The following is a 72,089-nucleotide window of genomic DNA, read 5'->3' on the forward strand; positions in this document are numbered from 1 at the left end:
TACATGGGAGAACTGTATAAAAAAAAATCTTAATGAACTGGATTACGACGATGTTTAGTCACCCAGGGCCCCAGACATTCTGCAGTGCGAAGTCAAGTGGGCCTTAAGAAGCATAGTTGTTAATAAAGTTAGTGGATACTGTGAAACTCCAGCAGAACTGTTCAAATTTCTAAAGGAGGATGCCATCAAGGTTTTGCTTTCAGTATGCCAGCAAATCTGGAAGATCCAGCAGTGGCACAGGACTGGAAAAGGTCAATCCTCATCCCAAGTCCCAAGAAGGGTAGTACCAAGGAATGTGCTAACCACTGGACAATTGCACTCATCCCCCATGCTAGTAAGGTCATGCTTAAAATCTTACATGCTAGGCTTCAGCATTATGTGAACCAAGAACTTCCAGATGTCCAAGCTGGGTTTAGAAAAGAAAGACAAGCTAGAGATCAAATTGCCAACATTCAGTGGATAACAGAGAAAGCAAGGGAATTTCAGAATTTCTATCTCTGTTTCATTGACTATGCTAAAGCTTCTGACTGTGTGGATCATGAAAAACTGTGGAAAGCTCTTAGAGAGATGGGAATACCAGGCCATCTTACCTGTCTCCTGAGAAACCCGTATGCCAGTCAAGAAACAACAGTTAGAACCCTGTGTGGAACAACTGATTGGCTCAAGATCAAGAAAGGAGTAGGACAGGGCTGTCTGCTCTCATCCTGTTTGTTTAACCTATATGCTGAGCACATCATGAGAAATGCCGGGCTGGATGAGTTATAAGCCCAAATCAAGATAGGCAGGAGAAACATCAACAGCCTCAGATATGCAGATGATACCACTGTAATGGCAGAAAGTGAAGAGGAACTGAAGAGCCTCTTGATAAGGGTGAAGGAGGAGAATGAAAGAGTCACCTTAAGGCTAAATATTGAAAAAACCAAGATCACGGCATTCGGCCCTATTATTGCATCACAAATGGAAGGGGAAAAGATGGAAGTAGTGACAGACTTACTTACTCTTCTCGGGCTCCAAAATCACTGAGAACGGTGACTGCAGCCTTGAAATCAGAAGACGATTGCTTCTTGGCAGGATAAGCGATGACAAATGCAGACAGTGTGCTGAAAAGCAGAGACATTACTCTGCCGACAAAAGTCTGTTTAGTCAAGGCTATGGTCTTCCCACTGGTCATGTATGGTTGTGAGAGCTGGACCGTAAAGATGGCAGAATGCCAAAGAATTGATGCCTTTGAACTGTGGTGCTGGAGAAGACTCCTGAAAGTCCCTTGGACAGCAAGGAGATCAAACCTGTCAATCCTAAGGGAGAACAACCCTGAATATTCACTGAAAGGACTCATGCTGAAGCTGAAGTTTCAGTATTTTGGTCATCTGATGTGCACAGATGACTCATTGGAAAAATTTCTGATGCTGATAAAGATCGGGGGCAGAAGGAGAAGAGGGCAACAGAGGATGAGATGGCTGCACAGCATCACCGATGCAATGAACATGAACTTTGGCAAACTCCAGAAGATGGTGAGGGACAGGGAGGCCTGGCGTGCTGTAGTCCCAGGGGTTGCAAAGAGTCAGACACGACTGGGTGACTGAACAACAGCAACTCTTTTTGTTTTTTTTTTAAGTTGTTAGAGCTGAGATTTATTTTTTAAATATGCATATACACACAACATATGATAAATATACATATGATTGCCATAAGCTTTAAGTTTTTATTACATTTTGTGATATGGTCAATGGGAGTTTACAAAAAAGAAAAAATATGGAATGCTTCACGAATTTGCCTGTCATCCTTGCGCTGGGGCCATGCTAATCTCTGTATCGTTCCAATTTTAGTATGCTGCGGAAGCGAGCACAACAGCAACTCTTAATAAAGCACTAAAAAGAAACAAGAAACTAAGTGACTCTGTGTTTGATATTTTTGAACATGTTTTGAAAACTAAGGGGTATAATGATTTTGGGTGGTTGTTCCTAAAGTCACTAATAAAAGTAGTGAGGGAAAGGATGAGTTAGGGGATTCAAACTCCCAGCTCAGGTACTGCATGTATGACCTAAAATGTTTCATTTTTCTCTGAAGGAGATCCTCATCTCCTATAGATTAAAGGCTGAAATTGCTGAAGGTTAACTGCAGAATCTGATCCAGCAAAAGTTGTCTCTCTACCCTCAGCGGGAGTGGCATCTCCAGCCCCAGAGGCAGTGGCCTCTCTACTCACTTTCATCTGAGGTCATAAAAGAAGTCTCAACAAATTTGATAAATTGACATCACATAAAGTATCTTCTCTGACTACAGTGAGATAAAGCTAGATATCAATAACAAAAGGAAAATGAAAAATTTACAAATATGTGAATATTTTAAACAACACAAAATAGGCAACCAATAAGCCACAGAAGAAATCACAAAGGAAATTAGAAAATACTGAGAGATGAGTGTAAACCAAAACATAACTTCCAAAACTGGCCCAAGAGGCAAGAAAGGCAGTGCTTAAAGGAAATTTAGGTATGTAAATACCCATCAATAAAGAAGAAAGATCTGATCAGGAGCCTAACCTTAACAAATTGAGGAACTAGACAAAGGAAAAACTAAACCTAAAGCATGGAGAAGTAAGGTAATATAGAAGTATAAGAAAATAATAAAGATTATAACAGAGAGAAATGAAATAGAGAATGAAGTGTAGAGAAATGAATTTATTCAACCTGTGCTTGGGTCCAAGTGGAGTGGAAAATGAAATAAACAAGCAATTACAAAAACTTAAGAACCAGTTAAAAGACTGTGTGGCAAGTTAGCACAAGGAGATACCACAAAGTTCTGCAATCATTGGAATCAGTCACCCACCATTGATTTTTTAACCTTCTCCCTTTCTAAGTCTTGAATTAGAATTATAGGTTGTGCTTGGGGAAAATATAACCTTGAAATGAATGTATATATTTCTTCAATCAATTTTTAGTTCATTCCAATTTGACATAAAACTTAAGAGTGTCACTTAAGTTATGAGACCTTCCTAGAAAAACCCCACCCATGTGCTCTGTCTACATTTTGTCTGTAGAAAAAAATTAGTCAAAGAACAAATTGAATCAGAGCAGTGAATAAATGCAGAATGAAACAAAAACAGTCAGCAAGATGAAATAATGATACTTTACCCATTAAACAAAGTCAAAGACCTTTAGTTCTTCCTGAAGGACTATAGATAATAGTCTTGAACCACGTCCTTTGACCTGTTGTTCAGATACTGAAACCCCCACTATGTGGAATTTAACTGTGTGCTGCTCACAAGCACATTGACCTCACACGACTCCTTAGAACCAGAAGGTTGACAATGCTAACTCCCCATTACCTCACCGCCATCCAATCAAAAGAAAGTCCTCAAGCTGATCATTCCTTGCTCTTTGAACCTTTACTGTAAAACTCCTTACTACCCTCTTCAGGTGGGGACACACACTTTTTTTTTTTTTGATTTGTCTAGAGTTTTATTTTATTTTATTTTATATATATATATATATATATTTTTTCTTATCAGCCATAGATTTACACGTATTCCCCAGCCTGATCCCCCCTCCCACCTCCCTCTCCACCCGATTCCTCTGGGTCTTCCCAGTGCACCAGGCCCGAGCACTTGTCTCATGCATCCCACCTGGGCTGGTGATCTGTTTCACCATAGATAGTATACATGCTGTTCTTTTGAAATATCCCACCCTCACATTCTCCCACAGAGTTCAAAAGTCTGTTCTGTATTTCTGTGTCTCTTTTTTGTTTTGCATATAGGGTTATCGTTACCATCTATCTAAATTCCATATATATGTGTTAGTATGCTGTAATGTTCTTTATCTTTCTGGCTTACTTCACTCTGTATAATGGGCTCCAGTTTCATCCATCTCATTAGGACTGATTCAAATGAATTCTTTTTAACGGCTGAGTAATATTCCATGGTGTATATGTACCACAGCTTCCTTATCCATTCCTCTGCTGATGGGCATCTAGGTTGCTTCCATGTCCTGGTTATTATAAACAGTGCTGCGATCAACATTGGGGTGCATGTGTCTCTTTCAGATCTGGTTTCCTCGGTGTGTATGCCCAGAAGTGGGATTGCTGGGTCATATGGCAGTTCTATTTCCAGTTTTTCAAGAAATCTCCACACTGTTCTCCATAGCAGCTGTACTAGTTTGCATTCCCACCAACAGTGTAAGAGAGTTCCCTTTTCTCCACACCCTCTCCAGCATTTATTGCTTGTAGACTTTTGGATAGCAGCCATCCTGACTGGCGTGTAATGGTACCTCATAGTGGTTTTGATTTGCATTTCTCTGATAATGAGTGATGTTGAGCATCTTTTCATGTGTTTGTTAGCCATCTGTATGTCTTCTTTGGAGAAATGTCTGTTTAGTTCTTTGGCCCATTTTTTGATTGGGTCATTTATTTTTCTGGAATTGAGCTTCAGGAGTTGCTTGTATATTTTTGAGATTAATCCTTTGTCTGTTTCTTCATTTGCTATTATTTTCTCCCAATCTGAGGGCTGTCTTTTCACCTTACTTATAGTTTCCTTTGTAGTGCAAAAGCTTTTAAGTTTCATTAGGTCCCATTTGTTTAGTTTTGCTTTTATTTCCAATATTCTGGGAGGTGGGTCATAGAGGATCCTGCTGTGATTTATGTCGGAGAGTGTTTTGCCTATGTTCTCCTCTAGGAGTTTTATAGTTTCTGGCCTTACATTTAGATCTTTAATCCATTTTGACTTTATTTTTGTGTATGGTGTTAGAAAGTGTTCTAGTTTCATTCTTTTACAAGTGGTTGACCAGTTTTCCCAGCACCACTTGTTAAAGAGGTTGTCTTTTTTCCATTGTATATCCTTGCCTCCTTTGTCAAAGATAAGGAGTCCATAGGTCCGTGGATTTATCTCTGGGCTTTCTATTCTGTTCCATTGATCTATATTTCTGTCTTTGTGCCAGTACCATACTGTCTTGATGACTGTGGCTTTGTAGTAGAGTCTGAAGTCAGGCAGGTTGATTCCTCCAGTTCCATTCTTCTTTCTCAAGATTACTTTGGCTATTCGAGGTTTTTTGTATTTCCATACAAATTGTGAAATTATTTGTTCTAGTTCTGTGAAGAATACCGTTGGTAGCTTGATAGGGATTGCATTGAATCTATAGATTGCTTTGGGTAGAATAGCCATTTTGACAATATTGATTCTTCCAATCCATGAACACGGTATGTTTCTCCATCTATTTGTGTCCTCTTTGATTTCTTTCATCAGTGTTTTATAGTTTTCTATGTATAGGTCTTTTGTTTCTTTAGGTAGATATACTCCTAAGTATTTTATTCTTTTTGTTGCAATGGTGAATGGTATTGTTTCTTTAATTTCTCTTTCTGTTTTTTCATTGTTAGTATAAAGGAATGCAAGGGATTTCTGTGTGTTAATTTCATATCCTGCAACTTTACTATATTCATTGATTAGCTCTAGTAATTTTCTGGTAGAGTCTTTAGGGTTTTCTATGTAGAGGATCATGTCATCTGCAAACAGTGAGAGTTTCACTTCTTCTTTTCCTATCTGGATTCCTTTTACTTCTTTTTCTGCTCTGATTGCTGTGGACAAAACTTCCAACACTATGTTGAATAGTAGTGGTGAGAGTGGGCACCCTTGTCTTGTTCCTGATTTCAGGGGAAACGCTTTCAATTGTTCACCATTGAGGGTAATGCTTGCTGTGGGTTTGTCATATATAGCTTTTATTATGTTGAGGTATGTTCCTTCTATTCCTGCTTTCTGGAGAGTTTTAATCATAAATGAGTGTTGAATTTTGTCAAAGGCTTTCTCTGAATCTATTGACATAATCATATGGTTTTTATCTTTCAATTTGTTAATGTGGTGTATTACATTGATTGATTTGCGGATATTAAAGAATCCTTGCATTCCTGGGATAAAGCCCACTTGGTCATGGTGTATGATTTTTTTAATATGTTGTTGGATTCTGTTTGCTAGAATTTTGTTAAGGATTTTTGCATCTATGTTCATCAGTGAGATTGGCCTGTAGTTTTCTTTTTTTGTGGCATCTTTGTCTGGTTTCGGAATTAGGGTGATGGTGGCCTCATAGAATGAGTTTGGAAGTTTACCTTCTTCTGCAATTTTCTGGAAGAGTTTGAGTAAGATAGGTGTTAGCTCTTCTCTAAATTTTTGGTAGAATTCAGCTGTGAAGCCATCTGGTCCTGGGCTTTTGTTTGCTGGAAGATTTCTGATGACAGTTTCGATTTCCTTGCTTGTGATGGGTCTGTTAAGATCTTCTATTTCTTCCTGGTTCAGTTTTGGAAAGTTATACTTTTCTAAGAATTTGTCCATTTCATCCAAGTTGTCCATTTTATTGGCATAGAGCTGCTGGTAGTAGTCTCTTATGATCCTTTGTATTTCGGTGTTGTCTGTTGTGATCTCTCCATTTTCATTTCTAATTTTGTTAATTTGGTTCTTCTCTCTTTGTTTCTTAATGAGTCTTGCTAATGGCTTGTCAATTTTGTTTATTTTTTCAAAAAACCAGCTTTTAGCTTTGTTGATTTTTGCTATGGTCTCTTTAGTTTCTTTTGCATTTATTTCTGCCCTGATTTTTAACATTTCTTTCCTTCTGCTAACCCTGGGGTTCTTCATTTCTTCCTTCTCTAGTTGCTTTAGGTGTAGAGTTAGGTTATTTATTTGGTTTTTTTCTTGTTTCTTGATGTAAGCCTGTAATGCTATGAACCTTCCCCTTAGCACTGCTTTTACAGTGTCACATAGGTTTTGGGTTGTTGTGTTTTCATTTTCATTTGTTTCTATACATATTTTGATTTCTTTTTTTATTTCTTCTATGATTTGTTGGTTATTCAGAAGCGTGTTATTTAGCCTCCATATGTTTGAATTTTTAACAATTTTTTTCCTGTAATTGAGATCTAATCTTACTGCACTGTGGTCAGAAAAGATGACTGGAATGATTTCAATTTTTTTGAATTTTCCAAGACCAGATTTATGGCCCAGGATGTGATCTATTCTGGAGAAGGTTCCGTGTGCACTTGAGAAAAAGGTGAAGTTGATTGTTTTGGGGTGAAATGTCCTATAGATATCAATTAGGTCTAGCTGGTCCATTGTGTCATTTAAGGTTTGTGTTTCCTTGTTAATTTTCTGTTTAGTTGATCTATCCATAGTTGTGAGTGGGGTATTAAAGTCTCCCACTATTATTGTGTTACTATCAATTTCCTCTTTCATACTCGTTAGTGTTTGCCGTACATATTGCGGTGCTCCTATGTTGGGTGCATATATATTTATAATTGTGATATCTTCTTCTTGGATTGATCCTTTGATCATTTTGTAGTATCCTTCTTTGTCTCTTTTCACATCCTTTATTTGAAAGTCTATTTTATCTGATATGAGTATTGCAACTCCTGCTTTCTTTTGGTCTCCGTTTGCATGGAATATTTTTTTCCAGCCCTTCACTTTTAGTCTGTATGTGTCTCTTTGCTTTGAGGTGGGTCTCTTGTAGACAGCATATATAGGGGTCTCGTTTTTGTATCCATTCAGCCAATCTTTGTCTTTTGGTTAGGGCATTCAACCCATTTACATTTAGGGTAATTATTGATAGGTGTGGTCCCGTTGCCATTTACTTTGTTGTTTTGGGTTCACGTTTATACAACCTTTCTGCATTTCCTGTCTAGAGAAGATCCTTTAGCATTTGTTGAAGAGCTGGTTTGGTGGTGCTGAATTCTCTCAGCTTTTGCTTATCTGTAAAGCTTTTGAATTCTCCTTCATATCTGAATGAGATCCTTGCTGGATACAGTAATCTAGGTTGTAGGTTATTCTCTTTCATTACTTTAAGTATGTCCTGCCATTCCCTTCTGGCCTGGAGGGTTTCTATTGATAGATCAGCTGTTATCCTTATGGGAATCCCTTTGTGTGTTATTTGTTGTTTCTCCCTTGCTGCTTTTAATATTTGTTCTTTGTGTTTGATCTTTGTTACTTTGATTAATATGTGTCTTGGGGTGTTTCGCCTTGGGTTTATCCTGTTTGGGACTCTCTGGGCTTCTTGGACTTGGGTGGCTATTTCCTTCTCCATTTTAGGGAAGCTTTCAGCTATTATCTCCTCGAGTATTTTCTCATGGCCTTTCTTTTTGTCTTCTTCTTCTGGAATTCCTATGATTCGAATGTTGGGGCGTTTCACATTGTCCCAGAGGTCCCTGAGGTTGTCCTCATTTCTTTCGATCCTTTTTTCTTTTTTCCTCTCTGCTTCATTTATTTCCACCATTTTATCTTCTATCTCACTTATCCTATCTTCTGCTTCCGTTAGTCTACTCTTGGTTCCCTCCAGAGTGTTTTTGATCTCATTCATTGCATTATTCATTTTTAATTGACTCTTTTTTATTTCTTCTAGGTCTTTATTAAACATTTCTTGTATCTTTTCAATCTTTGTCTCCAGGCTATTTATCTGTAACTCCATTTTGTTTTCAAGATTTTGGATCATTTTTATTATCATTATTCTAAATTCTTTTTCAGGTAGATTCCCTATCTCCTCCTCTTTTGTTTGACTTGGTGGGCATTTTTCATGTTCCTTTACCTGTTGGGTATTTCTTTGCCTCTTCATCTTGTTTAGATTGCTGTGTCTGGAGTGGGCTTTCTGTATTCTGGAGGTCTGTGGTTCCTTTTTATTGTGGAGGATTTACCCCTTGGGTGGGGTTAGACGATTGGCTTGTCAAGGTTTCCTAGTTAGGGAAGCTTGCGTCAGTGTTCTGGTGCGTGGAACTTGATTTCTTCTCTTTGGAGAGCAATGGAGTGCCCAGTAATGAGTTTTGAGATGGGTCTATGTGTTAGGTGTGTCCTTGGGCAGCCTGTATGTTGACGTTCACAGCTATGTTCCTGTGTTGCTGGAGAATTTGCATGGTATGTCTTGCTCTAAAACTTATTGGCTCTTGGGTGGTGGTTAGTTTCAGTGTAGGTATGGAGGCTTTTGGACGGTCACTTATTACTTAAAGTTTCATGTAGTCAGGAATTTTCTGGTGTTCTCAGGTTTTGGGCTGAAGTCTCCTGCCTCTGGATTTTAGTTTTATTCTTCCTGTAGTCTCAGGACTTCTCCAACTATACAGCACTGATAAGAAAACTTCTAGGTTAATGGCAAAAAGATTCTCCCCCGTTAGGGACACCCAGAGAGGTTCACAGAGTTACATGAAGAAGAGGAGAGGGAGGAGGGAGATAGAGATGAGCAGGAGGAGAAAAAGGGGGACTCAAGAGGAGAGAGACAGATCTACGCAGCTGTCTCTTCCCAGAGTGTTCTCCGTAGCCCAGTCACCTACAAAGATTCACAGAATTGGATTGGGAAGAGAGGGGAAAGGAGGACATAGAGGTGTTCTGAGGTAGAAAACAGAGAGTCAAGATTGGGAGAGAATAATCTTCGGTTTAAAAATAGGGCTTCTCTTCTTTTTTTTTTTGTAAGGTTATAGTGTATTGAAAATGAAAATTAAGGAGTAGTAGAGGAGTACCAGAGGACTTTAAAAGAAATAAGAGAAAAAGAAAAATAAAAAATAGAAGAGAAAAAGGAAAGAAAAAAAAGAAGAGAAAAAAAAAGAAAAAAAAAATTTTTTTTTTCCCCCTAACTAAAAAAATCGTAAAAATCTATGGAAATGAAAGTTAAGGAGTAATGGGGGAGTAATAGGGGATTTTAAAGGAAAATAAAAGAGAAAAAATAAAAAAGAAAAAATAAAAAAAGGAAAAATAATAAAAAAGAAAAAATAAAAAAAGGAAAAATAATAAAAAAGAAAAAATAAAAAAAGAGAAAAAAGTAAAATTATATCTAGGAGTTTCTCTGGAGCTGTTGCAGTCAGTGTGGGTTCGGCTCAGTTTCAGATAGCTCCTCGTTCCAGCTTACACGTCTCGATATCTACAGGCCCCTTCCGGTATAGTCGGTGTTTTCTAGAGGGATTTTAATCTGTTGCACCAGTCCCTTCTGAGGCGGTTCCCTTTGTTTATTTGGCTTCTGTTTGCCGGTCTCTTCAGAGCCTCATTTCCGCCCTGACACAGGCGGGCGGAGGTGGACTCTTATTCAGGTAGCTAGTTCCGTTGCGCTGCTGGGAGGGGCTGGCGTTGCGGGGAGGGGCTGGCGCTGCAGGGAGGGGCTTGCGCTGCAGGGACAGGCTGGCGCTGCCGGGAGGGGCTGACGCTGCTTTCTCCGTCTGCGCTGCTCAGGCTCCCGGCTGCTCTATATGAAGCGCGCCCCGCGCTGCGCGAGGTTCCAGCCCTCGGGTGTTCCACAAAAGCGCGGAACGAAAAGCTGCGCCTGCTCTCTGTGCCTTCCCCGTCAGAGCAGTCCAGGCAGCCAGGGGCTTGGTGGGCGCACTCTCCCCAGGTGTGGCACGCCCACTCCCTTCCGCGGGCCCAGTTTCAGTTTCCGCTGGCGCCAGTCGGGTGCCTGCGCCTTCTGCCCTCCGCGTCCCCAGCCCCAGTCCCCGCCCGCGCCGGTCGGGTACCTGCGCCCTGTGTCTCGCCGCGACCTTCCCCTCCCCCCTGCCTCCTGCCTCTGGCGGGGCTGGGCGGTCCGTAGCCTGCGAGCTCTTCTCTGGATTTTCTTGGTCTCTTTGTTCTGCGAACGGCCGGCAGTGTGTTCGGGCCGGTTAATTTACTCTCTCTCCTTTGGTCTCCCACAGTTCAAGTTGGCAACTCACAGAAGCTCCCTCCGATTGTCCTCAGGGCACTCAGGCCCGGACCCTACCCCAAGCAATGCCGCCTAAGACTCCCTTCCCAGGACGGATCTCCGTCCTTAGCTCTTTTGTCTCACTTTTAATCTTTTATATTTTGTCCTACCTCCTTTCGAAGACAATGGGCTGCTTTTCTGGGCGCCTGATGACCTGAGCTAGCGATCAGAAGTTGTTTTGCGAAGTTTGCTCTGCGTTCAGTTATTCTTTTGATGAATTTGTAGGAGAGAAAGTGGTCTGCCCGTCCTACTCCTCCGCCATCTTGGCTCCTCCTCGGGACACACACATTTGAGGACAGTAATCCCCTTTACCTGAAAAAGCAATGAGCTATTTCTTTCTGCTTCATCCAAACTCTGTCTCTAAATTTTTTTTTAAAGTCATCTTAGCACTAATGTTTTTTTTTTAATTTATTTTTTTATTGAAGGATAATTGCTTTATAGAATTTTGTTGTTTCTGTCAAACCTCAATGTCAGTCAGCTGTAGGTATACATATATCCCCTCACTCCAGTGTACAGAGGATAAGTTTTGGTGTTAAGAAAGTGGTGATATACGACTGTCTTCACTCTTTCCTCTCTCAATTTGTATTGCTTTATTTCTATTATGAAGCATTCTTTTGTGTTTTAAAATTTCATAGCTTCAAAAGTGTGAAGGGTATATGTTCACACTGTAGTCACATTGCTAAATAATACATTTGTGTGTGAGTCTGTGCATGGGTGTGTTTGTGTGTGTATGCACTCAGTCATGTCTAGTTCTTTGTGACCCCAAGGACTGTAGCCTGCCAGGCTCCTCTGTCCACGGAATTTTTCAGGCAAGAATATTGGAGCAGGCTGCCATTTTCTATTCCAGGGGATCTACCCAATCCAGGGATTGAACATGCGTTTCTTGTGTCTCCTGCATTGGCAGGCAGATTCTTTACCATTGTGCTACCTGGGAAGCCCAAATAACACATTTTATATTTTTCAATTAAAACACCCTACTATATTTTTATAGTTATGTTGTCATTGTTAGAAAATGATTTATCACTATTGCTGAAGACCATTTCATGCATTAGTGTTTTAACTGATGTTTTTTAAAAAATTTATACATGTATACTTTTAAAGAGTTTCCTTGAAGTTACACTTCTATTATACTGGAGAGGTTGTGCCATATAGTGGAATAGACATATACATTGGAGGTGAATGCTACTGGGTACAAATAATATTCTCCAGCAATTACTAGCAATACATAGCTTTGCTAGATCTATTCAAACATATTTTGTAGAAAAACACATGTAAATAAAAATTAAACTTTAAAAATAATAAAGATGGTTGCCAGTGGAGGAATGGGAATGAGAAATGGGCATACAAGAGAAAAATTAAAAAAAAAATAAGGGAATGGGAATATCTAAAGATGATTATTATACAGCAAGAACCAAGAGAAATGACTTTCAACTGTCTACACAGAAGAAAGAAATGGGACTCATTAAACTTCAATTTTGCCATTCCTGAAAAATTTACCTAGGAGACATGGTTTGAGAATTAGCAAACATATCTTATGTGAAAAAGTTTATTACTCTTATTGTATGATTAGCATTGCTTTCAGTGAAAAATGTGAAAAGATTTTAAAATTAAAAGATGTGTGGGACACTGTGTTATGAATAAATTGTTTTTTGATTTCACAAAATTACACTCATCTCATTCTCTCCATATGATTCTTATTCAAAGTTAGAATTTTTATATATATTCTCTTTCTGAAAGTTTGGTCCTTCATGTTTTACATAGGATTTATTCAACTAATATTTCTTTAAAAAACAATACTGATCATATTTGTCTTCACAGGGATTCGTATGCACACTGAACAGATAACAGTAATACTTGAGACAGAATAGATGGGAAATTCATGAATTTAGGGGAAGCATAGTGTCTGTGGAAATTAGATAGCAAAGATGGCTTGCTCTCTCTGTATCTGCACCTCTGCAATGTGTGTCCCGGCTGCTTCCACGCACAAGTGATTCTGCCTTTCTCCCTTGAATGCTGGTTGGTCCTGTGACTTGCTTGACTAATAGAATGTGTGATGTAGAAGGGATATGTGTCTGGGACTCCAGAGGCCTTGCCTGCTTCTGCTCTCTCCCTCAAGATCTTACCATGTGAACAATTGTCAGCTGGAAGATAAAACATCATCTGGAAGAGGGTTCATTTATCTTAGTAAGGAGTCATTCAGCTTCTAAAGTTGTGAGTGAGGCCCTATCTGACAACAAGACCTAGTCATCTTTAGTGACATTCGTATAAAGAAACCCAGCCAAGATAAGCTAACATCTGCTCAAACAGACAGAAACATCCCACTGACTCAGAAGCTCAGGCTTTAAACCACTGATTTGGGGATGATTTGTCATTGCATAATAACTAACTGCAGCACGTGACAGGTGTCCTATGAGGGGCTCCACACAGAAAACTAAGGAGGGACACAAGAAAGGAAATCTTTGTAAGAGGTGATGCCTTGAGCATAGGTCTAAAAATGAAAGTCACAAACATTCCAGTCTGGACCATTGAAGTTTCTGGTGAGAAATGCAAAAGATGGTAAAGTATAAAATAAACAATTGTAGAACATCTTTCTTTGAGAAATATTAGTGAAGGCTACACCTTATGTTTTTTCAATGTTAAAGATAATCTTTGCCTTTATATTGAATTCCTTGTCTGTAATACAAAGTTTCCTTGTACTTACAGATTTAATTTTCTTAATGTCTAAAGACTTTAATTTGCTGAGATTGGCTGGCTCCTATTGGCTTAATTATCTATATTTAGGACTTGTATTGTATTATGTGTTTCAGCACTAGTCTTGCTTTATTATCAAATGGATGGTTTTATGAGTTTAATTTCTCAGTAGATTTTAATAAAATCACTGACACCCCACTAATGAATTAAAGAAGAAGCTTCTTCACTTGAGAGAGAATCCAGTGAATCTAAACTCTAAATCTTTGGACTTTAAACTTTCTTTTATAAGGTAGATGTGGATCTCATATTTTCCTCTCTGGCAATAAAACCCTTTCCTTTTTGCTCAAACTAATCTGTCTTCAGCAGTTAATTCCTGCTTGAGAAGAGCAAATGTAATCATTTATATATATACATACATACATACATACATACATATATATATATATATATATATATATATATATATATATATATATGCTTTTTGTCTGTTTACCTTTAAAGCAAGACAATGGATACTATGACTCTATTAATATTCCCATCAGTTCAAGATTTCAATTTTTTTTACACACACAATTTAATAGTTATTTTATTGATCTTAGCCAGACTAGAGTTTAGGTAAGTCCCTTCTCCTAGAAGTATAATTTCATATTCTTTTGATATGAGATGTCATCCTACAGAAAGTTTATTTTCAATAGAAGTTGAAATGGTGCAACTTGTTTATTGCAACTGGCATTGAAAAGATGGTCTTGGATCTGAGATTAAATAATAACAGTGGTATAAGAAAGTTAATATAAACAGACAATAGACCAGGGTACATTAATTAAGGTATGAAGATTATGACATTAAGGACAAATGCTCTTTTTAAATTCATATTTTATGCTTAGTTTCAACCTTCTTTTACTTCCTTGAAATCAATGAAATTCTTTTGATTAAGTCGGTTAAAGCTTCTTTCACTTGCTTGTTCCTCAGGCTATATATAACCGGGTTTAACATGGGGGCAACTGAAGTAGCGAGCACTAACACACCCTTATTAATTGTCACTTCATCTTTTGCTGAAGGTTTGACATAGATAAAGATACAACTGCCATAGGTGATAGAAACCACAATCATATGAGAAGAACAGGTAGAAAAGGCCTTCATCTTTTGCTGGGCAGAAGGGAACTTTATAATGGTCTTGATGATGTATGTGTATGACAGAACTACACACAGAAATGTTCCAATATCAGTCAGCACAGCAAGGGCAACAACCATCTGTTCTATGAACCATGTGTCTGAACAAGAGATCTTTAGCATAGGAGAAGCATCACAGAGAAAATGGTCAATGACATTATAGTCACAGAATTCCAGATTTAAGCCCAGGCAAAGTGGTGGAAATATGACCAGCCAACCTGCTATCCGACAGCAAATAACAAGTCTTCCACAGATTCTACTGTTCATGATGGTTGCATAATGTAAAGGTTTGCAGATGGCCACATAGCGATCATAGGACATGATGGCCAGGAGAAAAAATTCTGTTACTGCAAAAAGGAAGATAAAAAATAGTTGACTGACACAGGCATTATAGGAAATAGTTTTGTCCCCAGTTGATAAGCTGTATAAGAATCTGGGAATGCAGACTGTTGTGAATAAGGTTTCTAAAAAGGAGAAGTGTTTGAGGAAAAAGTACATGGCAGTTTTAAGGCGAGAGTCTACTAAAGTGAGTATAATGATGGTCAGATTCCCAGTTACACTCAATAAGTAGGAGACAAGCAGAAATATAAAAATCAGAACCTGCATTGGAGGGTCATCTGTCAGTCCCAGGAGTATGAATGTAGGTAATGATGTATTGTTTCTCATTGCTGACTTCTAGTTCTTCTCAAGCTCCTCAGAAAGTCAAGTGACATTGGACGGAGAAAACGTGTATGAAATTAAGAGGCCATGAACATTGGGTAAAAAATAAAATCCAACCAATGCAACAAATATTCATTTTATTCTTTGACTTGACAATGACTGATCATAACTCTGGGATTCTCAGGTCTTTTAATGTGCATTATGTTTATAAGTATCTTCAATATCATGGTTTTCTGAAATAAGTTTGTTCTACTGTTCATATTTTTAGATCTCCTTGCATGCTCTTGAATCTCTATTTTTCAATTCACCGTCTTTGACTGTCTGAAATGCATTTAGCTAATAGAAATAGAAAGGATCATCTATGTGACATGATTTTTTGTTTATTATAATATTATTTTTCTCCTATTAATTCTTTACTACTCCCAAGTTTGAATGAACTCACAAGCTGCTTAAAATTTTGGTTCCTGTTAAATGCAAATAAATGGCTGAGCTTGACGTTTTATACAGAGTCTATATGCCATATGTGCAGTATGAATGTTTGTTGTTACTGCAATGACCAAAGAAGTTATTTCATTTTATACATTTTACTTTTGGTGTCAGAATTGTCATCCAAATAACACTGATACTTTCCCATTTTGCTATTTATCTTAAGTTTCTGTATCAATACACAATTTTCCCTCCATTTTAACTCTGATAGAAACAGTGTTTAAAATTCTGTTCATGTTCCCATAGATTATAAACTAGGAGACACTGGAACATATCCAGGGACATAAAACAAGAATGAGCACTGTCATCTTATTGGTAGTCTCACTGTTGCTAGTGATGAATAGTTAAGTATTGATTTTGTGCTGAAGGCTACTGTTTTGATTAATTTTTACTGTAAGATATTTAAATCCTAAAAAAAAAAAGAAGCAGTGTTTAATGAATACTACATAAACAAGTAGTCATATACATATACAGGCAATAAAAACAAGACTGGGAGCTGACTGTGGCTCAGATCATGAACTCCTTATTGCCAAATTCAGACTTAAATTGAAGAAAGTGGAGAAAACCACTAGACCATTCAGGTATGACCTAAATCAAATCCCTTATGACTACAGTGGAAGTGAGAAGTAGATGCAAGGGACTAGATCTGATAGACAGAGTGTCTGATGAACTATGGATGGAGGTTCATGGTATTGTACAGGAGACAGAAATCAAGACCACCCCCAAGAAAGAAATGCAAAAAAGCAAAATGGCTTTCTGAGGAGGCCTTACAAATAGCTGTGATAAGAAGAGAAGCAAAAGGCATAGGAGAAAAGGAAAGATATAGCCATTTGAATGCAGAGTTCCAAAGAATAGCAAGGAGAGATAAGAAAGGCTTCCTCAGTGATCAGTGTAAAGAAATAGAGGAAAACAGTAGAATGGGAAAGACTAGAGATCTCTTCAAGAAAATTAGAGATACCAAGGGGACATTTCATGCAAAGATAGGCTTAATAAAGGACAGAAATGGTATGGACCTAACAGAAGCAGAAGATATTAAGAAGAGGTGGCAAGAATACACAGAAAAACTGTACAAAAAAGACCTTCACGACCCAGATAATCACGATGGTGTGATCACTCACCTAGAGCAAGACATCCGGGAATGAGTAGTCAAGTGGGCCTTAGGAAGCATCACTATAAACAAAGTTAGTGGAGGTGATGGAATTCCAGTAAAGCTATTTCAGTCCTAAAAGATGATGCTGTGAAAGTGCTGCACTCAATATGCCAGCAAATTTGGAAAACTCAGCAGTGGCCAAAGAAATGGAAAAGGTCCGTTTTCATTCCAATCCCAAAGAAAGGCAATGCCAAAGAATATTCAAACTACTGAACAATTTCACTCACCTCACACCCTAGTAAAGTAATGCTCAAAATTCTCCAAGCCAGGCTTCAGCAATATGTGAACTGTGAACTTCCAGATGTTCAAGCTGGATTTAGAAAAGACAGAGGAACCAGAGATCATATTGCCAACATCTGGATTGTTGAAAAGGCAAGAGAGTTCCAGAAAAACATCTATTTCTGCTTTATTGACTATGCCAAAGCCTTTGACTGTGTGGATCACAATAAACTGGAAAATTCTGAAAGAGATGGGAATACCAGACCACCTGACCTGCCTCTTGAGAAACCTACATGCAGGTCAGGAAGCAACAGTTATAACTGGACATGGAACAACAGACTGCTTCCAAATAGGAAAAGGAGTACATCAAGGCTGTATATTGTCACCCTGCTTATTTAACTTATATTCAGAGTACATCATGAGAAACGCTGGGCTGGAAGAAGCACAAGCTGGAGTCAAGACTGCTGGGAGAAATATCAATAACCTCAGATATGCAGATGACACCACCCTTATGGCAGAAAGTGAAGAAGAACTAAAAAGTCTCTTGATGAAAGTGAAAGTGGAAGATGGCGGAGGAATAGGACGGGGAGACCACTTTCTCCCCTACAAATTCATCAAAAGAACATTTGAACGCTGAGCAAACTTCACAAAACAAATTCTGATTGCTAGCAGAGGACATCAGGTGCCCAGAAAAGCAGCCCAATCTTCAAAAGGAGAGAGAAGAAATCCAGTTCCACGCACCAGAACACTGACGCAAGCTTCCCTAACCAGGAAAACTTGACAAGCCAATTGTCCAACCCCACCCACTGGGAGAAACCTCCACAATAAAAAGGAACCACAGACCACCAGAATACGGAAAGGTAACTCCAGACACAGCAATCTAAACAAGATGAAAAGGCAGAGAAATACCCAGCAGGTAAAGGAACATGAAAAATGCACACCAAGTCAGACAAAAGAGGAGGAGATAGGGAATCTACCTGAAAAGGAATTTAGAATAATGATAATAAAAATGATCCAAAATCTTGAAAACAAAATGGAGTTACAGATAAGTAGCCTGGAGACAAAGATTGAGAAGATGCAAGAAACGTTTAATAAGGACCTAGAAGAAATAAAAAAGAGTCAATTAAAAATGAATAATGCAATAAATGAGATAAAAAACACTCTGGAGGGAACCAAGAGTAGACTAACGGAGGCAGAAGATAGGATAAGTGAGGTAGAAGATAAAATGGTGGAAATAAATGAAGCAGAGAGGAAAAAAGAAAAAAGAATCAAAAGAAATGAGGACAACCTCAAGGACCTCTGGGACAATGTGAAACACCCCAACATTCGAATCATAGGAGTCCCAGAGGAAGAAGACAAAAAGAAAGGCCATGAGAAAATACTCGAGGAGATAATAGCTGAAAACTTCCCTAATTGGGGAAAGAAATAGTCACACAGGTCCACGAAACCCAGAGAGTCCCAAAAAGGATAAACCCAAGGCTAAACACCCCAAGACACATATTAATCAAATTAACAAAGATCAAACACAAAGAACAAATATTAAAAGCAGCAAGGGAAAAACAACAAATAACACACAAAGGGATTCCCATGAGGATAACAGCTGATCTATCAATAGAAACCCTTCAGACCAGAAGGGAATGGCAGGACATACTTAAAGTAATGAAAGAGAATAACCTACAACCTAGATTACTGTACCCAGCAAGGATCTCATTCAGATATGAAGGAGAATTCAAAAGCTTTACAGACAAGCAAAAGCTGAGAGAATTCAGCACCATCAAACCAGCTTTCCAACAAATGCTAAAGGATCTTCTCTAGACAGGAAACATAGAAAGGCTGTATAAACATAAACCCAAAACAACAAAGTAAATGGCAATGGGACCATACCTATCAATAATTACCTTAAATGTAAATGGGTTGAATGCCCCAACCAAAAGACAAAGACTGGCTGAGTGGATACAAAAGCAAGACCCCTATATATGCTGTCTACAAGAGACCCACCTCAAAACAAGGCACACATACAGACTAAAAGTGAAGGGCTGGAAAAAAATATTTCATGCAAATGGAGACCAAAAGAAAGCAGGAGTCGCAATACTCATATCAGATAAAATAGACTTTCAAATAAAGGCTGTGAAAAGAGACAAAGAAGGACACTACATAATGATCAAAGGATCAATCCAAGAAGAAGATATAACAATTATAAATATATATGCACCCAACATAGGAGCACCACAATATGTAAAGCAAATGCTAACAATATGAAAGGGGAAATTAATAGCAACACAATAATAGTGGGAGAGTTTAATACCCCACGGAGAACTATGGATAGATCAACTAAACAGAAAATTAACAAGAAACACAAACTTAAAATGACACAATGGACCAGCTAGACCTAATTGATATCTATAGGACATTTCACCCCAAAACAATCAACTTCACCTTTTTCTCAAGCACACACGGAACCGTCTCCAGAATAGATCACATCCTGGGCCATAAATCTAGCCTTGGTAAATTCAAAAAAATTGAAATCATTCCAGTCATCTTTTCTGACCACAGTGCAGTAAGATTAGATCTCAATTACAGGAAAAAAAATTATTAAAAATTCAAACATGTGGTGGCTAAATAACACACTTCTGAATAACCAACAAATCATAGAAGAAATTAAAAAAGAAATCAAAATATGCATAGAAACAAATGAAAATGAAAACACAACAACCCAAAACCTATGTGACACTGTAAAAGCAGTGCTAAGGGGAAGGTTCATAGCATTACAGACTTACCACAAGAAACAAGAAAAAAGTCAAATAAATAACCTAACTCTACACCTAAAGCAACTAGAGAAGGAAGAAATGAAGAAGCCCAGGGTTAGTAGAAAGAAAGAAATCTTAAAAATTAAGGCAGAAATAAATGCAAAAGAAACTAAAGAGACCATAGCAAAAATCAACAAAGCTAAAAGCTGGTTTTTTGAAAAAATAAACAAAATTGACAAGCCATTAGCAAGACTCATTAAGAAACAAAGGGAGAAGAACCAAATTAACAAAATTAGAAATGAAAATGGAGAGATCACAACAGACAACACTGAAATAGAAAGGATCATAAGAGACTACTACCAGCAGCTCTATGCCAATAAAATGGACAACTTGGATGAAATGGACAAATTCTTAGAAAAGTATAACTTTCCAAAACTGAACCAGGAAGAAATAGAAGATCTTAACAGACCCATCACAAGCAAGGAAATCGAAACTGTAATCAGAAATCTTCCAGCAAACAAAAGCCCAGGACCAGATGGCTTCACAGCTGAATTCTACCAAAAATTTAGAGAAGAGCTAACACCTATCTTACTCAAACTCTTCCAGAAAATTGCAGAAGAAGGTAAACTTCCAAACTCATTCTATGAGGCCACCATCACCCTAATTCCGAAACCAGACAAAGATGCCACAAAAAAAGAAAACTACAGGCCAATCTCACTGATGAACATAGATGCAAAAATCCTTAACAAAATTCTAGCAAACAGAATCCAACAACATATTAAAAAAATCATACACCATGACCAAGTGGGCTTTATCCCAGGAATGCAAGGATTCTTTAATATCCGCAAATCAATCAATGTAATACACCACATTAACAAATTGAAAGATAAAAACCATATGATTATGTCAATAGATTCAGAGAAAGCCTTTGACAAATTTCCACCCCCATTTATGATTAAAACTCTCCAGAAAGCAGGAATAGAAGGAACATACCTCAACATAATAAAAGCTATATATGACAAACCCACAGCAAGCATTACCCTCAATGGTGAACAATTGAAAGCATTTCCCCTGAAATCAGGAACAAGACAAGGGTGCCCACTCTCACCACTACTATTCAACATAGTGTTGGAAGTTTTGTCCACAGCAATCAGAGCAGAAAAAGAAGTAAAAGGAATCCAGATAGGAAAAGAAGAAGTGAAACTCTCACTGTTCGCAGATGACATGATCCTCTACATAGAAAACCCTAAAGACTCTACCAGAAAATTACTAGAGCTAATCAACGGATATAGTAAAGTTGTAGGATATAAAATTAACACACAGAAATCCCTTGCATTCCTATACACTAACAACGAGAAAACAGAAAGAGAAATTAAGGAAACAATACCATTCACCTTTGCAACAAAAAGAATAAAATACTTAGGAGTATATCTACCTAAAGAAACAAAAGACCTATACATAGAAAACTATAAAACACTGATGAAAGAAATCAAGGAGGACACAAGCAGATGGAGAAATATACCGTGTTCATGGATTGGAAGAATCAATATTGTCAAAATGGCTCTACTACCCAAAGCAACCTATAGATTCAATGCAATCCCTATCAAGCTACCAACGGTATTCTTCACAGAACTAGAACAAATAATTTCACAATTTGTATGGAAATACAAAAAACCTCAAATACCAAAGTAATCTTGAGAAAGAAGAATGGAACTGGAGGAATCAATCTGCCTGACTTCAGGCTCTACTACAAAGCCACAGTCATCAAGACAGTATGGTATTGGCACAAAGACAGAAATATAGATCAGTGGAACAAAATAGAAAGCCCAGAGATAAATCCACGTACCTATGGACACCTTATCTTCAACAAAGGAGGCAAGGATATACAATGGAAAAAAGACAATCTCTTTACAAGTGGTGCTGGGAAAACTGGTCAACTACCTGTAAAAGAATGAAACTAGAACACTTTCTAACACCATACACAAAAATAAAGTCAAAATGGATTAAAGATCTAAATGTAAGACCAGAAACTATAAAACTCCTAGAGGAGAACATAGGCAAAACACTCTCCGACATAAATCACAGCAGGATCCTCTATGACCCACCTCCCAGAATATTGGCAATAAAAGCAAAAATACACAAATGGGACCTAATTAAACTTAATAGCTTTTGCACAACAAAGGAAACTGCAAGGTGAAAAGACAGCCCTCAGATTGGGAGAAAATAATAGCAAATGAAGCTACAGACAAAGGATTAATCTCAAAAATATACAAGCAACTCCTGAAGCTCAATTCCAGAAAAATAAATGACCCAATCAAAAAATGGGCCAAAGAACTAAACAGACATTTCTCCAAAGAAGACATACAGATGGCTAACAAACACATGAAAAGATGCTAAACACCACTCATTATCAGAGAAATGCAAATCAAATCCTCAATGAGATACCATTACACACCAGTCAGGATGGCTGCTATCCAAAAGTCTACAAGCAATAAATGCTGGAGAGGGTGTGGAGAAAAGGGAACCCTCTTACACTGTTGGTGGGAATGCAAACTAGTACAGCTGCTATGGAGAACAGTGTGGAGATTTCTTAAAAAACTGGAAATAGAACTGCCATATGACCCAGCAATCTCACTTCTGGGCATACACACCGAGGAAACCAGATTTGAAAGAGACATGTGCACCCCAATGTTCATCACAGCACTGTTTATAATAGCCAGGACATGGAAGCCACCTAGATGCCCAACAGCAGACGAATGGATAAGGAAGCTGTGGTATATATACACCATGGAATATTACTCAGCCGTTAAAAAGAATTCATTTGAATCAGTTCTAATGAGATGGATGAAACTGGAGCCCATTATACAGAGTGAAGTAAGCCAGAAAGATAAAGATCATTAGAGCATACTAATACATATATATATGGAATTTAGAAAGACGGTAACAATAACCCTATATGCAGTACAGAAGAAGAGACACAGATGTACAGAACAGACTTTTGGACTCTGTGGGAGAAGACGAGGGTGGGATGTTTTGAGAGAACAGCATCGAAACATGCATATTATCAAGGGTGAAACAAATCACCAGCCCAGGTTGGATGCATGAGACAAGTGCTAGGGGCTGTTGCATTGGGAACACCCAGAGGGATGGATGGGGAGGGAGGTGGGAGGGGGGATCGGGATGGGGAATACATGTAAATCCATGGCTGATTCATGTCAATGTACGGCAAAAACCACTACAATATTGTAAAGTAATTAGCCTCCAACTAATAAAAAAATATATTAAAGAAAAAAAAAAGATAGTTAAAGAGGATAGTGAAAAAGTTGGCTTAAAGCTCAACATTCAGAAAACTAAGATCATGGCATCCAGTCCCATCACTTCATGGCAAATAGATGGGGAAACAGTGGAAACAGTGGCTCACTTTATTTTTGGGGGCTCCAAAATCACTGTGGATGGTGATTGCAGCCATGAAATTAAAAGACGTTTGCTCCTTGGAAGGAAAGTTATGACCAACCTAGAGAGCATATTAAAAAGCAGAGACATTACTTTGCCAACAAGGGTTCATCTAGTCAAGGCTATGGTTTTTCCAGTAGTCATGTGTGGATGTGAGAGTTGGAGTATAAAGAAAGCTGAGTGTCGAAGAATTGATGCTTTTGAACTGTGGTGTTGGAGAAGACTCTTGAGAGTCCCTTGGACTGCAAAGGGATCCAACCAGTCCATCCTAAAGGAGATCAGTCCTGGGTGTTCATTGGAAGGACTGATGTTGAAGCTGAAATTCCAATACTTGGCAACCTGATGCAAAGAGCTGACTCATTTGAAAGGACCCTGATGCTGCGAAAGATTGAGGGCAAGAGGAGAAGGGGATGACAGAAGATGAGATGGTTAGATGGCATCACCAACTCAATGGACATGGGTTTGGGTAGACTCCAGGAGTTGGTGATGGACAGGGAGACCTGGTGTGGTGCGGTTCATGGGTTCACAAAGAGTCAGACACGACTGAGCAACTGAACTGAACTGAACTGAACATAAACAAGTTACCTGCTTATGTATGGGGTAAAGAAATTATTACAAGCAACCGAACAAACCAATCCTGAGGAATTTAACCTCAATTGTTTGTACTTCCATGGTCACGAAGGACAAGGGGAGACAGGACAAGACACGAGTTGGAGACCAAAGACACGTGACTATTGCTTTTCAATTATTTAACTTGAATTGGATCCTGCAACAGAGAAATGACATTAGAGGAAAAGCTGGGAAAATCCGAATAAAATCTGTATTTAATTTAGTCAATTTATTTTAATTTTACTAATTATCTTTTCCAGTGAATCTTTACCTTCTGAGACCCTCTCCTCTGTGTGCCTCTGTGGACTCACCTACCACAGCGGGGTCACCTGGTTCTCCATGCAGGCTGAGTCCATGGGCGCTGGGAACTCTTGGCGGGAGGCAGTGTGCTGCTCTGCCGCTGACTCGCAGACAGGGGACGCAGAGAGTGCAGGGGGACTCAAGACAGCGATGGAGGAGGCACCCTCGCTTCCTGCCTGGCCTGGTCATGACTGAGACCCATCCTTAAATCTGCATTTTAGTTATTAGTCTTTGCATACAGTATAAATTTTTTAGTGGTAATAATTAGACTGTGATTATGCAGGATGCTTCCAATAGGGAGAGCTGGGTGAAGGATATCTGGGAACTGGCTCCACTGTTTTGTCAACACTTCTGTAAGTACAAAAGTTTTTCATAATTAAAAAATTTACTGAATAGAAATAAAAAATAAAGAAAACTGAAAAAGCGAACAGCAGTTACAGAACACTTTTTATCTTTCTGGCAGTATGTTGGGGGCAGTTCTTCACATGCATCATTTATCTGGAACAATATCTACCAATCCTTTGTGCTTCTTCAGCAATAATTTTGTGGTGATGTTCATTTCATGCCATCTATGAATATATAAGATGGCCATTGAAATTAATGTTGACAGTTAAATTATGGCTTAATGTTAATCAGAAATGTGTGGATTGCATGGATTTTGTCTATACCTTATAAGGCAAAATTATAATATCAACTAATAGGACCTGAAGTGCTTGCAGTTTTTGACCCACTGATAACACACTCCTGTGATGAGGACGTTCGTGTTTAGAAAGGAATGTTACCTATGAAGCAACTCTTTAGAGTGCTTCCACCAAAGGAGGACATTCACTTTCCACAAAACAAAATGACATCTCTCTACAAGTTTAAGTGAAGTCTGTTTCCTGATACAGCTCTGTTCATTACCAGCTTCCCACCCCAGCTTTTCCCTTCATTAAACTGATACTGATACATGCAAGTTTAACATGTTTTGGCTTAGTGTACTTCCCACAAAAACATTTCTTGAAACTTCATTGTGTAAGTTCTCAGCTTCTCTTTCTCCCCTCTAGCCCAGTATTCTTCTCTGTTGCAACTAAATATGTGAATGTAATTTTATTGAGACTGGGTTATGTCTTGTTCATCAAGATTTCACAGCAGTTAGCCCCATTCAACATTTATCAAGAGCTCAATACATACGTTATTGTAAAATTCATAAATTTTTATGTACTCTTCTAACTCAGACCAAGGAGTCTGTTTTTTCATATAGTGAAATTTCCATTCTCTTTTATGATACATTCTCTAATTATGTAATTCCACGTGAGGTTCCCCAATTTTTTTCTAACAAAGGGTCAATTAGATTCTTTTCTATTTTCGCTTGAGTTGTGAATGACCTAAAAATGCACATACTTAATACATAACATATATAATCTCAGTTGTCCATTCTCTTTCATTTTAAAAACAAGGTTGTTAAAATATAAAAATCATTCTTTGCTACTTGTCAGCATAATAAAACACTTTCTGTCATATTTAGTACTGGACTAAAAGAAAAGTTATTGAGAAATTTTTGCTTTGACCAGCAAGTACTATATATTTGGCTTTCTCTCTGATAACTTACATAGCAGCTAAGTCAAATATTTCCTATCCTTCAGTCATTGTCAGGATACTTTGTCACCTTGCTATGTTGCAGAATCAAAAGACATTTGCCTTAGAAGCTTCAGTTAAATGGTTACTTGGAGTTTCACCTGGTTGTTTTAGAAAGTTCTTTTCTAATCACTAAGAAAGTTGGATATCAGCTCCCACTTGGTGCCTAGTCCCACAGTTAAGCCTAAACTAGGTTTCCATTACAGGACGTACTGGGCATGTTTTGCCTAAAAGTTAACCTCCTCGCCTCAACACCAGGTTAAGGGTCATAAAGGGGCCACCAGAGCTTTTCTGGTGGTGGGACAGGAATGAACTGTCTCTGCAGCCCAGGTAACCCCCTCAGTCCTGTCAGCACAACTCCAGGTTATCTGACTCCCTACCAACTACCACAGTCAGCCTGTGTGTACTGAGGACAGAGACTAATCTTTTCTTCCAAAAATGCCACTATTTTCTTCTGCTACTCATAGTCAGCCTTTTAAACAACACTCTCATGAAATTAATTGATGCTAATATTGGTACAGATATTAAAAAACTGGGTTTCCATTAATATGTCTAAGACTATTAGAGAATTTGGTCAGCAACTGATGAAACATAAGCAAATAAATCACTCAGTGGGAATACAATTCACATAATTTATATACAGTTTTTGTTTAAAGTGAGAGTGAGTGTCCTTCTAAAATTCCCCTGCCTTTAGATGAAATTCATCATATTGATACATGAAAACAGCTAATCAATGACTCTCCTATAATTACTACTCATATTGAGAAGCCACATTTCATAAGGGGTGGTTGAAACCGTTCATAAAATATTAAAATGACAAATCATATCAGTTATTTTTGTAGAAATACTTTCCTCAGAGGAAACTATTGTTCTAGTGTTCAGAAAAGGGAAAGAAAATGATTAAAAAAATACTTCTCTGATAGTCGTAACCTCAGATGTTCATTGAATCCGAAAGTTGCAAAGGGTGAAAAAAGTCATCCAGGAAGATCTTATGGTGGTGAGGGAGATGGGAAGAGATGTGGGTGGTCTCTGATCATTCTTAGGAGCACAGACTCCTATTCACAGAGGGCTCTGAAGTTGGAGAGTTTTCACTAAGTCATCCTCCATCCACACAAGATGATTTTCTCAACAGAAAACCTACCTCCCAATGAGCCCTGGAAATCTACTCTGGAACTGCAAAGCTAACAGTAGTTTAAATGGCTAGGTAGGGATCTCCCTCTGTTGTTGGGAAAGTTGATATTCGTTATTTCTGGCAGAGGACATGTTTCTAAACTGACAGAATTTACCTTAAAAATAATTGACCTAATTTTAATTAAGTGAAACAAAGAAACATATCCTCGTGGTCCTGGTCCTATCTTAAACATTACTAATGAATCTCTTGTGTAATAGGTTTTGGGGACTGAGTGGGGAGCACAGACCTGGGGAAAATGTCCTCAGAGAGGTACCTGTAAATAACATTGCATTGGAGGAGTCCAGGTATGCAATGGTTAGTATCAGATTACAAGACAAAAGGCAGCCTTCTGTTATTTTATTTCAATATTATGCTAGGAATTTATAAGATGATAAAGACAATTTTTTCAATTTGTTAATCCTGTAAAAATGTGATTGATGGTTAGCGTCAGTATAATTAGAGAACAGCAACCTGCTCCACTTTCTTACCTGGAAAATTCTGTGGACAGAGGAGCCTGGCGGGCTACAGTCCCTGGGGTCACTAAGAGTCAGACATGACTGAGTGACTAACACTTTCACTTTCAAGTATTCAGGTAATAATTGAGAAAAAAATCTTTTATCAAAAGAAAAGGAAATGTGATAACTTATTGTTGATAGTTTTAAAATTACTTCCCAGATCTTTATAATTCTTTTGTTTTTACATTTCATGGGATTGTATGCGAGACAGCAAAAGAGACACAGATGTATAGAACAGTCTTTTGGACTCTGTGGGAGAGGGCGAGGGTGGGATGATTTGGGAGAATGGCATTGAAACACGTATATTATCATATGTGAAACGAATCACCAGTCCAGGTTCGATGCATGATACACGGTGCTCGGGGGTGGTGTGCTGAGATGACCCTGAGGGATGGGGTGGGGAGGGAGGTGGGAGGGGGTTTCAGGGTGGGGAACAACTGTACACCTGTGGTGGATACATGTCAATGTATGGCAAAACCAATACAATATTGTAAAGTAAAAAAAAAAAAAAAAAGAAGATAACAGATTGGAAAAAAAATAAATTGAAGTAGAGTTGATTTACAATATTGTGTTAATTTCTGCCCTACAGCAATTCAGTTTTACATACACATACATTCTTTTTATATTTTCTATTACAGTTTATCACAGGAGATTGAATATATTTCCTGCACTATACTGTAGGGCCTTGTTGTTTATCCATTGTACATATACTAGTTTCCATCTGCAAACCTCACATTCCCACTCCATCTGTCCTCCACTATACCATCTTTTGGCAGCCCTAGTCTGTTCTCCATCCCTGTGAGCCTGTTTCTGGTTTTGTAGATAAGTTCATTTGTGACATAGTTTAGGTTTCACATATAAGTAGCATCAAATGGTATTTGTCTTTTTCTGAGTTACTTCACTTAGTATATTAATTTCTAGTTGTATCCATGTTGCTGAAAATGGCATTATGTCATTCTTTTTATGACTGAGTAATATTTCATTGTATATATGTACCACATCTTCTTTATCCATTCATTTTTGATGGACATTTATGTTGCTTATCGTGGTCCATTGTATTTCTTTACTTATTTATGGCATTGTTCTAGCTCATTAAAATTTTCAATACATATTTTTGCATATGTTTACATATATTTTATATTTATTCATGTTCATATATCTTATATTTAGTTTGCTTTATAAGCACATTTAATAATGCTTTCTCTATGATTTGATTCTAATATATCTATGTGTTATTTTCTTCAAATATCACTTTTATGGGTTTATTGAACTTCTTAATATATAAATTTACTTTGTCCCCAATATTTGGAACTACTCACTCCAGTATTCTGGCCTAGATAATTCCATGGGTCCATCTTAATTATCAACATACAGAGATTTCTAATATATTTAATGACTAAATTTATATAATTTTAATCTCTCTTTAATAATTAGTACCACTTAATAATTAGTAAGTTTAGAAACATTTCTATTCCTTCTATTTATGATAAAAATTATTGCTTTAAAGTTTCTATATAAATATTTTTGCACATATAACTGCTTATATACATGAAATTCTTAGTTTTAGGTAGAAACATTTTTACAATTTATGGCTTTTTTTTTTTGTTCTTTTTTTAAAAAATTTTTATTTATTTATTTATTTATTTTTGGTCATACATTGATATGAATCAGCCATAGATTTACACGTATTCCCCAGCCTGATCCCCCCTCCCACCTCCCTCTCCACCCGATTCCTCTGGGTCTTCCCAGTGCACCAGGCCCGAGCACTTGTCTCATGCATCCCACCTGGGCTGGTGATCTGTTTCACCATAAATAGTATACATGCTGTTCTTTTGAAATATCCCACCCTCACCTTCTCCCACAGAGTTCAAAAGTCTGTTCTATATTTCTGTGTCTCTTTTTCCATTTTGCATATAGGGTTATCGTTACCATCTTTCTAAATTCCATATATATGTGTTAGTATGCTGTAATGTTCTTTATCTTTCTGGCTTACTTCACTCTGTATAATGGGCTCCAGTTTCATCCATCTCATTAGGACTGATTCAAATGAATTCTTCAATTTATGGCTTTGATATATATTTTTTACCAGATGTATTAAAAATATTTGTAGTCTCAATGTGGGAAAATAAATCATTAGAATGAATGTGATTTGGTGGATAACCTTCATAGATTATTTTAGAAAAAAACTCAGCAGTTTTCTTTGTACCAGAAAGAATTTTTTCAACTACAGAAAAATAGATGATCAGTAGACAGTTCAGTTCACAATTTTGTTTTCCTTAGTCTAAGGGTACATCTGTAGAGGGCCCTGGGAAGAATTTCCTCCAAACACAATTATAGGAATCAGAAAATGAGAAATGAAAAACCAACTCCACTGCAGCAGCGACAACCCTCTCCGCTACTGAGAGGGTGAGAGAGACTTTAAGAAAAAGTCTAAGGGTGTGCACTTAGACACAATTCCAAATAAACTGGTCCAAACCTCATTGAATTCTCTTTCCTCTTTGTACACTATAACGCTATCACTTTTTTTTTTTTTTTTTTTACAATTTCTAAAACACACTTGTTAATTTATTCTGTCAAAACTTATTGAGAACTTATTCTATATTCTGTACCCTATGCCTCTTCAGGTAATGGTGACTTTGTCCAAAAATGAAAGGCAACTTTTATGTGAATGCAGGGCAGACCACAACTTGTGATAACTCAGCCAAATAGCACTTGAGAGACACTGTCCAACTTCAGGGACCATGTCTTATATTTATGGCACATGAAAGAATTTAGCCAAATGACGGGCATTTCATACAGGTGGCCTTACCTAGAATTCAGTAGCCATAGGGTGAACACTCCTGTGGCTTGAGTATGAATTACACATAGAGACATTTGGGAGCTGCAAATAAGTCTTATTATTTTTTTTTCCAGGGAAGATTGGGATGAGATTCAAGATTTATGGAATTTTTGTGCTGGCAAAATTTTCTATTAAATGGCAAAACAATTGAGTTTCCCATTTGTTATAAAACACTGAAGTGGTTCTAACTTTAGTTGTTAGTGTGAACTCTGGGCTTCCCTGGTAGCTAAGACAGTAAAGAATCCACTTGCAATGCAGGAGATCTGAGTTCAGTCTCAAGATCCTGTGGAGAAGGGAATGGCTGCCCATTCCAGTACTCTTGCGTGGAGAATCCCAGGACAGAGGAGCCTGGCAGGGTCACATGAAAGGCAGACGTGACTGAGCAACTAAGCATGCATACTTAGGAGCTCCAGGTAGACAAAATAGACAGGCTTTCCCAAAATCTCGTCTTTTCAAAGTCTATTTTGAAGTGAATTCACTGGCAAAAGGGAAGATATAGGGGGATGGACTAATTGGATTCTTTTAGCTGGTCAAGTTTAAGAGTTACTCCTGGAAGACATCTGGGAAGATGAAGAAAATAACAGCTGCTGGGAAAACTGCCTCTCATTATTTCTTCCCAAATAATACAAAACGGCAAAGTGAATTCTACACAAACATTTTCTGCAAAAGGTCAGATGGTAAAAGTTTTCACCTTTTTGGGCCCTGAAGGTGTCTGTTAAATACTCAGCCCTGCTATTAAAAGGAGCCATAGGTATTATGCAAATAGTGAGAACACACAATCTTTTTTTAATAAGAACCAGTGTGGATAGATTCTACTCTCAGGACTTAAGTTTCTGTCTCTTCCTCCAGAATGTGGGCCTTACTCCTAAGTAGCTTTCCCAGTGTTCAGCTAGAATCCTGTCATTGAGGAGACATTTATTCACAAGGGCTGTTTACTTTGGCTGGGCCAAAACTCCAAGCCCAATGACTGCTTGGCCTCTACTATCTCTGTTGAATGCTCAGCATCATCACTGGTGAACATGGACTACACTTTCCCTACATGTATTTAGTCAGTCGCTCGGCCAAGGACTCAAGGGGAACTCTTGTCCAGATTCCAGTTCAAAGCAGCCCTGACTGGAGGCTACTAACCACTTCAACTGACTGATCTTTGCCAACTAAACTCAGAGAGACAGTCATGTTGAGCTTAGTCTCTATCTCATAGTGTGGACTGAACTAGTGCTAACTGTGGATTCCATTTACATAATTTCCTTTTTCTAGAGGGAAATTCGAGCTGCTTGTCAAAAATTTTCTCATATACTTGATTCAGTTTCATGATTATTTAAGAAAGAAAATATGGTTTCAAACTCCTTTTCTGACAGAGATGGAAGCAAAAGTACTAATTTTTGTTTTATTATTTTTGTTTTTATGTGTGCATGTGTGTCTGAGTACTAGTGAGAGGGTAACAGGCGGGAAGGCCAGGGTCTCCAAACGGAGGAAATAGGCTGCAAGTGCCAGACGTTTTTATCTCTCTTAAGTGGCAGGAGGAAACAAACTAGAGATATATTTTTTTCCTTCTCTATACAAATTTAAAAGGAGGTTTCTCTTAAAATGTTCTGTTGCCATGACACCTGGTTTCACCTGAAGCTAACTGTTCTCAAACCTTGAGTTAACCAATACATTTTTCTTATGGAAATGTTTGTCTTAAGCTATGTTAATGTGCTATGCATTTACCCCAGACTCTGTAAGTTCCCCCAAATGGCTCAGAAACTACTTGACAGACCAGTATGTTATACTCAGATATTGTTCCCCTAATCTATGTAAACGAAACTATTTGTTTGGTAATCCGCCCTTCTGCGAGATTCAAGTCAATCATTTTATGGCCTGGGATGAATTATCTGGTGCCAAGATTACCACAAAATGCAATTTATGGATGAGGGGCCTGGTGCCATTCTGAGTTTTAAGACATTCCTTTCTTTTCATTAACAGACTGCCTGTGACTATGTAACACCCAGCTGAAAACTAGCAGGGGGGTACTCTTTTGCCCCCTTCTGATGCCTATGTCAGAAGCTTTCTCTATCTCCTTTATACTTTAATAAAACTTTATTACACTAAATCTCTGAGCGATCCAGCCTCGTCTCTGGCCCCGGATTGAATCCGTCTCCTCCGAAGGCCAAGAATCCCGGCGTCTTATCATTCAGCAACAACCTTTCACTAACATGCTGTTGTTATACAGGTGTGGTCTAAAATTTTCATCTGTTTCTTGAAGTAAACTCTCTTGTATCTTTTGTGGATCATTTTTGTTTTCAGATGCTAGATATTTATTTTCATGTTTGGCTTACAATATGATTCAGTTGACAAGCCTATTCTGAGTTCTTTTATTTTAATGTTTTTCTTGTTAATACTTTAAACGAAGATGAACTATTTATTCCTATATGTCACATGTTTCTTTCAGTATATTTATTGAGTGTGAGTGTGAAAATTGCTCAGTTGTGTCTGACTCTTGTGATTCTATGGACGGTAGCCCAACAGGTTCCTCTGTTCATGGAATGTTACAGGCAAGAATACTGGAGTGGGTTGCCATTTCCTTCTTCAGAGTATATTTATGATACATATGCAAATTAAAGGAGTCCAGCAAAACTATTGTTCTGAAATTTTCCCAAGAATCATAGATACTATATTTAACATGGTATATAATTCTTTTTTGAATAATATTAGAAAAACTTAGTGAGAGATGAAGTTTATTGTTTCTGAGAAAGAAATTCTTCATGTTCTTTTAATGACTTAAATCATTTTGGTTGAGATTAAAGAGAGAGATAAATGATTTGTTCTAAGTAGCTTCACAATTAGGATTTCCAGAGAAAAATGTTTAAGCAAGCAATACATTATTTTTATCCAATGGTTTAAATCCAGTATTCTCTTAATTGTGTAAGAAAAATGCAGTTTTTTTGATTATGTCACTGACAGCTTGTTTCACCTGCTTGTTCCTCAAAGTATAAATAAAAGGGTTCAACAGTGGGGCAACAGATGTAGTGAGCACAGACACCCCTTTGTTAATGTCCACTTCTTCTTTGGCTGAAGACTTGATGTAGATAAAAATACAGCTGCCATAGGTCATCGAAACAACAATCATGTGAGAAGAACAAGTGGAAAAGGCTTTTCTTCTCTGTGATGCAGAGGGAAATCTTAGAATTGTCCTGATGATATACACGTAAGAAAGAACAACCCCTACCAATGTAAAGATGACTGTCACCACTGCACAGATTATAACCACCTGTTCAATGAACCATGTATCTGAGCATGAGATCTTCAAAACAGGAGCTGCATCACAGCTAAAATGATCAATGGCATTGGAGTCACAGAATTCTAGCTGGAGGCCCATACTGACTGGTGTGATGACGATCATTAACCCAGAGATCCAGCAGCAGAGCACAAGGATGGTGCAGACTCTACCATTCATGATGGTCATGTAATGAAGGGGTTTAGAGATGGCCACGTACCGGTCATAGGACATGGCTCCCAGGAGAAAAAACTCTGTGGCTCCAAAAAGTCCAGTGAAAAATATTTGACCAGCACAGGCGTTATAAGTAATGGTATTGTCCCCACTTGATATGCTATACAGGAATCTGGGAATACAGACCGTTGTGAATGAGATTTCTAAGAAGGAGAAGTTTCTAAGAAAAAAATACATGGGTGTTTTAAGATGAGAATCCAGGAGTGTTAGAATGATAATAGTCAGATTTCCAGTAATGCTCAGCACATAACTAAGAAACAAGAAGACAAAAATCAGAACTTGCAGCTGTGGGTCCTCTGTAAGTCCCAACAAGATGAATGTTGTTATGACTGTGTGATTTCTCATTACCACCTTTGATGTTTTAGGTAATCTACATGTAAAAAGTCAAACAGAGGGTATCCAAATAGATAAAAGAAAATAATTTAAAAAATCAATGGAATGGAAAACAGAAACAAGAGACAAGATGAATATAATGAAAAGCTGATTCTTGGAGAGGATTAATAATATTGATAAAACTGTCACTGAGACTGATCTTGAAAGAAAAAAAAGATGGAATTTATCAGAAATGTGAGGCATGGCATCATTATAAATTATACAGCTATTGAAAAGATTAAAATGTCATGTTTTGAAAAAATCTGCTAAATGGATTCAGCACCTTGAGTGAATGAGTGAATTATATGAAAAAATACAATCTACTAAAGTTAGTGCAAGATTAAATACCTAACCTATATAGTTCTATTTTTAACATTAAAGTAAACAAGTGAAAAGTGAAAGTGTTAGTCACTCAATTGTGTCAACTCTTTGCAATCCCATGGACTGTAGCCCACCAGCCTTCTCTGTTCATGAAAGTCTCCAGGTAAGAATACTGGAGTGAGAAGCCATTTCCTTCTCCAGGGGATATTCCCAACCCAGGGATCGATCCCAGATCTATTGCTTTGCAGGCAGATTCTTTAACATCTGAGGCACCAGGGAAGCCCAAAGTAACCAAACACATATTTAAATTATTTTACAAAGAGAACTGCAGCCTCAAATGGTTTAATTGTAGATTCCTACCAAACATTTAAAAACAAACAGGAAAATACCATACTATAAAAATCCTTTGAAACATTTGTTGAAAGCAGAATTCATAACATAATCTGATGGATGGAATTGACACTGTATATAGACAGGATATGATAACCATAATGAAAATGAGAAGAGTAAAGGGTAGCAATTTTTTCTGTTACATTCTACCTCCAGTGGTAAAATATTATATCAAAGTGGTTTGTGAAATGTTCAATGTGTAGATTATAATTTACAGACCACACACAAGCTTTTAAGAAATGATATGGTAAAAAACATTCTATATATTAAAATGGAACACTAAAACTATTCAACTGAAGGCAGGAAAGTAGAAACAAAAAAATGAACAGCAATGGAAACAAAGAACAATCAACTAACAAAATGATAGAAGTCCAAACATAAATGATGATACACTGCCTATAAGTGATCAAAACATATCATGGTAATCAAAAGAGATTATAAGAACAATTAAAAAAATTACCTTTCTGGATGCTATATACAAGCACTCCACTTCAAATATAATAAAATAGATGCATTAAAAATAAAAGAATAGAAAAATTATATCATATAAAGCACAATCAAAAGAATGCTGGAGTGCATATTGCCACCAAAGAAAATTAATGAGCATACAAAAGAAAATTACATACTGATAATTGAGTCAAATAACCAAGAACACAGATTCTAATTATTTATGTATCTAATAATGCATCAAAATATATGAAGGATAAACTGGCATAAGGGCTTCCAAAGTGGCACCAGAGGTAAAGATACTGCCTGACAATGCAGGAGACTTTAGAGATGCAGGTTTGATCCCTGGGTTGGGAGGATCCCCTGGAGGAGCGCACAGCAACCCACTCCTGTATTCTTGCCTGGAGAATCCCCATGGACAGAGGAGCCTGGTGGTCTATAGTTCATAGGGTCACAAAGAGTCAGACACTACTGAAGCGACAGCGCAGCACAAACTGCCATAAATGAAAGATGAAATAGATAAATTAGCAATTATAGTTGGAGATTCTCTTACTAATTAATTGATAGAATTGACTGAAAATCCACAGACATATACAAGAAGTAAACAGCATTGTCAGTCAATTCCGTATAACGGACATAAAAATGAACACAACAAAAAATGAACTTGAAATAGATCATAGACCTAACAAAAAATTCTCTTCATTTAGAAAGACATTTTTTAAAAAGTGAAAATGAAAGCCAGGTAGACTTGTCCAAGGAAAAGTCTAATTTCAAACCCTCTAAGTCTGATCTAGATGTCCAAAAAAATCAAATATTGAAGTCAGAGTACCATAGGGTGCACTCTTCGAGCAGATATAAATTTGGGGATTATCAAGCCTAAGTGAAGTCACATTATTTATGAGAACCTCCTAGAGAGAGGGTGAAATGAAAGAAAGGATTGCCTAGAGAAGACACTGTTCAGTCACTATGTCATGTCTGACTCTCTGTGACCCCATGGACTATAGCACGCCAGGTTCCTTTGTCCTCCATCATCTGCTGGAGTTTGCTTAAATTAACGTCCACTGAGATGGTGATGCTATTTAACCATCTCATCATCTGCCACCCTCTTCTCCTTTTGCCTTCAATCTTTCTCATCATCAGGGTCTTTTCCAATGAGCCATCTCTTTGCACAAGAAGGCCAAAGTACTGGAGCTTCAACTTCAGCATCAGTCCTTTCAATGAATATTCAGGGTTTATTTCCTTTAGGATTGACTGGTTTGATCTCCTTGCAGGCCAAGGGATTCTGAAGAGTGTTCTCCAGCACCACAATTCAAATATGACATACCAACTCTGTCCCTAAGAATTTACTATGAGGAGAAAAATATATATATTTCACAGAAAAACTTGACAATTGGATATATATAAACATGGAATGCTACATAGCATTATATATCTTGATTTTGGTAGTGGTTATGAGTATATATATATATATATATATATATATTTTTTTTTTTTCATAACCCACTAGAATGTTACATATGTAGGTTTTATATACAATGCATATAATGTATGCAAAAATTCTCAAAGACAGAACCCAGCATTTATAAAACTCTACTACAAATCAATAAGACAAAACCAAGCCTAATAAAAATTAGACAAGTTTCTTCACAAAGGAGGACATCTAAATACCAGTGAACATATGAAATGTAATCTGTTTAGGGTTTAGGGAAAAGGAAATTAAATTCACAACTAGTGTACAACCATGAAGATAACCAACATTAAATGGATGGACCATACCAAGTATCTTTAAGAATGTATTGTAAATAGAACATTACTATCTTGGTGTGTACATTTTTAAAGACACTATTAAAACTTTTTGAATATGTTTATTAAGTTGAATGTCCAGATATCTATGAAACAGGATATTATTATTATAGGTATTTGCCCAATAGAAATGCGTACATATGTATTCCAAATAAATGAATGTTTAAGAAAATTCAAAGTGGCATTATTTTCAATAATCCAAAAACTCAAAACACCAAAATGACCTCCAATAATAAAATAAAATTTTAAATTGTAATTATATTCATAAAATGGAAGAGTAAAACAATGACGGTGATAATATTACTGCTACATGCAATAGCATAGAGAGCTCTAGCAAAGTTCTGAGCAAAGAGGCAAGACAGAAAAATTCCATTCACAGAGATTTCAAAGGTAAGCGCAGCAAATCTATGGAGCTAGAAACCAGAACATTATGGGGAAGGAAGTGGCAACCCACTCCAGTATTCTTGCCTGGGAAATTCCATGGACAGGGGACCCTGGCAGGCTATGGTGCTGCAAAGAGCAGGACACAACTGAGGGCCTGAGCACACATTGTTAGAAGCAGGTATGAGAACTCACTGTCCTGTGTTAAGGCAAACACTGAGATTTGCAAACGTGGAAAACAATGCCAATCCTCACCTTTTTCATTTTGGAAAATATAAAGAATTTACATTAAAAAAGAAGAAATCAGGACAGTAACTCTATTCAGGTAGCAGCATGAAGGTCTAGGTATATCTACAGCTTATGAGGTACTCTTAATGCTCTATTTCTATCCACAGCAGTGGGCCCATGCCATTTGTCAACTTTTCTGTAATGTTAAACTATGGTAAACCTTTATAATTTTTAGAAAATCAAGGTGAACTCTGATATTTGGCCACATCACCTGACACTGTAGTATTCTGTAACACTGCTTTATTTATACAATTTTCCCCAATGTTTAATTCAGAAAACCTTTAAAAAAATACATCTGGACTATTGTAGTGTGATTTGGTACAGGGTATATTCACAGAGATTGGGTTAACATCCACTCAGTCACTGAATTTCAAAGATCATACCATTTAAATGAAGCTAAAGGGAATGGCTACCCACTCCAGTATGCTTGCCTGGGAAATCCCATGGACAGAGGAGCCTGGTGGGCTACAGTCCATGGGGTCACAAAAAGTTGGACAGGACTGAGCGAACACACACACCATTTAAATGAAGCTTTAAAATAATAAATTCTCCTGGTCAGCATATATGTGTGTGTATTTTATATATATATGTACATAAAACACTGAAAGTGTTGAGTGTTAGTTGCTCAGTTGTGTCCAACTCTTTGTGACCAGGTTCCTCTATCCATGGGATTCTCCCGGCAAGCATACTGGGATGGGTTGCCATTCCCTTTTCCAGGGGATTTTCCCAAACCAGATATCGAACCAGTATCTCCTGCATTGGCAGGCAGATTCTTTACCACTGAGCCACCATGGAAGCCTAGGGTCTTCCTTAGATCTACAGACTTTGTCATCCGATGGGCTCAGGCCCCTGGCCAGCATTTTTTCCCCTCCAGAGCCACATTTTGCTCCTCTGTTAATTCCTTGTAAAAGGTCATTGAGCAAAGAAAAAAACAGAGATGCTTTAACCTACTTCGGACGGGAGAATTTTCAGACTCATGTCACTGATTTCTAAATCATGGCGAGTTTTATGAAGAAGGAAAAGAAAGTTCAGAGAGGGAGAGTGAATTCCTCAAGGTCATACAAACGACTAGCGGGCATCTTTCTATGAAATAGAGTAAATAGACTCTCTCCTAAAACCAAGCCACATTCTATGCCCTCAGGCCAAATAACCAGATCTTTTCCATCACAGGAGTAGCATTCCCTTCTCCAGAAAAGGAATTTTTAAAAATTTCCCCCAAATTTCGAATAGAAAAAAACACTGATTTGAAAAGTATGCAAGTACTTACACTTTAGTCTGTCATTCAGGCTTCAGATTTTTTTTCTTTCCCACATAGTCTCACAATTAAATCAGTTATTAGTAGTGACATGGATGTAGTCTAGTGATTCTTTTTCACTTAACGCTCACTCAAAGATAGCAATGGAAATGCATGAGCAAGTTATATCCATTTTTATATCCCTGTGCCTAACATTTACCATGAATGAAAAAAATCAGTCTAAATTTAAAAATGACCTATTTCCACAAAATATAGATAGAAGGAAAGACTAGTAAACAGGCCAAGGAAAACAAAAATTCTCTTTCATTCTTGCAAAGTTGATGGCCTGACCCAACAATGTAACACAAAGTGGTTCCCTGAAGTTTTACCACAGATATGATTGAGGATGCTCTTTGTGTATGGTCAACATGTAACAGGTAAGATTAACTATGCTAAAAAAAAGTGTCCTTGGTGACCACGCTCCAAAGTCACTGATGAATGTAAAATATTCATATAGAGAAAAACAAAGCAAAACAAAAGGCAACTAATGCACCTAGGAATTGGGACAGTGTCCTTGGAGACTGGAAGATGCATTAATAGCAAGGTCAGAATGTGTCTTGAGAACACCAAATCTTTGCCAAAATGATGAACCAAGTAACATTTTGTTCATGTTAATGCACATTTTGTAATTGCTAACAATGTGTCATAATTTTCAAATATTTATCAATAATGTTTGAACATAATATTACTACCCTTTCACTGTTCTTGAAGTAATTCTTTATGCTTTCTTAAGATATTTGCATATATTCAGGATATTAAGTCTGTGCAAATCTCAATGTAATAAATTCTATTTCACAGTTTGTTATTTAACATTTAATGCAATTTGTGGTGATGGTATACAGAAAATTTGGTTAAATCGCAGTAAAATCTATTTACCTTTTTTTGGGTTTGTTTCTGAATCTATTATTATGTGAAAGGCTTTAATAGTCCTAATCATGTCATATACTTACTTATATTTTCTCCCAATTATTTTATTATTTTATTTACTTTAATATCTGCATCCAACATCCAGAAGGTAATAACAAGGAGGTGTTGAAAAGTATGTATAAAGATCATACAGTGAAATAGGAGGGACAAACAGCCGGTGAGCATGGTATCATGGAAGTCGAGTGTAAAGTGTTTCCTGTGCCATGAGGTTTTGATACAGTGACTATTAATTTGTTTTCCTTCTTTATATGTGACTGATTTGGCATTGGAATTCTTTTACAGAGCTTCCCTTTTTCATGATGCATTCATATTCACATCACTATCCATACCATTATCTATATTTACAGTAGTGTCACTATATATCCTTTCTCAAAATGCTCTGATTCTTTGTTTCTATGGTAATTTTTCTTTTTAGTACTCACTCTTGTACAAATTTGGCCTTTAAGAAGGCTTCTATGTAATTTTGGAATTTCCTCCTTAATTTTTGAGCATAGTAATGCTGTAAAAATGTTTGAATCTTTCAAAAGACAAAGCTGGAATATAACACATTAAGAAACTATTATTTTGCACTGTTGCTTCTAATTTTTCTACTGATTTATTTTCCTATCATATTTAATTCTCCCTTACTTTCTGTTTTTCCTACAGTGATATTCTCAACATCAATATAAGTTTGTCCAATGCTAAGATCTGCACAAAAAGAAATTAGAATTACTCAGTCAATACCACCAATGATAACATCCAAATTCTATGCAGTTACAAATGTGTTTGTAATCCTTTTACAGAGAGTCAATGATAAGAATGTGATGCTTTTAAGTTACATGTTAAATTATTTTTGTTTTTTTGCTTTTTACCTTTGTGATTTTTTATTCACTCTGAAATACTGTAGTTTCTTTTGATTTTACTTATATTCAATTTTATTGTTTATATGTTACTTTAAACTTTAATGCATATAAAACAATGGTATGGTTGAAAAATAAAATTTTATTTAAAAGGTATTCTTAAAAAGCTTCATAAGATCATTTCTTGACAATTTTTTTGCCTGTATGGTATAAAAATATCAATCTTTCAATCATATATTTATTTACTCAAAAACATGTTGAGCGTTTAGATCCTAGATATAGCTTGAGGCATTCAATATCTGGCTAGCTAGATAGCTGTCATCTACATATCATCTAATGATTTATTTACTTAGTTGGAAGTACTGCATAACAGTTAACAAACTACATTTTAGAATCAAAGATCTTATTACAGCCCTGTCACCATAAATTCTGAACTTTGTCATAGTGTGAGTAAGACAAATAATGTCTCTAAGTCTCAATTTTTTCAAAAGTAAAAAAGAAAAGTTCATAATTATGTGTACCTTGCTTTATATGGTCATTAAATAATATAAATACAATTAACACAATAATTCATGCATAGTAAATATTCAACACACAATGGGCATTATAATAAGTAGTAATACTTCAAAATGCTTAAATGTAGGTGCACATCCCAGAAGGTGCTAGTGGTCAAGAACCCACCTGCCAATGCAGGAGACATAAGATAGGTGTGTTGGATCCCTAGTTTGGTAAGATCCCCTGGAGGAAGGCATGAAAACCCACTCCAGTATTCTTGTCTGGAGAATCCCACAGACAGAATTCCCTGGTGGGCTATGGTCCATACGGTCGCAAAGAGTCAGACACTACTGAAGTGACTTAGCACGCATGCATGTACACCCTCAAATCTGCTGAAGAAAATATTTATTTCTAAATCATAGTATTATGCAGAAATCCTATTTTTTTCCTTAATATTGAACAGAGTTGTTTTAGAAAAATAAGTAGGAGTAGTATTTGTGGTAGTACCCATATGCTCTTCTCCTAGTGATAATTCACATATTGAAAAAAAAAACACAAAAAATTATCTTGGTATGTTGACATATATGTGTTATATATGATACAAAATAATCTGCTAATTCACAATGTTTGCATAAGTTTTCCTTTTTAGAAATATTTTGGTCTGCTCACATTTTTGAACTATCTTAGTGATGCAATAGCTTCAATTTATTATCTTGAATAGTCTTTAAAAATTCATTTGAAAAAATAAAAGCTTGTTATAATTCTAATCTTAAAAATGGATTATTCTTCATCTCAGTAGCCATTGATGAGTTCTTCTTCTTCAGATCCATAGCTGGGTTGTATGTGGATCAGCTTGGTTGTGTTGGATCTTCACTGCTGCATGTGGGCTTTCTCTAGTTGTGGCAAACAGGGGATACTGTTCCTTGCAGTTCACAGGCTTCTCATTGTGGTGGCTTTGCTTGCTGCAGAGCATAGGCTGTAGGCACATGGGCTCCAACAGTCGCAGCACACAGGCGCGGTAGTGGATGCATCCAGGCTCTAGGCATGCAGGCTTCAGCAGTTGCAGTGTGCAGGCCCAGCATTTGTGGCTCACAGGCTCTAGAGCACAGGCTCAGTGGTTGTGGCACCCGGGCTTAGCTGCTCTCTGGCATGTGGAATCTTCCTGGCCAGGGATCAAACCGGTGTCCCTTATACTGGCAGGTGAATTCCTAATCATGGTGCAACCAGGGAAGTTCTTAAGTCCAAATTCTAACTACTAACAGGCACTGGGCTTCCCTGGTGGCTTAGATGGTAGAGAATCTGCTTTTAATGCAGGAGACCAGGGTTTGATCCCTGGGGTGGGAAGGTTCCCTGGAGAAAAGAATGGTTACCCACTCCAGGATTCTTGCCTGGAGAATTCCATGGACAGAGGAGTCTAGTGGGCTACAGTCCACGGGATCGCATTGAGTTGGGAACTACTGAGAGCCTAACAGTTTCCCCCATTGCTATGCTTCTGCTCCATTAGTCATGCTCTGTTCATCCTGGGCCACTGGAGACTCTGAAAACCTACAATTACAAACACATTTGTCCCATCCAAATCATCACACACATCACACACTAGTATTTCCTTAGATTAAGTTACTGAGTAGGTATGGGCTTCACAGTGGTACAGAATCTGCCTGCCAATGTAGGAGATGTAGGAGACAGGGGTTAGATCTCTGGGTTAGGAAGATTCCCTGGAGGAGGAAATGACAACCCACTCCAGTATTCTTGCTTGAAAAATCTCATGGACAGAGAAGCATGGTGGGCTACACAGTCCATGGGATCACAAAGACTCAGACATGAGCACATACACAAATGCACACACAATTAGGTGTATGAGTGCTTACTAGGGAGGGACATGAGGATATAAGCAATTTGACAAGAAAGTGGTAATTTTTCACCCTCATGGAGCTGCATCTGGCAAGTGGTGTTAGACTCTGGATATCTAAAACTGGGTGAAGATTGTGATGGCCTTTTCAGTGTTTTTTATTCTTATGGTGTCAATTACATGTGGCAAAATGCTGAAGTCCTAAATATATTATTATACTTTTTTGTAAATGTGGTTGTATCTGCTTTATATTCAGTTACAGTTTTTCCTATACTATATTCAATGACTATTTATTTTGTTGTGGTAGGACACACTTACACTCTCTTTTTTTGTTATTGTCATTTACTATGTCTTCATCAATAGTTTGTATAGAGGCTATAGTGGGGCTGGAATCAAACGTCACTTTAATATGAAATTTAAAATTTCAGAATTTAACTATTAGGTCTTAATTCACTATGCTGGCATAATTTTATTTTGATGAAGTTAATAGTTAAAAATTAATGAATTATTTTTGAAGCCTGAACCAAGGGCTTATCTAATTTATTTAACAATGGACAAATATTTGATTAGTTATATATGACTGGAAGTTTGTAAATGAGAGTGAAAAAAAACTGTTATGGATTTTATAGGTCAATTTCCAAAACTGAGTTGACTTTATAATAATAGTTTTTGCAGCACAGTTTTAGAACATATCTTCAACCTCATGCAAATTGGTATATTTGTGCACATTGTTTTTTAATATGTCATATATTGGATATAAAAGTACTCATGTAGTTTCTTATTTTTCTATCTTTTTATTACTAGAAGTTGTTTGAAATCATGAAAGGTATATGAAGAATCATACAAGGCACATAGAGTTTATTTCTATGGGACTGACAGAAAATTCTCCATTATAGATAGTAATTTTTTTGTTTCTGCTTCTACATTATATGTTGAATGTGATTGGAGACTTAACCATCATTGCCCTCACTCTGTTGGATTCCCATATCAAGATCCCAGTGTGTATCTTCCTCCATAATTTCCTTTTCCTGGAAATTTCATTCACAAATTCTTGCATCCCCAGATTCCTAATCACCACTGTAACCAGAGAAAAGATGATTTCTTATATTGGTTGTATGTCTCAGTTATTTTTTTACATAATCTTGGGTGTTACAGAATTTTCCCTTCTGGCGGCTAGTCCTATGACCACTATGTTGCCATTTGCAAGCCTTTGCATTATACATCCATCATGAGCAGCACAATCTGTCATCAGCTGGTACTCAGTTCTTGGGCAGCTGGCTTCCTGGTCACTTTCCCTCCACCAATTTTTGGTCTTCACCTGGATTTCTGTGATTCAAATATCATTGACCATTTCATTTGTGATATTTCTCCTATCCTACAACTTTCTTTCTTGGACACATATTTACTAGAAATGGTGGTGTTTATTAGGTGAACCTAAGGATAACATTGCTATTGGTAATTCTTTTTTACTCTCACATCATCAAGACAATTATAAAATTCCCCTTTAGCTCAACAACAAAAAATTCATTTTTACTTGCTCTTCATGTAAGATTGTTGTATGCACCAGTTATGGTAGTTGTATATTCATCTATTAGGTTGGTGCAAAAGTATTTGTGGTTTGCATTGATGAACTTTGCTGTTTGATATTGGAATACACTTAAATAAATGTGGTTATGCTATACAATATTTTAATGTACATTTCTCACTTCATGTTTTTTCTGCTAATGATGTTACTTGCTGTGTATTTTAGATTTATTTTAGACTAGGGAAATTATTTTAGACAAAAGGCACATTTGAGAAATTTTTTATTAAAGTTCAAAATGGGTCATAAAGCAGGGAAAGAACTTGCAACATCAACAACACATTTGGCCCAGGAACTGCTAATGAACATACAATGAAGTGGTACTTCAAGATGTTCTGCAAACGAGATGAGAGTCTTGAAGATGGAAAACATGGTGGCCAGACAGTGGAAGTTGACAACGACTAATTGAGAGAATCATCAAAGCTGATCCTCTTACAACTACCCGAGAAGTTGCCGAAGAACTCAATGTCACCCATTCTATGATTATTTGGCATTTGAAGCAAATTGGAAAGGTGAAAAAGCTTGGTAAATGGGTGCCTCATGAGCTGACCGAAATTCAAAATATTATTGTTTTGATGTGTCACCTTCTCTTATTCTATGGAACAAACAACAATGAATGATTTCTTGATCAGATTGTAACATGTGGCAAAAAGTGGATTATATATGGCCACCAGCAATGACCAATTCAGTGACTGGACTGAGAAGAAGCTCCAAAGTACTTCCCAAAGCCAAACCCAAACTTGCACCAAAAAAGGTCATGGTCACTGTTTGGTGGTCTGCTGCCTATCGGATCCACTACAGCTTTCTGAACCCTGGCGAAACTGTTGCATCTGAGAAGTATGCTCAGCAAATCAATGAGATGCAGACGAAAACCAGAGTTTTCAACAGAATGGGCCCAATTCTCCACAACACTGCCAGACTGCAGATCGCAAAACCACTTCAAAAATGGAATGAATTGGGCTATGAAGTTGTGCTTCATCTGCCATATTCACTTGACCTTTCACCAACCAACTACCACTTCCTCAAGCATCTAGATAACTTCTTGCAGGGAAAATGTTTCCGCAACCAGTAGGAGGCAGAAAGTGCTTTCCAAGAGTTTGTCAAATTCCAAAGGGTGAATTTTTATGCTACAGGAATAAACAAACTTGTTTCTCATTAGTAAAGATGTGTTGATTGTAATGGTTCCTATTTTGATTAATAAAGATGTGTTTGAACCTCATTATAATGATTTAAAGTTCATGGTCTAAAACTGAAATTACTTTTTTTTTTTAAAACCAACCTAATATGTGAAGCCCTCAGAAATGAAAGGATCATTTTAAGCAAGGGAGTAGCTGTGCTCAATACTTCAACTGCCCTTTGTTGAACCTATCTTCTTTTTTAATAATCTGAGGAAACATTAAGTTAAATAAACCTTCAGTGATGTATTTAGAAAGATATTTTCTGCTTCAGAGAAGTAATACTATTTATTGAAATAATAAACTGAAAGTATAAAATGAACATTTAACAAGAGCTATTTTGACTCTTCTAGTTTAAGAAATGATCTCTAATATTCAATTTGTTAGATCACTTTAGCTAACCTGAGCTTAGAAATACTTTCCATTTTACTAATATACATCTAAACTTACCTTTCTGTTATTCAGTATGAAATGTTTTTGTGTTAGAAACATACAACTGCAAAATTTAATTTCTCTAATAGCATGTTAGAAGAAAATGAATGAAGGGATTTGGTTGTATTATAGAATACAAATTTTTAGAATACTGTGATTGTTAAATACATATGAACAAAGCTATTGGAGGTGATGGAATTTCAGTTGAGCTCTTTCAAATCCTAAAAGGTGATGCTGTGAAAGTGCTGCATTCAATGTGCCAGCAAATTTGGAAAACTCAGCAGTGGCCACAGAACTGGAAAAGGTCAAATTTCATTCCAATCCCTAAGAAAGGCAATGCCAAAAAAATGCTCAAACTACTGCACAATTGCACTTATCTCACATGCTAGCAATGTTCAAAATTCTCCAAGCCAGGCTTCAACAGTAGTTGAACCGTGAACTTCCAGATGTTCAAGCTGGATTTAGAAAAGGCAGAAGAACCAGAGATCAAATTGCAACATCTGTTGGGTCATAGAAAAAGCAAGAGTTCCAGAAAAACATATACTTTTGTTTTATTGACTATGCCAAAGCCTTTGACTGTGGATCACAACAAACTGGAAAATTCTGAAAGAGATGGGAATACCAGACCACCTGACCTGCTTCTTGAGAAATCTGTATGCAGGTCAAGAGCAACAGTTTGCACTGGACATGGAAAAACAGACTGGTTCCAAATCAGAAAGGGAGTATGTCAAGACTGTACATTGTCACCCTGCTTATTTAACTTATATGCAGAATACCTCATGTGAAGTGCCAAGCTGGATGGATGAAGCACAAGTTGGAATCAAGATTGCTGGGAGAAATATCAATAACCTCAGATATGCAGATGACACCATCTTTATGGCAGAAAGTGAAGAGGAACTAAAAAGCCTCTTGATGAAAGTGAAAGAGGAGAGTGAAAAAGTTAGCTTAAAACTCAACATTCAGAAAACTAAGATCATGGCATCCTGTCCCATCACATCATGGCAAGATGGGGAAACAATAGAAATAGTGAGAGGTTTTATTTTTTTGGGCTCCAAAATCACTGCAGATGGTGACTGCAGCCATGAAATTGAAAGACACGTGCTCCTTGGAAGAAAAAGCTATGACCAACCTAGACAGCATATTAAAAATCAGAGACATTACTTTGCCAACAAAGGTGCATCTGGTCAAACTATGTTTTTTCCAGTAGTCATGTATGGATGTGAGAGTTGGACTATAAGAAAAGCTGAGCGCCGAAGAATTGATGCTTTTGAATTGTGGTGTTGAAGACTCTTAAGAGCCCCTTGGACTGCAAGGAGATCCAACCAGTCCATCCTAAAGGAAATCAGTCCTGAATATTCATTGGAAGAACTGATGCTGAAGCTGAAACTGAAATACTTTAGCAACCTGATACAAAGAACTGATTCATTGGAAAAGACCCTGGTGCTGGGAAAGATTGAAGGCAGGAGGAGAAGGGGACAGAGAACAAGTTCGTTGGATGGCATCACCGATGCAATGGACATGAGTTTGAGCAAGCTATAGGAGTTGGTGATGGACAGGGAAGCCTGGCGTGCTGCAGTCCATGGGTTTGCAAAGAGTCAGACACGGCTGAGCAACTGAACTGAACTGACCAAGATTCATTTAGAAGCCATATTTTAAAAAATTCTTAAATTGAAATTTGTCATTATTAAATAAGCTTAAGATGCTCTAACAGACCTTTTTCTTTAAAAGTGTAATGTACATAATTATTTTGTAAAGTGATTCTTTGAAACATCAATTGTAAACATATTGAAAAAGAACACTTTCCAGTTTTTAAAATGAAAGATTGTGGATTAATAATTTCAGTTGTGTAGCAAAGTGATCTATATATATTTGTTTGTTTCTTTCCCCTTATAGATTATTTCTGTTTATTTTCCCTTATGCATGCATGCTAAGTTGCTTAGTCATGTCCAACTCTTTGGGATCACATGGACTATAAGCCACCAGGCTCCTCTGTTCATGGGATTCTCTAGGCAAGAATACTGGAGTGGGTTGCCATGCCCTCCTCCAAGGGATCTTCCTTATCCAGGGATTGAACCCACCTCTCTTAATGTCTCCTGCATTGGCAGATGAGTTCTATACCACTAGTGCCACTCTTACAGATTATTTCAAAATATTGAGATTATATATATATTTTTTTCTTTAAAAAAATTTATTTTACTTTACAACATTGTATTGGTTTTGCCATACATTGACCTGAATCTGCCATGAGTGTACATGTGTTCCCCATCCTGAACCCCCCTCCCACCTCCCTCCCCATCCCATCCCTCTGGGTCATCACAGTGCACCAGCCCTGAGCATCCTGTATCATGCATCGAACCTGGATTGGTGATTTATTTCACATATGATAATTTACATGTTTCAATGCCATTCTCCCATATCATCCTGCCCTCGCCCTCTCCCACAGAGTCCAAAATCTGTTCTGTACATCTGTGTCTCTCTTGCTGTCTTGCATACAGGGTTATCATTACCATCTTTCTAAATTCCATATATATGTGTTAGTATACTGTTTGGTGTTTTTCTTTCTGGCTTACTTCACTCTGTATAATAGGCTCCAGTTTCATCCACCTCATTAGAACTGATTCAAATGTATTATTTTTAATGGCTGAGTAATATTCCATTGTGTATGTGAACCACAGCTTTCTTATCCATTCGTCTGCTGATGGGCATCTAGGTTGCTTCCATGACCTTACTATTGTCAACAGCACCACGATGAATATTGGGGTACACATGTCTCTTTTAATTCTGGTTTCCTCAGTGTGTATGCCCAGGAGTGGGATTGCTGGGTCATATGGCAGTTCTATTTCCAGTTTTTTAAGGAATCTCCACACTGTTCTCCATAGCGGCTGTACTAGTTTGCATTCCCACCAACAGTGTAAGAGGGTTCCCTTTTCTCCACACCCTCTCCAGCATTTATTGCTTGTAGACTTTTGAATAGCAGCCATTCTGACTGGCGTGAAATGCTACCTCATTGTGGTTTTGATTTGCATTTCTCTGATAATGAGTGGTGTTGAGCATCTTTTCATGTGTTTGTTAGCCATCTGTATGTCTTCTTTGGAGAAATTTCTCTTTGGTTCTTTGCCCCATTTTTTGATTGGGTCTTTGATTTTTCTGGAATTGAGCTTCAGGAGTTGCTTGTATATTTTTGAGATTAATTCTTTGTCCATTGCTTCATTTGCTATTATTTTCTCCCATTCTGAAGGCTGTCTTTTCACCTTGCTTATAGTTTCCTTTGTTGTCCTGAAGCTTTTAATTTTAATTAGGTCCCACTTGTTTATTTTTGCTTTTATTTCCAATATTCTGGGAGGTGGGTCATAGAGGATCTGGCTGTGGTTTATGTCAGATTATGAGTGTTATGTGGTTTATGAGTGTTTTGCCTATGTTTTCCTCTAGGAGTTTTATAGTTTCTGGTCTTACATTTAGATCTTTAATCCATTTTGAGTTTATTTTTGTGTATGGTGTTAGAAAGTGTTCTAGTTTCATTCTTTTACAGGTGGTTGACCAGTTTTCCCAGCACAACTTGTTAAAGAGGTTGTCTTTTCTCCATTGTACGTTCTTGCCTCCTTTGTCAGAGATAAGGTGTCCATAGCTGTGAGGATTTATCTCTGGGCTTTCTCTTCTGTTCCATTGATCTATATTTCTGTCTTTGTGCCAGTATCACACCGTCTTGATGACTGTGGCTTTGTAGTAGAGACTGAAGTCAGGCAGGTTGATTCCTCCAGTTCCATTCTTCTTTCTCAAGATTGTTTTGGCTATTCGAAGTTTTTTGTATTTCCATACAAATTGTGAAATTATTTGTTCTAGTTCTGTGAAGAATACCGTTGGTAGCTTGATAGGGATTGCATTGAATCTATAGATTGCTTTGGGTAGTATACTCATTTGACAATATTGCTTCTTCCAATCCATGAGCACAGTATATTTCTCCATCTGTTTGTGTCCTCTTTGATTTCTTTCACCAGTGTTTTATAGTTTTCTATATATAGGTCTTTTGTTTCTTTAGGTAGAATTATTCCTAAGTATTTTATTATTTTCGTTGCAATGGTGAATGGAATTATTTCCTTAATTTCTCTTTCTGTTTTCTCATTGGTAGTGTATAGGAATGCAAGGAATTTCTGTGTGTTAATTTCATATCCTGCAACTTTACTATATTCATTGATTAGCTCTAGTAATTTTCTGGTAGAGTCTTTAGGGTTTTCTAGGTAGAGGATTATGTCATCTGCAAACAGTGAGAGTTTCACTTCTTCTTTTCCTATCTGGATTCCTTTTACTTCTTTTTCTGCTCTGATTGCTGTGGCCAAAATTTCCAAAACTATATTGAATAGCCGTGGTGAGAGTGGACACCCTTGTTTTGTTCCTGATTTTAGGGGAAATGCTTTCAACTTTTCACCATTGAAGATAATGTTTGCTGAGGGTTTGTCATATATAGCTTTTATTATGTTGAGGTATGTTCCTTTTATTCCTGCTTTCTGGAGGGTTTTTATCGTAAATCGATGTTGAATTTTGTCAAAGGCTTTCTCTGCGTCTGTTGAGATAATCATATGGTTTCTGTTAATGTGGTGTATTACATTGATTGATTTGTGGATATTGAAGAATCCTTGCATCCCTGGGATAAAGCCCACTTGGTCATGATGTATGGTCTTTTTAAAATGTTGTTGGATTCTGTTTGTTAGAATTTTGTTAAGGACTATTGCACATGTTCATCACTGATATTGGCCTGTAGTTTTCTTTTTTTGTGACATCTTTGTCAGGTTTTGGAATTAGGGTGATGGTGGCCTCATAGAATGAGGTTGGAAATTTACCTTCCTCTGCAATTTTCTGGAAGAGTTTGAATAGGATAGGAGTTAGTTCTTCTCTAAATCTTTTTGGTAGGATTCAGCTGTGAAGCCATCTGGTCCTGGGCTTTTGTTTGTTGGAAGATTTCTGATTACAGTTTCAATTTCCATGCTTATGATGGGTCTGTTGAGATTTTCTATTTCTTCCTGGTTCAATTTTGGAAAGTTGTACTTTTCTAAGAATTTGTCCATTTCTTCCAAGTTGTCCATTTTATTTGCATATAGTTGCTGATAGTAGTCTCTTATGATCCTTTGTATTTCTGTGTTGTCTGTTGTGATCTCTCCATTTTCATTTTTAATTTTGTTGATTTGATTTTTCTCCCTTTGTTTCTTGATGAGTCTGGCTAATGGTTTGTCCATTTTATTTACCTTCTCAAAGAAGCAGCTTTTGGTTTTGTTGATTTTTGCTATGGTCTCTTTTGCTTCTTTTGCATTTATTTCTGCCCAAATTTTTAAGATTTGTTTCCTTCTACTAACCCTGCGCTTCATAATTTCTTCCTTTTCAAGTTGCTTTAAGTGTTGAATTAGGTTATTTATTTGACTTTTTTCTTGTTTCTCAAGGTAAGCCTGTATTGCTATGAACCTTCCCCTTAGCACTGCTTTTACAGTGTCCCATAGGTTTTGGGTTGTTGTGTTTTAATTTTCATTCATTTCTATGCATATTTTGATTTATTTTTTTATTTCTTCTGTGATTTGTTGGTCATTCAGCAGTGTGTTGTTCAGCCTCCATATGTTGGAATTTTAAAGTTTTTCTCCTGTAATTGACATCTAATCTTACTGCATTGCAAGCATCAGAAAAGATGCTTGGAATGATTTCATGTTTTTTTTTTTTTTGAATTTACCAAAGCTAGAGTTATGGCCCAGGATATGATCTATCCTGGAGAAGGTTCTGTGTGCACTTGAGAAAAAGATGAAATTCATTGTTTGGGGGTGAAATGTTCTATAGATATCAATTATGTCTAACTGGTCTACTGTATCATTTAAAGTTTGTGTTTCCTTGTTAATTTTCTGTTTAGTTGATCTATCCATAGGTGTGAGTGGAGTATTAAAGTCTCCCACTATTATTGTGTTATTGTTAATTTCCCCTTTCATACTTGTTAGCATTTGTCTTACATATTGTGGTGCTCCTATGTTGGGTGCATATATATTTATGATTGCTATATCTTCTTCTTGGATTGATCCTTTGATCACTATGTAGAGTCCATCTTTGTCTCTTTTCACAGCCTTTGTTTTAAAGTCTATTTTATCTGATATGAATATTGCTACTCCTGCTTTCTTTTGGTCTCTATTTGCATGGAATATCTTTTTCCAGCCCTTCACTTTTAGTCTGTATGTGTCCCTTGTTTTGAGTTGGGTCTCTTGTAGACAACATATATATGTGTCTTGTTTTTTTAATCCATTCAGCCAGTCTTTGTCTTTTGGTTGGGGCATTCAACCCATTTACATTTAAGGTAATTATTGATAAGTATGATCCCATTGCCATTTACTTTATTATTTTGGGTTCGTGTTTATACACCCTTTCTGTGTTTCCTGTCTAGAGAAGATCCTTTAGCATTTGTTGGAGAGCTGGTTTGGTGGTGCTGAATTCTCTCAGCTTTTGCTTGTCTGTAAAGCTTTTGATTTCTCCTTCATATTTGAATGAAATCCTTGCTGGGTATAGTAATCTAGGTTGTAGATTTTTTTTTTTTTTTCATTACTTTAAGTATGTCCTGCCATTCCCTTCTGGCCTGAAGAGTTTCTATTGAAAGATCAGCTGTTATCCTTATGGGAATCCCCTTGTGTGTTATTTATTGTTTTTCCCTTGCTGCTTTTAATATTTGTTCTTTGTGTTTGATCTTTGTTAATTTGATTAATATGTGTCTTGGGGTGTTTCACCTTGGGTTTATCCTTTTGGGACTCTCTGGATTTCTTGGACTTGGGTGGCTATTTCCTTCCCCATTTTAGGGACGTTTTCAACTATTGTCTCCTCAAGTATTTTCTCATGGTCTTTCTTTTTGTCCTCTTCTTCTGGACTCCTATGAATCGAATGTTGGGGCATTTAACATTGTCTCAGAGGTCTCTGAGGTTGTCCTCATTTCTTTTAATTCTTTTTTCCTCTCTGTTTCATTTATTTCTACCATTCTATCTTCTACCTCACTTATCCTATCTTCTGCCTCTGTTATTCTACTGCAGAGTGTTTTTGATCTCATTTATTTCATTATTCATTATATATTGACTCTTTTTTATTTCCTCTAGGTTCTTGCATCTTCTCGATCCTTATCTCCAGGCTATTTATCTGTAACTCCAATTTGCTTTCAAGATTTTGGATCATTTTCCCTATTATTATTCTGAATTCTTTATCAAGTAGATTCCCTATCTCTTCCTCTTTTGTCTGGTTTGGGGGGCATTTATCATGTTCCTATACCTGCTGAGCATTTCTGTACCTTTTCATCTTGTTTATATTGCTGTGTTTGGGGTGGCCTTTCCGTATTCTGGCAGTTTGTGGTTCCTCTTTATTGTGGAGGTTCCTCACGGTGGATGGGGTTGGACGGGTGGCTTGTCAAGGTTTTCTGGTTAGGGAAGCTTGTGTTGGTGTTCTGGTGGGTGGAGCTGGATTTCTTCTCTCTGGAGTGCAATGAAGTGTCCAGTAATAAGTTTTGAGATGTCAGTGGGTTTGGTGTGACTTTGGTCAGCCTGTATATTGAGGCTTAGGGTTAGGTTCCTGTGTTGCTGGAGAATTTGAGTCGTATGTCTTGCTCTGAAGCTTGTCGGCCCTTGGGTGGTGCTTGGTTTCAGTTTAGGTATGGAGGCGTTTGATGAGCTCCTATTGATTAATGTTCCCTGGAGTCAGGAGTTCTCTGGCATTCTCAGGATTTGGACCTAAGCCTCCTGCCTCTGGTTTTCAGTGTTATTCTTACAGTAGCCTCAAGACTTCTCCATCTACACAGCACTGATGATAAAACATCTAGGTTAATGATGAAAAGTTTCTCCACAGTGAGGGACACCGGAGAGGTACACAGAGTTACATGGAGAAGAGAAGAGGGAAGAGGAAGTTAGGTGACCAGGAGGAGCAGAGGGGATATCAAAAGGGGAGAGAGCAAGCTATGCAGTAATCACTTCCCTATGTGCTCTCCACAGTCTGGATTCCTCAGAGATGTTCACGGAGTTACATAGAGAAGAGAAGAGGGAGGAAGGAGACAGAGGTGGCCAGGAGGATAAAAGGCGGAATCAAAAGGAGAGAGACAGATCCAGCCAGTAATCAGTTCCCTGAGTGTTCTCCACAGCCTGGAACACACAAAGAGATTCACTGAGTTGGGTAGAGAAGAAAAGGGGGTAGGGGGAGATAGAGGCGACCTGGTGGAGAAAAAGGAGAGTCAAAAGGGGGAGAGAGCAATCAGGCCAGTGATCCCGCTCCCAAGTAAAAATGGGTACTGAAGATTGGGTTGTTAAAGGTACAAAGTTAACAAATACCAAAAAGCAAAGATTAAAAATCTTGAGTAGGGGTTACGTTCCCCAAAATACAATATTAAACAAAACAAAACAAAGCAAAACCAACCAACCAACCAACCAGCCAACCAACCAACCAACCAACAAACAAGAAAACCCCCAAGTCACAGAAATTAATATATATATATATGTATATATATATGAAGTTTGCTTTAAAAATAGGGTCTTTCTTCTTCTTCTTCTTCTTTTTTTTTTTTTTGGCATGGTAATAGTAGGTTATAAAAATGAAAATTAAAGGAGTAATGGGGACTTAAAAATAAAAAATGAAAAAAATTATTATTTAAAATTTTTTTAAATTTAAAAAATTATAGTAGTAAAAATATATCTAAGACTTTCTCTGGAGCTGTCGTGGACAGTGTGGGGTCAGTTCATCTTCAGATAGTTCCTTGGTCCGGCTTGTACTTCTCAAGGTCTATAGGCCCCTTCCTATGTAGTCAGTGCTAACTCCAGGGTTTGAATCTATTGCACCTGTCACTTCCAAAGTGGTTCCCTCTGTTTATTTTAGCTTCTGTTTGCTGGTCTCTTCTGTGTCTCATTTCAGCCCTGCCAGGAGGGGCGCGGTGGTGGTCACTTTTTTTTTTTTTTTAAGGCTCACTTGTTCAGTTGTGCTTTGGTGAGGGAGGAACAATTATCACTGACGTGTGCTCACAGTGATTCAGTCACACTGGTTTGCCCCCGCTCACAGCGTGTGTGCTTTCCCAGTCTACGCTGCTCAGACTCCAGGTTGCTCTGCCGGGAACTGTCTGATGCGGACCCTGGTTTACGTGCACTTCCCAGGTCTAAGCCGCTCAGATTCAGGTTCTCGGGTACTCCACAGAGGCGCAGACTTGGCTGGGCCTGCGTTCTGCGCCTGTCCCCGGCCGAGCAGCTCAGGTGACCAGGTGCTTGGCGCGCCTATTCGCCCGCAGTTGGAGGCTGCGGCTCACCCCCTCCCCCGTTCCAGCCGCTGGGTTTTCTGGGTGTACAACGGGCGTGCCTTCTCAGGTGTGCTGTGTGTCTTTTCTGGGGAGCTGGTCTCTGGTTGCGACACTCCCGGCGGATGTCGACTGTCCAGAGTCCCAAGAAGTCTTGGTTAGCAGAGAAGTCTGCTTGCGGTTTGGTATAGGATGCCTCTCTGGGGCCGCGATTGCTCCCTTCTGGCTCGGCTGACCTCACCTGCCTGTCTCCAACGGGGGATGGGCCGGTCCGCAGCTGGCTAGCTCTGCTCAGTCCTTTGTTCTGTGAGGGTGCCTGGCCGTGTCTTGCTGCTAAGCTGCTAAGTCGCTTCAGTTGTGTCCGACTCTGTGCGATCCCATAGATGGCAGCCCACCAGGCTCCCCCATCCCTGGGATTCTCCAGGCAAGAACACTGGAGTGGGTTGCCATTTTCTTCTCCAGCGCATGAAAGTGAAAAGTGAAAGTGAAGTCGCTCAGTCGTGTCGGACTCTTCGCAATCCCATGGACTGCAGCCCACCAGGCTCCTCTGTCCATGGGATTTTCCAGGCAAGAGTACTGGAGTGGGTTGCCATTGCCTTCTCCGGTCTTAGGTTCGGGCTTTTCCCGGGGTCATGGATAGCTATCCCACAGTGTGGGTTGCTCTCTCAAGCTAGTTCCCTCAGATTGCCCTCAGGGCATTCAGGGCCGGTCCTTACCCTAAGCTATGCAGCCCGCTCCTCCCTGTCTCTCCCCCGCTTGCTAGTGGGGGATGCGAGCGTCTGGGCTGCTGCTCTGCTGGGAGTTGCTGTTAGGCACGTAATCTGTGGGGTTTAATTATTTATTTATTTTTCCTCCTGGTTATTTTGCCCTCTGAGATTCCAAGGCTTGCCACAGACCTTCGGGAGAAAGTGTTTCCTGGTGTTTGGAAACTTCTCTCTTTTTTAAGACTCCCTTCCTGGGACAGATCTCTGTTCCTATCTCTTTTGTCTCTCTTTTTATCTTTTATATTTTGTCCTACCTCCTTTCAAAGACAATGGGCTGCCTTTCTGGGTGCCTGATGTCCTCTGCCAGCATTCAGAAGTTGTTCTGTGAAATTTGCTCGGCGTTCAAATGTTCTTTCGATGAATTTGTGGGGGAGAAAGTGTTCTCCCCATCCTGTTCCTCCGCCATCTTAGGACCACCTTGAGATAATATATAGTATTCATTCCCTATGCTATAGAGTAGTTAATTATCTATTTTATTTGTAGTGGTGTATATATGTTAATGAAAACTCTTAATTTATCCCTTCCTCTCTTTTTTCTTTGGTAACTGTTTTCTATGTGTGTGTGTCTATTTCTGTTATGTTAGTAAGTTTATTTGTATACTTTTTAAAGAAAATTTTTTGTATAAGCAATATTATATATTTGTCTTTATCTGTCTGGCTTACTTCACTTACTATGATAATTTCCAGATCCATTCATGTTACTACAAATGACATTACTTCATTCTTTTTTATAGTTCAGTAATATTCCATTGTATATATGTACCACTCATTCTTTATTCATTCATCTTTCAACAGACAATTATGTTGCTTCCAGGTCTTACTGTAAACAGTGTTCTGATGAATATTGTTGTATATGTATGCATCTTTTCCAAGTATGGTTTTCTTTCCATATAGGCCCAGGAGTGAAAATGTAGGATCATATGGTAACTCTATTTTTAGCTACTTAAAGAAACTTCATACTATTTCCCCTAGTGACTGCACCAATTTATATTCCCACCAACTGTGTAGAAGAGTCCCTTTTCCCCCCACATCCTCTCCACATTTATTATTTGTATTGTTATTGATGATGGCCATTCTGATCGATGTGAAGTGATATCTCATTGTAGTTTTGATTTGCATTTCTTTAATAGTTAGTGGTGTCGAATATCTTTTCATGTACCTGTTTTGGTCATCTGTATGTCTTTTTTAGAGAAGTATTTCCTTAGATCTTCTGCCTATATTTTTACTAGTTTCATTCTTTTTTTCTCTTTTTTTGATTTTGAGCTATATGAGGCGCTTGCATACATTGTCACATCATTTGCAAATATTTTCTCTTATTCCTTATGTTGGATATTTCTTTTGCTTATGGTTTCCTTTGCTGTGCAAAAGCAAGTTTAATTAGGTCCCATTAATTTATTTCTGTTTTTATTTCCATTACTCTAGGAAACAGATCTAAAAAGACTTGGCTGTGATTTATGTCAAAGACTGTTCTGCCTATGTTTCCCTCTAGGAATTTTATAGTACCCAGTTTTACATGTAGGTCTTTAATCCATTTTGATTTTATTTTTATGTTTTATTTTATTAGAGAATGTTCTAATTTCATTCTTTTACATGCAGTTGTCCAGTTTTCCCAGTACCACTTATTGAAGAGACAGTTGTTTCTCCATTTTGCCTCCTTTGTTATAGATTAGTGTCGGTAGTTGTACGGATTAATGCCATAATTTTTACTTGAGTTCTTTAACGTTTTCATAACTGCACCATCAATTTGTTTTACTTCCACACCAAATTTATTTCTCTTCTTTCAGTGAAACTCTGGATCAATCCATGGGACTGATTTGCATGTGGAAACAATATGTAGAACTCAGCAGAGGATGCAGTGTTAAACTTCAGTATATTGAATAATTTTTAAAGTAATGTGTGTACTTAGTCACTCATTCCTTTTCGACTCTTTGTGACCCCATGGGCTGTAACCCACCAGGCTCCTCTGTCCATGGGGATTTTCCAGGCAAGAATACTGAAGTGGGTTGCCATGCCCTCCTCCAGGGGATCTTCCCAACCCAGGGATTAAAGGCAGGTCTCCCACATTGCAGGCAGATTCTTTACCAGCTGAGCTATCTGGGAAACCCTTCTTTCACTGTGTCTCTTTGCAAATTCCTCCCGCATTCTCTATTCTGCCTTCTGTTTATAGGCTGCCTTACTGATCTTTCCCCTTCAAGTTTCCATTTCTCCTCATTCTCCCTCTGTCTTTCTTTCTCTGCATCCTCCTTACTTCCTTGTCAGCAGCTTTGCCAATCTCCCCTTTGGAATCTTCACTTCTGCAAAGCCTCAGATCCCTGCCTTGGGGAGGTGACTTGCCCTTGGGAGTTCTTTAGTCCTAAATCCCAGCCTTCTGAAAAGTGTATTCTTAGGGGACAAGGAAGCCTGGAGAGCTGCAGTTTCAAAGGGTGGCAAAGAGTCGGACACAACTTAGCGACTGAACATCAAGGGGATATTGGGCCTTTTATCAAGGCGGTGGGGGAGGGGGGCAGCGGTGTCTCAGGAAGACAGTGCGGTCTGCAGAGTCCCAGGGCCCAGGAGAGAAGCCAGGCCCCTGTGGGCCAAAAGCGATGGGGCGCAAAGTCTTTGAATCTATCTCAAAAGTCCATCTAAACAGCGCGGGGTGGGAGGGGTGATCAGTGAAGGATTCTACAAGAAAACACAGTGGGCAGGTCTAATGGCCTGAAGGTCCAAAATCCATGGGCGGGGTAGGCCTTAGAAAGATTTTGATCAAAAGCAAGCTGCGGACCCCGACCCTAAAGCAAAGTGGTCGAGCTTCTGGAACTCTCACCTGGACGCAGGAACTTACCGCAGGTAGGAGGCGCGGATGCAGGAATTGTAACTCAGCAGCAACCTCAAGACTCCAGGAGTGTAAGTTTGTGGACTCACAGACGCCTGAGTGAACTTAGACCCTCCTAGCCTCTTCAGGGTTAAAGATGGAAGCTTATCAAAAAGACAGAGCAGGCTTAAAGGGGTTTCAGTTGAACACATCTGGAACAAGCTGGAAATCATAAGGTAAAAAAAAGAATGCTTTAAAACTCATAGAATAAGATGAAAAATATGTGATGTAAAATGAATAAATATATAAAGGAGGACAAAACAATTTTTCTTACAGTCATCTGTGAACTAACTAGAGTAAATGTAATGAAGAGGTTAGAAAATCTCAATAGATGTGAAAATGAGTAATTATATGCTCCATGGAATAGGATATATATCAGTTCAGTTCAGTTGCTCAGTCGTGTCCAACTCTTTGTGACCCCATAAATTGTAGCACACCAGGCCTCCCTGTCCATCACCAACTCCCGGAGTTTACTCAAACTCATGTCTATTGAATGGGTGATGCCATCCAGCCATCTCATCCTCTGTCATCCCCTTCTCCTCCTGCCCCCAATCCCTCCCAGCATCAGGGTCTTTTCCAATGAGACAACTCTTCACATGAGGTGGCCAAAGTATTGGAGTTTCAGCTTCAGCATCAGTCCTTCCAATGAACACCCAGGACTGATCTCCTTTAGGATGGACTGGTTGGATCTCCTTGCAGTACAAGGGACTCTCAAGAGTCTTCTCCAACGCCATAGTTCAAAAGCATCGATTTTTCGGCTCTCAACTTTCTTCACAGTCCAACTCTCACATCCGTACATGACCATTGGAAAAACCAAAGCCTTGACTAGATGGACCTTTGTTGGCAAAGTAATGTCTCTGCTTTTTAATATGCTATCTAGGTTGGTCATAACTTTCCTTCCAAGGAGTAAGCGTCTTTTAATTTCATGGCTGCAGTCACCATCTGCAGTGATTTTGGAGCCCCCTCCAAATAAAGCCTGACATGGTTTCCACTGTTTCCCCATCTATTTCCCATGAAGTGATGGGACCAGATGCCATGATCTTAGTTTTCTGAATGTTGTGCTTTAAGCCAACTTTTTCACTCTCCTCTTCCACTTTCATCAAGAGGCTTTTTAGTTTCTCTTCACTTTCTGCCATAAGGGTGGTGTCATCTGCATATCTGAGGTTATTGGCATTTCTCCCGGCCATCTTGATTCCAGCTTGTGCTTCTTCCAGCCCAGAGTTTCTCATGATGTACTCTGCATATAAGTTAAATAAGCAGGGTGACAAATATACAGCCTTGACGTACTCCTTTTCCTATTTGGAACCAGTCTGTTGTACCATGCCCAGTTCTAACTGTTGCTTCCTGACCTGCATATAGGTTTCTCAAGAGGCAGGTCAGGTGGTCTGGTATTCCCATCTCCTTCAGAACTTTCCACAGTTTATTGTGATCCACACAGTCAAAGGCTTTGGCATAGTCAATAAAGCAGAAATAGATGTTTTTCTGGAACTCTCTTGCCTTTTTGATGATCCAGCGGATGTTGGCAATTTGACCTCTGGTTCCTCTGCCTTTTCTAAAACCAGCTTGAACATCTGGAAGTTCACAGTTCACGTATTGCTGAAGCCTGGCTTGGAGAATTTTGAGCATTACTTTACTAGAGTGTGAGATGAGTGCAATAGTGCGGTAGTTTGAGCATTCTTTGGGATTGCCTTTCTTAGGGATTGGAATGAAAACTGACCTTTTCCAGTCCTGTGGCCACTGCTGAGTTTTCCAAATTTGCTGGCATATTGAGCACAGCACTTTCACAGCACCATCTTTCAGGATTTGAAATAGGTCAACTGGAATTCCATCACCTCCACTAACTTTGTTCATAGTGATGCTTTCTAAGGCCCACTTGACTTCACATTCCAGGACATCTGGCCCTAGGTGAGTGATCACACCATTGTGATTATCTGGGCTGTGAAGATCTGTTTTGTACAGTTCTTCTGTGTATTCTTGCCACCTCTTCTTAATATCTTCTGCTTTTCTTAGGTCCATACCATTTCTGTCCTTTATTGAGCCCATCTTTGCATGAAATGTTCCCTTGGTTTCTCTAATTTTCTTGAAATGCATACAGTGGACTATTATTCAGGCTAAAATGGAAATCCTGTCACAAGCGCATTGTAAAGGAACCGTGATATTATGCTAAGTGAAGTAAACAAAACCACAGCTACGGTATAATTCTACTTATATGAGGTATCTAAAAAATTCAAATTCATGGAAACAGAAAGTAGAATGGTTACCAGGGCCTGGGGAAAGGGAGAATAGGGCAGTTGTTTTATGGGAGTAGAGTTTCAAATTTGAAAAACATAAAGTTCTGGAGATTTGTTTCACAATAGAGTGATTATACTTACTGGTACTGAACAATACATTTATAAATGGTCAAAATGCTAACTTGATATTATGTGTTTTTTACCTCAATAAGGGAATAAATATATAGTTTTTTTTTGTTTTTTTTTTTTAATACTGGGCTTTTACGCAAGTTCATTTAGAAAAGGTCAAAGTATTTAAAACTGGAACAAATGTTGAAAATGGAACTTCTTGGTAATAAATCTATATTGTTAGCTAAGAAATTTGTCAAAACATTAAAATGACCTCACTTTCATGAAACTATATAAAAAAAGAATGAACAGTAAAACTAATATTTAAACTGCAACTTGAAACATTATGAGTACTGAGAATTAAAGGGTTTTATTTCTTTCTATGAAAAGTTTCCACAACACTTTAGTTATGAATCAAATTTCAGTTTAAAATTCAAGTAAATAACACCTATGTTATTTATTTATATATCATTATTGACCAAAGTTCGAGTCACTGTAACCTTTTTTTCTTGTAAAATTTTGTGCTTTATTGTTTTCTGGGGGATTTATTAAACTATAGTTCATTAAAATCTAATTTGAAAAGCAGCATTATGATTCTTTACTACCTGGGATCCACTAGCATACTAAGAGTAAAATAGACAGGGAATTGTAAAATACAATATTTGAATTTACAGGAAAGTGTCTTGTCTATGGAAGGTAGATAGCAAACACAACTGATCCCCCCTCTATCCACAGTCACTGCAATGTGTTCTTTAATTCCTTCAATCAACAAATAATTCTATTTGTCTCCTTTGAGTCTTGGCTGGTCCTGTGACTAGTTCGGTGAATAGAATGTGCTAGAAGGGATATTGAGCCTAAGACTCTGGAGCCTTGCATGTTTCCATTCTCTTCCTTGGAGTTCAATGTTATTACATGAGAACAAACATTGTCTAGAAGTTAAAGCACCATCTGGAAGAAAGCTCAATTATTTAAGGTAATAGTAATTAAACTGTTAGAGTTGTGAATGATGCCTAACTAGACTGCAAGACCCAGTCATTCATAGTGATAATCCTATGGACAAACCCAGCCAAGATCAGCTGATGTCTGCTCAAACTGGCAGAAACACCAAGTTGATCCAGAAACTCAAGTTTTAAACCACTGATTTGGGGATGATTTGCTATTGCGTGATAACTAACTGTAGAAAGTGACAGGTGCACATGAGGGTTCCACAGAGAGGGCTAGGGAGGGATACAGGGAAGGAAATCTTTGTAAGAGGCAATGCCTTGAACACAGGTCAAGAAATGAAAGTCAAAAAGATTCCAGTCTGGACCACTGAGGTTTATGGTGAAAAATGAGAAAGATAGTAAGGTATAAAATAAACAAACGTAGAACATCTTTCTTAGAAATATTAGTGAAGGTCATACCTTCTGTTTTTTCAATGTTATAGATAATCTTTGAGGAGACAATATGCCTTTTTATTGAATTACTTGTCTATAACCCAGGGCTTCCTTGTACTTTGCTAGTTTAACTTTTGCAATGCCTAGCAGAAATTTGCTGAGATTTGCTGGCTTCTGTTGGCTTAATTTAGCTATATTTAGAACTTTTATTGTATTATGTATTTCAGCACTAGTTGTGCTGTATGTGCACATTGTTGCTGGTAACTCACTAGGTCACGTCCGACTCTTTGCAACCCTATGGGCTGCAACGTGTCAGGCTTCCCAGTCCTTCACAGGGAGGCCTGGCATGTTGCAGTCCATGGGTTGAAAAGAGTCAGACATGACTGGGTGACTGAACAACAACAACAACCACCACAACAAAGGAAGCGAGGTGCAAAGTCTAGCTCCTGCCACGAAACGGGCAGAAAAGTGAACAGTTACAGACATTCAAAGTTACGAGGCATTAAAGTAAAAGAAAATTAACAATGTTCAGGCCTGCTCTGCTGCTGCTGCTGCCAAGTCGCTTCAGTCGTGTCCGACTCTGTGCAACCCCAAAGACGGCAGCCGACCAGGCTCCCCCATCCCTGGGATTCTCCAGACAAGAGTACTGGAGCGGGCTGCCATTTCCTTCTCCAATGCATGAAAGGGAAAAGTGAAAGTGAAGTCGCTCAGTCGTGTCCTACTCTTAGCGACCCCATGGACAGCAACCCACCATGCTCCTCCATCCATGGGATTTTCCAGGCAAGAGTACTGGAGTGCGGTGCCATTGCCTTCTCCTCAGGACTGCTCACTGTTCTCTTTATATTCTTCTCAGGAAACAAAGAAAGAAAAACTCATTCTGCTTTTTTCCTTTTCACTGCAACACTTTCAATGAATATTCAGGGTTGATTTCCTTTAGAATTGACTGGTTTGATCTCCTTGCAGTCCAAGGGACTCTCAGGAGTTTCCCCCATCACCACAGTTCGAAAGCATCAGTTCTTCGGCGCTCAACCTTTTTTATTGTCTGTCTCTCACATCTGTACATAACTACTGGAAAAACCATAGCTTTGACTATATGGATCTTTGTAGGCAAAGTAATGCCTCTGCTTTTTAATATGCTCTCTAGGTTTGTCTTTGCTTTTCTTCCAAGGAGCATGTGTCTTTTAATTCCATGGCTGCAGTCACTGCTCACAGTTATTTTTGGAGCACAAGCAAATAAAATCTATCACTGTTTCCTTTATTTCCCCATTTACTTGCCACGAAGTGGGTGGGATCTGTTGCCATGAACTTAGTTTTTTGAATGTTGAATTTTAAACCAGTTTTTTTTTTTTTTTTAATTCTTCTCTTTCATCCTCATCAAGAGGTTCTTCACATCTTTAGTTCCTCTTTGCTTTCTGCCATAAGGGTGGTGTCATCTGCATATCTGAGGTTATTGATATTTCTCTTGGCAGTCTTGATTCCATCCTGTGAGTCATCCAGCCTGGCATTTTGCATGATGTACACTGCACAGAAGTTAAATAAGCAGGGTGACAATATACAGCTAGATATACTCTTTTCCTAATTTGAACCACATGGGTGGTTTTATTATCTCAGCAGATTTTCAGATCACTGCCACCTGGGTGACAAGTTAATGTAGAGGCTGTGCTCTTCACTTTAGAGATAATCCAATCAATCTAAACCTATATATTTGGGCTTTAAAGTTCCTTTTCCAAAGTCGGTGTGGATCTCTAGGGATCTAAACTCATGTTTTTTCCTCTCCAGGGTTAAAATTCATTTGGTTTTTTTTTTGCTCAAACTAATTAATCATTATCTTGAATATTTAGTTCCTGCTTCAGGAGAGAAACTGTAATGATGTAAAGACTTTTTGGATATTTGCATTGAAAAAACAATGGATACTATTATGCCATTATTTCCCTATGAGTTCAAGAATTCAATATTTCCACATAAGATTTAACAGTTCGTTGATTGATCAGAGCCAGGTTAGAGTTTAGGTAAGGACCTTTTTGGGTTTCCCAAGTGGTGCTAGTAGTAAATAACTCACCTGCTAATGCAGGTAGACAGAGACATGGGTTTGATTCCTGGGTCAAGAGGTCCCCTGGAGGTGGGCATGGCAACCCACTCCAGTATTTTTGCCTGGAGAATCCCATGGACAAAGCAGTCTGGTGGAATACAGTCCATAGGGTCACAAAGAAGCGGACATGACTGAAGTGACTTAGCACACACACACAAGGACTTTTTCATGGAAATCTAATTTCATATTCTCTTGATATGAGATATAATGTAGGAAGAAGCTCATTTTTAACAGTAATTGACATGGCTCAGTTTATTTTAATAGACATTGAAATTATGATTTGGGAGCTGAACTTCCATAATAACAGTGGCATAAGCCTGTTAATATGAACAGACAATAGACTAGGGTACAATAGTTAACAAATGAAAATTGTGGCCTTCAGGCCCACTATTCTTTTTAAATTTATATTTTACTTTTAGTTTTAACATATTTACTTTCTTGAGATCAGTGAAATTCTTTTGATTAAGTCTGCAAAAGCTTGTTTCACTTGTTTGTTCCTCAGGCTATAAATAAATGGGTTTAACATGGGGGCAACTGAAGTCGTAAGCACTAACACACACTTATTAATTGCCATTTCATCTTTTGCTGAGGGTTTGACATAGATGAAAATACAACTGCCATAGGTGATAGAAACCACAATCAAGTGAGTAGAGCAGGTAGAAAAGGCCTTCTGTTTTTGCTGGGAGGAAGGGAACTTTAGGATGGCATTGACGTTGTATATGTAGGACATAACAACACACAGAAATGTCACTATGTCAATCAACACAGCAAGGGTAACAACCATCTGTTCTATGAACCGTGTGTCTGAACAAGAGATCTTCAGCACAGCAGAAGCATCACAGAGAAAATGATCAATGACAATAGAATCACAGAATTCCAGGTTTAAGCCCAGGCAGAGTGGTGGAAATATGACCAGCCAACCTGCTATCCAACAACAGGTAACAAGCCAAACACAGATTCTACTGTTCATGATGGTTGCATAATGTAAAGGTTTGCAGATGGCCACATAGCGATCATAGGACATGATGGCCAGGAGAAAAAATTCTGTTCCTCCAAAAAGGAAGATAAAAAATAGTTGACTAACACAAGCATTGTAGGAAATAGTCTTGTCCCCAGTTGATAAGCTGTATAAGAATCTGGGAATGCAGACAGTGGTGAATAAGGTTTCTAAAAAGGAGAAGTGTTTGAGGAAAAAGTACATGGCAGTTTTAAGGTGAGAATCTACTAAAGTGAGTATAATGATGATCAGGTTCCCAGTGACACTCAGTAAGTAGGAGACAACCAGAAATGTAAAAATCAGAACCTGCATTGGAGGGTCATCTGTCAGTCCTAGGAGTATGAATATAGATAATGATGTATGGTTTCTCATCATTGACTTGTACTTCTCAAACTCCTCACAAAGTCACTACACTGAACTGAAAAAACTTGTATGAAATTATGAGGCTATGGCCACTGGGTAAAAAAAATCCAATCAATGCAATGCATAGTCATTTTCTTCTTTAACTTGATAATGACCAGTCAAAACAGTGGTGTTCTCAGCTCTTTTGATGTACATATAGAAATCCTCAAGATCATATTTTTCTGAAATAAGTGTACTACAGTCCATACTTTTATGCTCCATTCAGGCATTCAGATCTCTATTTTTCAGTTCATCTAAACTCTGTCCTATATTCTCTGAAATGTCGTTGTCTATAGAATTTGAAAGCATTGTCTATGTGATATGATTTTGTGAGTATTATAATGTTCTTTTGTCCTAATAATTCTTCATTATTCCCAAGTTTGAATGAACTCACAAGCTGTTTGAGGTGTGGCTTCCTGTTAAATGCAAATAAATGACTAAGTTTGACATTTATACAGAGCATATCGGCCACACATGCAGTATTTCAATGTTTGCTGATACTGCAATGACTAAAACGTTATCTTATTTTATTTTACTTTGGTATGAGAATCGTCATCCAAATAACATCATTACTTACCAGTGTTCCTATTTATCTTAAAGTTTCTAATCAGTACCCGACTTTTCTTCCATTTTCACTCTGATAGAACAGTGTTCGATTAGAACTACATAAACAACCACCTGTAGTATTGGGTAAAGAAATTATCATAAGCAGAAAATAAAGAAGACCTGAAGAGTTTAACCTCAGTTGTTTGTGCTTCCAAGGTCACAAAAGACAAGGGGATACAGTATGTGACACAGATTGGAGGAGACCAAGGACACATGACCATGTCTTAGCAAACAGTAACTTGAATTGCGTCCTGCAACATAAAAATGTCATTAGTGCAAAAACTAGGAAAATCCAAATAAAATCTGTATTTAATTAACTTTATTTTATTATTATTTCTTTTCCAGCTATTCTTTTGCTCCTCTGTGACCGTCCAAGGGCTTCCCTCATAGCTCAGTTGGTAAAGAATCTGCCTGCAATGCAGGAAACTCGGGTTAGTTTCCTGGGTCAGGAAGATCCCCTGGAGAAGGAAAGGGCAACCCACTCCAGTATTGTTGCTTGGTGAATCGCATGGACAGAGGAGCCTGGCAGGCCACAGTCCATGGGGTTGCAAGAGTCGGACATGACTTAGCGACGAGAGAGAGAGAGAGAGCGCCTCAGAGAGAGAGAGAGAGAGAGAGAGAAAGAGAGAGAAAGAGAGAGAGAGAGAGCCTCAGAGAGAGAGAGAGAGAGAGAGAAAGAGAGAGAGAGAGAGACCCTCCAAGCCAGAGCCACAAGTGCACTCCTCCCAGTGCCACTGGGGTTTGGCGATGTGGCTGGCTGCACCGAGCATGCTCAGTCTGAGGTGCCAGGATAGCGAGTCCGGAGCCCGTGTGCGACTTGGTCGGCAGGGGGAGCCAGGAGAGCGCGAAGGACCTGCTGCGGCGGTGGTGACAGCGTGCATCCCTGTCCCCTGACCTGGCCACGGCCTGGATCCGTCCTGTCCTTAACGCTCTATTTTAGTTATTAGTATTTGTATACAGTGTTAATTCCTTAGTGTTAACAATTCCTTTGTGATCATTAGGAATTTACATTTTGGGAGAGCTGGTTGAAGGTTATTTGGGTACAGTTCACTATTTTTTCTACACTTGTATGAGTACAAAATTATATTATAATTAAAAGTTTACCAAATTTTAGAAATAAAAAAGAAAGAAAACCAAAACGGTATAAACAGCAGTTGCTGAGCACTTTACGTATGGCAGTATGCTCGGGCAAATGTTCACATGAATTATTTACATGGTGTACATGTCTTCTCCTCCAGTCCCTTCTGCTTCTTCAGCTGTATTTTTGTGGGGATATCCATTTTATCATATTTGTGAGTATATAGGATATCATTTGAAATTAAAGTTGGCAGCTACATTTAGGGTTTAATGTTAATCAGCAATACCTGAATTGCGTGGATTCTGTGTATACATAAAAGCCAACATTATGGCTTCAGCTAATGGTGCACGCAGTTTTTGACCCACTGATAGTACACTCATGTGATGAAGATGTCCATGTTTAGAAAGGAATGTTACCTGTGGAACAGCTCTTCAGAGTGCTTCCACCAGAGTGGGGCATTCACTTTCCACAAACCGAAAGGATATCTCTGCCTTTGAGAGGAGTCTGTTTCCTGATACGACCCTGTTCATTACCAGCTTCCCACTCCTGTTTTCCCCTTCACTAGTCTGATACTCATACTTGTAGGTTTATCAAGTTTCAGCTTCGTGTCAGTTGCTATGAAACACTTTCTTGAAACTTCATCTTTTAAGTTCTTGGCTTCTATTTTTTGTCCCTCTTGCCCAGTATGCTTATCTCTTTCTTACCAGTAAATATGTGAATGTAATGTTTGAGACTGGGTAATGTCTTGTTTATTGAGATACCACAGCAGATAGCCCGATTCAGAGTTTATCAAGAGCTCAATAAATATGTTTATTGTAAAATTCATGAATTATATACGTATTCTTCGGACTCAGAAGAAGTCAGTTTTCTCATGTAGTGAAATTTTCATTCCCATTTACGGTACATTCTTTAATGAAAAGTATGTAATCGTGCATGGGGGTCAATTAGATTCTTTTGTGTTTTAACATTTTTGAGGTATTAATGATATAAAAATGCCTACTCTTAATGTATATATGCCATATATAATCTCTCTTGTCCATTTTCCTTCACTTTAAAAATGAGAGCTTTTAAATATTAAAATCATTCTTTGCTTCCTGGCAGTACAAAAAAATGCTACCTGTCATTTTTAGTCCTAGACTAAAAAAAAAGTCATTACAATTCTTTTGCTTTGACCAAATGTATTACATACTTGGTCTTCTCTCTCATTGCTTACGTAGCAGCTGAGTCAAATACTTCTTATCCTTCAGTTATTGTCAGGATACTTTCTCACTTTCTTCCATTGCTGAATCAAAAGGCATTTGCCCTTAGAGGCTTCGCTTAAATGGATATTTGGAGTTTCACTTGGTTCCTATAAAATATTCCATTTCTAATCTTTATGAAAGGCAGATATCAGCTGCCACTTGGTACCTAGTCCCACTCTTTGGCTTAAAGTGCATATAGAAAAACAGAATAAGGGAATTAGGGAATGTTTTGCCTAAAACTTAGCCTCCCACCTCAATACCAGGTTGAAGGTCACACAGGGACGGCACAGAGTTTCCAGTGGTGGGACAGGAGTGAGTTGTCTCGGCAGCCCAGGCACCTCCCCTCAGTGTTGTCAGAATGACTCCAGGCATCTGACTTTCCCAAGCACCTCAGGAAGCCTGTGTGTCCTGAGGAAAAAGACTAATTTTTTTTTTGTCCAAAAATGCCACTTTTTTCTTCAGTCATTCATATTTCTATTCAGTCATTCATTCATGTCATATTAACAAGGATCATGAAATTAACTGATATAGAAAAAGATGTTAAAATTGAGTTTTCATTAAAATGTGAAAGACTTCTACAGGAAGGGGTCATTGAGTTATAAACCATAAGCAAATAAGTCACTCAATAGAGATATAGGTCACCTATTTTATACACAATTTTTATTTCAAATGAGGATGAAGTTATGGCAGAGAACACATGGGAGTGTCCCTCTAATGTCCACTGCGTTTAGACGACCTTCATCATATTGATACATGAAGGCAGCTAATCAATGACTGTCCTGTACTTGCCACTCATACTGTGAAGCCACACTTCATAAGTGGTTGTTGAAACCTTTCATATAATTTTAAAGTGACAAATCATATCAGTTATGTTGGTATACATACATTGCTCAAAAGAAAGCATCATTCTAGAGTTCAGAAAATGGACAGAAAAATAAAAAAATACTTCTCTGATAGTTGTAACCTCAGATGTTTGCTGAACCCCAAAGTTGCAAAGAGTGAAAAAAGTCCTCCAGGAAGGTCTTCTAATGGAGAGAGGAAGGTGGACTCTGACTGTTCTTAGGAGCACATACTCAAACTCATAGCAGTCTCTGCACTTGGAGGGTTTCACTAAGTCATCCTCCACCCACACAAGATGAAGATTTTCTCAAGAGAAAGCCTGTCTCCCCCGAGCCCAGGGAGTCTTTACTTTACAGAGCTAACAGTTGTTTAAACGGTTAGGAAAGAATCTTTCTGTTGTTGGGAAAATAGATGTTCTATTGTTTCTGGCAGAAGGACATATTTCTAAACTGAGAGAATTTCCCTTAAAAAATATTGAGCAAATTTTCAACTATGTGAAACAAACAAACATGTCCTTGGTGGATTTATCTTATCATTATCAATGAATCTCTGGTGTAGTAGACTTTGGGGATAGAGCAGGAAATACAGATCTGGGGAAAATGTCCTCAGAGAGGCAGGTATAAGTAACATTAGCACCAGAAGCAGTGCAGGAATGCAATAATAATATCAGATTGCAAGACAAAAGGCAACCATGTGTTATTTTATTTCAACAGTATGATAGACATTTGTTATACGATACAGACAATTTTTCCAATTTAGTAATCCTATAAAGCTGTAATTAATATTTAGTGTCAGTATAAATATTCAGATAATAATAGAGAAAAATATTTTATCAAAAGAAAAAGCAAAGTGATAACCTACATTGATAGTTTTCAGAAATACCTCCCAGATATTTAAATTTCTTTTGCTTTTGTATCATATAGGGCTTTTTGAAAATTGAAGTAGAGTTGATTTATAATGCTGTGTTTATTTCTGCTTTATAGCAAAGTCTTTCAGTTATACATACACATATATTATTTTTTATATTCTTTCCACTGTGGTTTTTCACAGGAGATTGAATATAGTTTCTTCTGTAATACAGTGGAGTAGTGTTATTTATACATTCTGTTTATACTTGTTTGCTCCTGCTAACCCCAAATATCCACTCCATGCCTCTCAATGCCCCTCATAGCAACCACAAGTCTGTTCTCTATGTCTGTGAGTTTGTTTCTGATTTATAGATAAGTATATTTGTGTCACGTTTTAGATTTCCCATATAAGTGATATTGTATGTATTGACTTTCCTTTTCTGCTTTAGTTACTCTGGTAATCTCTAGTTGCATCCTTGTTGCTGCAAATGAAATTATTCTTTTTTTATGGCTAATATTCCATTCTATATATATACCATATCTTCTTCATCCATTCATTTGTTGGTGGACATTTAGGTTGTATTCAGGTTTTGCAGGAGGCAGGTAATGTGGTTTGGTATTCCCATCTTTTTCAGAATTTCCAGTTTGCTGTGATCCACACAGTCAAAGGCTTTGGCATAGTCAATAAAGCAGAAGTAGATGTTTCTCTGGAATTCTCTTGCTTTTTCTATGATCCAGTGGATGTTGGTAATTTGATCTCTGGCTCCTCTGCCTTTTCTAAATCCAGCTTGAAAATCTAAAGTTCTCGCATCATGTACTGTTAAAGCCTAGCTTGGAGAATTTTGAGTATTACTTTGCTAGTGTGTGAGATGAGTACAATTGTTCAGTAGTTTGAACATTCTTTGGTATTGCCCTTCTTTGGGATTGGAATGAAAATTGACCTTTTCCAGTGCTGTGGCCACGGCTGAGTTTTCCAAATTTGCTGGCATATTGAGTGCAGCACTTTCAC

General features: G+C 38.0%; 3 protein-coding genes and 1 pseudogene across 3 annotated transcripts; all 4 read right to left on the reverse strand.

The window, feature by feature from the left end:
• Positions 1 to 1,746: 1,746 nt before the first annotated feature.
• On the reverse strand, positions 1,747 to 1,846 carry LOC122686180 (annotated as a pseudogene).
• A 12,409-nt stretch (positions 1,847 to 14,255) lies between these two features.
• LOC122678348 (olfactory receptor 6C2-like) lies at positions 14,256 to 15,194 on the reverse strand. Its single transcript, XM_043879012.1, has one exon. The coding sequence runs from the start codon at positions 15,192 to 15,194 to the stop codon at positions 14,256 to 14,258; it is 939 nt and encodes a 312-aa protein (XP_043734947.1).
• A 17,996-nt stretch (positions 15,195 to 33,190) lies between these two features.
• Positions 33,191 to 34,132, reverse strand: LOC122678356 (olfactory receptor 6C2-like). The gene has a single exon (XM_043879024.1). It carries the CDS (start codon positions 34,127 to 34,129, stop codon positions 33,191 to 33,193), a length of 939 nt encoding a protein of 312 aa, XP_043734959.1. The 5' UTR covers positions 34,130 to 34,132.
• A 31,366-nt stretch (positions 34,133 to 65,498) lies between these two features.
• LOC122678365 (olfactory receptor 6C2-like) lies at positions 65,499 to 66,440 on the reverse strand. Its single transcript, XM_043879036.1, has one exon. It carries the CDS (start codon positions 66,438 to 66,440, stop codon positions 65,499 to 65,501), a length of 942 nt encoding a protein of 313 aa, XP_043734971.1.
• Positions 66,441 to 72,089: the final 5,649 nt, after the last annotated feature.

This window comes from Cervus elaphus, chromosome 3 (assembly GCF_910594005.1).
Source record: "Cervus elaphus chromosome 3, mCerEla1.1, whole genome shotgun sequence".
Classification (NCBI taxonomy): Eukaryota; Metazoa; Chordata; class Mammalia; order Artiodactyla; family Cervidae; genus Cervus; species Cervus elaphus.

Bases quoted from the DNA above. Each gene is read 5' to 3' on its own strand.
- LOC122678348 (XM_043879012.1), bottom strand. From the start codon at position 15,194: ATGAGAAACAATACATCATTACCTACATTCATACTCCTGGGACTGACA.
- LOC122678356 (XM_043879024.1), bottom strand. From the start codon at position 34,129: ATGAGAAATCACACAGTCATAACAACATTCATCTTGTTGGGACTTACA.
- LOC122678365 (XM_043879036.1), bottom strand. From the start codon at position 66,440: ATGATGAGAAACCATACATCATTATCTATATTCATACTCCTAGGACTG.